Raw genomic sequence first — 64,160 nt, 5'->3', positions numbered from 1 at the left:
TCGATGTCAAACAAACAATATGAACGAGCTTGTAACGGCCCCCAGACCCAGCCTGTTCCCACTAAGAGCAAACTGGAAAATCATGCTGGACGCAGAGCTCGGGGGCCGCTGCTATTAGAGCTGCTTCCCTGACAAAATCACCGCGCAGCCCGACGGGGACAGGTCTGTCTTATTTTTCGCAGAGATCTGCTGCCTGGGGAGCCGGTGGGTTTGCGATTCCCAAGTGCCTGGCTCGCTTCAGACGGACAGCGCAAGGTGGAATTTAGATCAAAAGGCAGGATTTTGAGGCATCCCCTCCTCCTCGCATCCGGCCCCTCGCTCAGGTAACGCAGGAGATCCTGTCCTGCCCGGCGCGACAGCCCCAGCTCATTATCCCATGGCGATATCCGTAGGTGCTGTTTAGGGATGGGATCTGTCAGACATCACGGGCAGAATCAAATGTGCCTCTTCCCACAGGATTTGTGAGCCAAGAAAACTCTGTTTTTTTTTTTTAATGGCGCTTTTCAACTTCAGTGCAACGAGGAGGTCCAGATCTATGCTTTCACACTTTAGATCCTCCCAGGACAATAAGCGGTTCCGCTCCCATCTCCACCCACAATTCTGCATCAAAATGGGTTAATTCCTGCTCTGTCCCACTGGCTCCTCACCTGCTGCCTGTAATCACTCAGCGATTCCATCATCATGGAAACAATACCTGCACTTAACGTTTGCTGTGCTGCTTGATCCCTTTTTTCCCCACTAATTTGAGTTCATAATAAATATATATATATATATAAAAAGAAAAAAAGACCAGACACATCCACTGCAGCTGTGAGAACAGGCAAACAAAGCCAGCCTTCCTGGAGGAAAAACACATCTCTGTCTTTTATGCAATAAACCAGCAAACTGCTGCCGTATGCTAAAATCAATACCCAGAGAGACACGCTTATGTGGCAATTGCCAACATAAGTGCTTCGTTTTAATTAAAAAATAAAAAGATAAACACAAAAAAAACCACTCAGCCCAAGCCTTGCGTGATGAACGTCGTTAGAGAGCTACTATCAACACCAGTAGATGAAGCATCCTGAAGCTGGTGGGTTGGGGGGGTCTGGTGCCACCGTGACACCCATGGAGGGGTGCTGACAGTCTCAGCACCTCCCCACACCCTGGTCTGGGGTGATGGAGAGCCAAGAGGTTAAAAAGGAGGACGGGACATTTGGGGTCCCTGCCTCGCGCAGCCCCCTGCTCTCTCCCACCACCATTTACTGGGCTGAGCTCAGGCTGTCCTTCCTAAAACGGGGGAAATCTGGACGTTAACCAAAACCAATCCCTCCAATCTGTTTCAGGGGCTTTTTCGGAGTAGCCTGGAACTAGAGAGACCTCACACAGCCCCTTCTCTTCTCCAGCACCTCAGATTCCCTTCTCAGTCCTTTTATCCCTTTTATTCAGGAACCATCTCTAGAGTCAGCAAGAAACCGCTCCAGCCTGAAATAGGGCTTCTGCTGCGGAGTGAAAACTGTCAAAATAATAGTTGTACCCTCAAAATGCCCTCGATGCTGCTGGCTGAGAGGACAGGAGCGCTCTTGGCCCACGGCATTGCATTTTGGAGGCCAGGGAACTCGGCAAGCGTCACGCCTGCAGCCCAGCCCTGCAGCATCGCACCTCGAAGCTGACAAGCACGTGCCTGCGCCGGATCCCAAGGGTCTGCCCACCCCACAGGGCCCTGGTAATCCAGCACAGGAGGAACTGGTGTTTGGGAAGATGACAAAATTGAGCTGAATCCCTTGTGACTATGAGCATCCGGGGTTTTCAGCTCAAGGCAGCCCGGAAGCCTATGCATTAGATGATAACAATTCACTTTGGAGATTAAGAAACTCGATTTTTCTTTGGAACTTCCCCCAGAGCAAAGTTTTGACTTGCCAATAGAAAAATCACCATAAAAACAAGCATGTACTCACCAACGAATGGGATCTAAGGAATTCTGCTCAAGAGGGTGCTGCCTGGGTCTGGGTTAGCAGCGGGGTCAGCACCGCACCTGCATCCGCGCTGGTCTTCGGGGCCAGTATCCCAACCCACAGCCAGACACCGAGCTCGTCTGCCAGAGCTCGTGGGGCTCTCACTGCACGCACCGGGCTCAGCTTGCAGGGCCGTGGATCTTCACAAGCTATTGTGAATCCAGGCCTTACTATTTTCCTTAAAAATACAAGAAAAAGGAGAAAAAAAAAAAAAAACCAACCACGACAGTAAGTGTTACAGTAATTACAAGGAGGTTTTACCACATGTCTCAATTTGCATTAATTAAATCAACGGGGAAGCTTCAATTGAGTAAAAGAGGTTTTTTCTTAGCGGCAGCAAACGCGGCGGCAGGCTGGAGCTGGTAACTCCAGTTTGCTGCATGCATGTGCGCTGGGATGGGGAGGGATCTGCCGGCTGGAAGGGGCTTCCCAGGAGGGAGGGAGCCACAGGCAGGACGAGCTGGGGGTGGGGAGGATGAGAAGAAGACTCTCAGCTCTAAGATATTAAGAGCTCCAAGCCGGGTCTGTGCTGGTACTGTCGGATTTCAGCCCCGAGCCCGGAGAGTTGGAAAGCTTTGAAGTGGAAGCCGGTCGCAGAGCGGAGGTTGCTCTGCGGAGATAAGCCGTGGGTAAGAGGAATGCATCCATTCATACCCCAGCCATGCTGCAAGCTCAGCTGTGAGGGGAATATAAATGGGCAGCTTTTTTATTTCTTTATTTTTACAGCCACCGCTTTGAATATTAAAGCAGATCAGCCACACTGAAACGCTCGGCTGGAAGCGAACCCTTCCCAACCCTCTGGAACAGGGCACAGCTGAGCAATTTGGTGCCCTGGGTGCCAACCCCCTCCAAGTCGGTGTTTCCTTCCTGTGTCCCTGAGAAGCAAAGTCCCTCCATGGATAAAACACGGGGAGCTTTACAGGAATAAACCCCAACTATTCCACATTTCCATAATTCCATTATTTCCACTGCACTGTAAGGACACAATGGCCGAGAGCTGGTACAGGCAGGCCGCTGTGGTGGTTTCACGGGCCAGCCTAACCCTTAGCTCCTGCTTTTTGCCAGAAAACCTTCCAGCGTGGCACAAGCATGCCTGGAGCAGCCTGGGCCACCTCGAAGACCGGAGGGCTCTCCCCTCTGATCACTGGCCCAGGATGATGCTCCGTCCCTGCGCACAGCTGGCCTGGGAAATGCTGGCCCAGCCCTTTTCTTCTCGACCTCTCAGGCCCAGCAAAGAAATCCGAGCAAGCTGGGATGTAGGGAACACTTTCCTTGTGTGCTACCCTAGGGATTTGTGCTGCATCTTTCATGCTGTCCCTAGCCCTGAGGCAGGAGCACGTAATGGGAATTGGGAGGAAAGTGCTGCTTGCGAGGGGAGCTTGATTGAAGAGATGGCTCCAGGCTGGATTTTAAAGCAGATGCAGCGAGGCAGGGAAGTAGGAACGTGTTGGGAGAGGGCTCCTGCACCACCAGATTGCACAGAGGAGTAGAGAGGAGCTGATGGAGGGGAGGAAAGAGGCTGTCTGCCCTGCCCGAGTGACCCTGGGGCTTTTCCAAACTCTCCCCTTTCTTCTGGCGGGGTTTTCCTCCAGAGACACAAAGACAATTGAGAATGTGGTCCCAGGCACACAGGCTGACTCCGGAGCGGGGAGCAAAGGGATGCAGGGCCAGGCAGAAGGACGACCTGCCCACCTTCCCCTCTCCTCCAGCCCTACGGGCACTGGGGATGGGAATAAGCAGTTTTCTGTGAACCAAAGGGTTAATGAATGTCAGAGCCACCCTCTGAGCACACTCGGTTTCTGCCACCCCCTTCCTGAAAGCCTTTACATAAGAGTCTTGCAGAATTTATAGCCTGCCTCAGCTGTGCCTGCTGGAGCCACGACCGGGCTGCTCCCCTCTGACTGCCACCGCAGATCCCCGGCCGTGCTAATTCAGGGAGGAAAATGGGTTTTGATTTCTGCACCAGTCACTGTCTCTCACTGTTAAAATGGGACGTGACAGGCTCTGCCCCCCCGCCCCGGCTCGCCCACACGAGCATCGACCTTGAATGTCGCCCGCCCACCCTCAGCATCCCGACACGGCGGTCCTGAGGCTCCCTGGGTTGTCACACGCCAGCCTGCTCCCAGGGCTAGAGATGGTGGTTCAGGTGTAAAACAATATTAAAAAAAAAATAATCTCAAAGCCTCCAAAGCACCGGGGTCTCGCGGTCCCGCTCACATCAGTCCTTTGTGTCACTGGGGGGCAGAGGAGATGCTGAAAGATGTCTTCTCTGTGCTGCGCCCTCCCCCGAGGCCACCCCTGAGCATCCTCAGCCCTAGGACTCGCCCTCCACTAAGAGGGGCCAGTGGCCACCAGTGAGACAAGGACGTGGCCGTCATGGTGACACAAAGAACTCAGGCACCGCAGGAGTGAGATGCTGCTTTTCCATTTCCCGTTCTTCCCCCAGAGAAAAGGCTTTGCTGGTGCCCATGTCGCCCGCTGTCTCTGGGTGAGGAATAGCACGTGCCACCCAAACCCCCCTCTCCTCCAGCCTCTACACCCCAGGAAATCCTGCCTGTCGTCCACAGCAGCTTCTCCCTGCGATGGCAGGAGGTGAAGCAAAGCCAGGGCTGCCACTGCCGTCCCCCCGCACGTCCCCAGCAGGAACGCCGCGCCGGTGGCGGCAGGGACAATGCAAAAGCAGATGGTGTGGCAGGAGCCCGCACGTTCCCAGCAGCTGCCGAGGCGGCGTGACTGGGCTTGCCTGCCGCCTCTCCTGCTGCGGTGCCAGCGAGGACCCTGGGGAGGGTCTCTGGTGGGGTAAATCCGTGCAGCTCCACCAACTTCAGCCCTGGCTGAGGATCAGACACCCCCCCCTTAAAAGCACCCCTTGCTCTAAGGTCTCCGGTGTTACCTGGGAACGTGCTGTAGGAACTTCCAAAGTGCCTCATTCCCACCGCCAGTGTGTGCCTGTTGCAGCAGCGTTGCTCTTCGTGCTACAAAACCAGGCTGGGCTGTTTTCCTTCCATCCCCGGGGCTCATTTCAGTCCCCATTTCACATCCTTGCACTGCTGGGGTGCTCAGACATACTTCCAGCCACCCCCATGTTTAAAACCATCCTCCTTCTTCCCCCCCCCCCGGTTTTAGGCGTGGAGTCAGCAATCTGGCCAGCTTTCCAGGACGAGGATAAGATTTTCCTTACTTTTGTACTTAGAGCCCTGATGCTGCCTCTTTTGTGCTGGTTCTTTTGGCCATGGTTGAACCACCCCCAACCCGCAGCGAACGACCCCCCTGCCTCCTCCTGCCAGATGTGCCACAGCTGCAGCAGATCCAGCCAGGCCCAGTGAGCAACTGATGCCCACCTACCCACCGAGTGCAAGAAGGGTGTCACTTGTGGCCCAAGTGACAGCCAGCTCAGTCTTTGTCCCTGGGGATTTTATTCCCTTCGCTCCACAGCCCTCACTGCAGGCAGCGCTTGAGCAGAGAGGGCTCTCCTGGCACGCTTGGTGAGCACCCTGGCCACCAGACATGATATGAGCATGGTCCCCAGGTCCTGCTCTCCCCATGGGTCCTCCTGCCCTTGGGAGGTTGACTCCTGCACGCCTCATTTCAGACAAGAAGCAGCCGTTTTCCCGGTACCCGGCTCCCACCAGCCACCTTGGAGCTGGCTACAGGTTGGAGTGGCAGAACGGTGCTTCTGGAACGACTGACTCTCCGATGCCTTCGAGGAGGTTGTCCCATTGATCGAACTCCTCTTCCAGGTCTGCATGGGGCAGAGATGGTGACGGGGTTACTACAGCAATCATCAGCCCGGCTCCAGGCATAAAGGAGGAGCAGCCCCCAGACCCCTTTGCTTTGTGCAACAGGATGGGAAGCACCAAACTCAAGCCCAGGGAGGCAGCAGCTGCCCCGCAGCCCCCCACGAGCGGGGGATCTCTCACACCCTCCCAAGCCCTTGGCCAACGTGCCCTCCGCCCTGCGCCGTACTGAGATGCCTTTGCAGGAAGGCCAGAGCCGCCCGGCTGGTGATGTCCAGACCCTTGCAGGGGTCGAGGGTCCCCCTCGCACCGAAGATGCGGCTGATGAGCTTCCCAGTGAGAAAGGTGAAGTCAGTCTGGCTCTGGTGCACGGATCCCCTGGGACAGGGAAGGGGAGCTTCAGTGGGAGCTGGGGAGAGGTCCTCCCGCTGGGACACAGCTCGTAGGTGCTCCCAGGAGGGTACCGGCAGGTGGGTGCCCCCAGCCCCGGACTCACAGGACAGTTATAATCTTCGTCTGGCTGTTTCTGGAGCTCAGCCTCTTCATTTTGGCAATGCTCTCTGGTGTCTGGAACTTCTCGGTGTTGATGAAGAGCACAGGCTTGGGCACCTCTGGGTACAGCGTGTTCTCCAGGGGGAACATCCAGGCGTCGAGAGCCACTGCGCACCTACGGCAGGACGGACACCTGGCACTGCCACCCATGCCACAGCTTCCCTTCCCTCCAGGATAAGCCACGTGTCTCTGGAGCTTCCCGTGGCTCCTTGTCCCTCCTGCAGCTCACCTGAAGCCAGGCTCCTTCACCAAGGCCAGCACTGCTGTCACCCCGCCAAAGGAATGGCCCATGACGGCGACTTTGGTCAGATCAACGCTGTCCTGCAAAAAGGAGAAGGCTGAGGAGCCTGTGCCCAAACCTGGCTGCAGAAGGTCCCTAATTAGGGAAGAAAAAGCCAAGGGAAGAAGATCAGCAAAGTCCCACTGCTCTGCAAGGGACACCATGTCCCATCTTTCGGTGCAATGGGACCTGGCTTGCCTGGAATGCATGGAGGAGAAAGGAGAAGAGAGGCACCAAGAAGGCGAGCGGCGGAAGGCTGTGGCTCTGCACAGACCCTGCTTGTCCCAGGAGGAAGAGCCCCACACCGCGAGGCCTGATCCTTCCACGGAGGGCACCCACCATGGCCCGAACCTCCCCATCACCCAAATGAACACCCTGGCTGGTCCTTCAGCACTGACGGACCCAGATACCTTCAGCACAGACAGATCAAAGTCCTGGTGAAGGATGTTTGGGACAGATTTACCGCTGCTGATGTCCTCGAAGAGCCGGAGCGCTCGCACACATTCCTCTGCTCTCTGATGAACCTGGGAGCGACAGTTGCCCCTTCCCCAGTTAACCCAGCTCCTCCACCCCACAAGTCTGCGGCCAGATCCTCCCTCCGACATCCCCCCACACTCATCCCTCTAAAACCGCGGTGCTTGGATGCAACCTTTCCCTCTACTTAGAATTTATTTCTCGTTCACCCTCCACACTTACGCTCATGGGTTCATCTTTACAGGAGACCCTTTCTCTGTCTGTGCAGCGCGCTGCGGGGCAGCACATACACAAAAATAAGAGACTGGAGGTGATTTAAGGCTGCCAAAAGCTCCTCCAACCACTACGTTTTCTAGAGAGCTTTTCTACAACAAATCTCCACTTGATGTTGTCCTTTTAAACGAAGCAGAAACGAGCAGGGAGGAACCTGGCTCAGCAGGAAACCTTCCTGCTCCCCAGCAAGCAGCTGTCCCGGATAATCCCGGAGAGACAAAAATCGGAGCGTGAACAAACCCAGCAGCCGGTCCGGGGCCTCGCCAGCCCGCAGCGCTGGGCTGGGCGGAAAGCCCGTTTCTCCCCGGGGTGTGGGTGGCATTAGAGGATATGGGGACGTGGCAAAGCCCAGCCTGGCTCCTGCCAGGGGCAGCTGGAGCCAGACACAGAAACGCCATGAAACAGAGAGGAACAGGTTGAACAGATTTTTCTCAGCTGCAAGGAGAAAGCTCAGCCCCGGCGTCACAGCGGTATGGGTTTGGGAAGGGCAGGGGATGAAGGCTCCAGGGATGGGGGACCAGCTCGGTTTGCAAGAGGGATTTCACACCTCCAGGGTTGCCCACCCTTAGCCCACCACCCTGGTACCTGCTTGTTTCGGAAATAAAACTCCTTCTGCCCTTGGGGCACCCGTCGGTAGGGAATCCACTCCTCCCTCCCAGCCTCCGTCGTGCAGAAATACGTCGCGGAGGCAGAATGGTCCCTGCAGTGGCAGGAGGGCAGGTGGCCGCATCACGGGGGGACCGGCAGCTCCCCGGGGTGCAATGCCCTGCCAACCCCATCCTGCCCAGCTGGCAGCGAGGCAGCTGTGTGGGAGGCATCGCTTGCCCCTTGCAGCTTCCGAATTCAGCAGGGACCGGGGCACCCACCTGTGCTCCAGCGCTGCCACCGTGAAGCCCCAGGATGCCAGCTCTGAGCAGACGGAGGAGTACAGGGTCCTGCCAGGGAGCCGGGGGGGAGTGGGGGTCAGGGCTGCGCTGCCAACGCAAGACAGGTCCGAGCGGGGCCGGGGGGGGCCAAGACAGACGCGTCCCTCTCCCAGCTCCGGCCCTGAGCAGGGGCTCAGCGTCCCCATCCCTAATTGGGGACCATCCTACCGAAAGGCTCCCAGGCCGTGGGAGAAGATGATGAGTGGGTACCCACTGCTGCAGGGCTTGAAAGGCCCGTTCCAGCTCAGCGGCACTCTGCAGGAGCCTGCAGGGAAGAGAAACCCCCCAGGAAAAGGGGGCACACGGGCAGCAGGGTGCTGCTGCTGCAGCGGGTCCCCACTCGGCTCCGTCCCTGCCTGCAGCACAGGGGATGGGCTTGGCGGCCTCGAACCCCACTAAGTGAGCGGGTCCCCAGGGGACAGGGGAGCAGCCAGGCTGGGGGACAGGGTGCCAGTCACCCCCTCACCGATGGTGACGTTGAGCAGGGGCGCACACCAGCGCCGGCTGCAGCGGGCGAAGTCGGCCAGGCCACCGCAGTACTCGTAGCGTGGGATCCAGAGTGGCCGCTCGGCCCCTGCTCGGGGCAGGCAGGGGTAGAAGAGCCGGAGGAAGAGCCCCTGGGGGAGAGATGGGAAGGGGGGACGCGGTGGGGACAGCATGGAGCAACCGTGGCCGTGGCCTCGGTGAGCTCAGCCATCGCAAATCCCGGCTGGCTGCAGCCACCCGGCCGCCCATGGAAGCCTGTCCCCATCTCCGTCCCCATCCTCATCCGGTACCTGCCGTGTGTGTCCCACCATGACATCCGCGCAGCCCACGTGGTGAGGTCCCTTCCCTGGGGGCAACGCCAGTAACTGCATCCCCCCCATGCTGCCGTGGCCGAGCCTTGCTGGAAGCACGGGGTCAGGGTCTGTCCCATGCGTGGGGGACCCCGACTCAATCCCTCCTCCTTCCCGCACCCCTCTCCCATTGCCCAGACCCCCGGCATCCCCCCAGCACTGCACCACCAAACGCACCGGCAGCAAGAGGAGAAATGAGGCTCCCAATTCCCACCAAATTCCCATGGGTGCAGCCCCTCTGAAGCCCCACGGTTTCTCTACGGGGCGCTGCCGGAGGGGGACAGTGGGGCTGATGACTGCTCGGTGCCCGCTGGCCTCAGCAGAACCTGCCCCACAGCCACCCCACTATGATGCTGGTGTCCCCATCCCCGTGCCCCACTGCGCCCGGGGACGCTGAGGGCTGGGGGGATGCAGCCGCCACAGGGCTGGGGGGGCAGAGGGGACGTGCGAGTGAGGGGGCAGTGCGGGGCTGACACGGCCACCAGCCCCGGGCACCCACGGGAGCCACTGAGGACACGGGGGGGCAGAGCCCCGCACCCCCCCACCATTCCCAGTTCAGAACTACAGCTCCCAGCAGCCCACGGGGATGGGGAACCACAACTCCCAGCAAGTCTCTGGGCCGGGACCACAGCTCCCGGAGTGCTCTGGGTCCCCGGACTACACCTCCCAGTATCCCCAGCTGAGCTACCGATCCCAGCGCTTCCCGGTGCCCCCAGTGCTCCCCCCAGCGCCCCCAGTTATCATCGCAGCTTCCCGTACCCCCCCAGCTCTCACTGCCCCCCCCACCTCCCACGGCCCTCACTTACCCCCCCACCTCCCAGTGCTCCCCAAGAGCTCCCAGTGCCTACCCCCCAGCTCCCAGTGCCCCTCCCAAGCTCCCACGGCTCCCCGAGCTCCCAGTTTCCCTCCGTGCCCTCCAGCTCCCAGCACACACTCCAAGCACTCAGTATCCCTCATTTCCACCCCCATCCCAAGTTCCCCCCTGCACTCACCGGTGCTCCGGGCCACAGCTCCCAGCACACACCAGTGCACCCTGGGCTACAGCTCCCAGTGTCACCCGTGCGTATGGACTACAGCTCCCAGTAGCCACCAGTACTGGACACCCCTCCCAGTGCCACCAGTGTGGGGCACAACCCCAGTCCCCTCATCGCAGCCATAGCCCCTCTGTGGGGTGCTGGGGCGGGGAGGGGTGTGGGGGTGTGCCCATGGGCACACACTGACCCCAGAGCTGCCCTGTCCCTGTCTGCACCCCAGCTGGGTTCCTGCCCCCCCGAGGTGCCCCGGGGTTCCTGCCCCCCCTCCCAAAGCCCCAGAGGTGCCCCGGGGCTCCCACTGCCCATCCCCATATTCCCTGTCCTTCGGTTAATCCGCTTTCTGCAGCTAAAGCGGCCCCGGGCCCGTGGTAATCCCCTCTGCGGCTGGGGATTAACTCCCCGTGGGGCCGAGCCAGCCCCTCAGCTGGGCCCGGCAAACAAATATCCAAAGATTCGGTAAAAAACGTCCCTACCAAGCTGCTGCACACACAGCCCTGTGTCAGGCTCGTCAGTGTGGTCACCTGGGTGCATGGGGAAACTGAGGCACAGGATGGGCACCGAATGGGGCCCTGGGGATGTCACTCTATGTGTGTCCCCTGGGTCCCACCTGGCTGCTGGGGCAGGGAGAGGGGATCCCAGCCCCAACCCGCCAGCACAGCCACCCTGGGGTGCCTGGCGCCTTCTCCCCTGGGACTGGTGGCACCCTGACCCATGCCAGGCACCCATCCTGCCCAGCGGCTGGTCCACGTGCAGGCTGAGGCCAGCCAGGTTGTTACGCCCATGGACAGGATCCAGCATGGCATCACGTCCCGGCTTGCCTGGCCGGCGGGGCAGGGTGGTTGCTGGTGGAGCTGGGGATGCCGGGGCAGGGTGGGAGAGGCGAGCCCTAACCTGCTCCTGCTGCCCGCTCCAGCCCACGCCTGGCTCCCCATGGTTGGGCTCGGTCCCCCCCAGCACCCCCACGTCACCCTGGGAGAGGGTCCTGGCTGGTGGCAGTGGGGGCTGCTCAAGGTGCTGAGTCTGGCTGCTCAAGGCCATCCTGCCCCCGTCTCCGATAGAGCCCTGCGGGACAGGGGTGTGGGGGGCCTGCAGGTGAACCCCCAGGGAGCTGGTTATGTGGGTGCTGCTGGGGGAGCACTGGGGGCTGGTTGGCTTCACTGCCGACCACGTTCCCCCCATGCTGGGCTCACGTGGCCTTTACTGGGGCTTTCTCTAAAGGGATTAACTTGGCCCACGCTCCCGCTCAGCTCCTGTTCCAGCCGCCCCATCAAGACTTCTCCCAGCCATGTGCTGTGGACAGCTGATTTGGGGGGTCAGGCTGGGACCCCCATCTCGGCCCTGCAGGAGGGTGAACCCTGCAGTCCAGCACCAGCTTTGCACCGTGGCCCCGGCCCTCGTGCCTGGACCGGTTTGGAGCCGGGTTTGTCTTAGGCAAGAGCTGTCGGGCTGTGGAAGGGCTCGTCCCACCTGACCTGTGCAGGGAGCCTGGGGGTCGCCGGAGCCCTAGGGGTCCCACTGGGACCCAGGGGTGTCACTGGGACCCGGGGGTGTCACTGGTGCCCGGGGCTGTTGTGTTTCTCGCTGGCTCCCTGCTCCCCATCGCTGCCCCATCGTGACCCCATGGTTGCCCTATCGCTGCCCCGTCCCTTCGGGGCTTCCCCGGGAGGCTCCGGGGCACAGACGGGCTGGGGGGCAGAAGGCAGCCGCACTCGAGCCTTGAGACCGGCGGGACGCGCCGCCCCTCCCGGAGGTCTCCGGTACCAGACGCCTCCGCGAGCAGCGACGCGAGTGGGGACACGGGACGTGGGGTCCCACGGCGGGCGGGCGGCGCCGGGACCCTGCGGAGCCCCGGCCCCCCCCGCCACGAGCACACGCACCCCCCGCCACGGGCGCGCGGGGAACCCCCGTCCCACGTGGGCGCTCTGCGGGCGGCGGCGCTCGGCCAATGGGAAGGCGTCGGGGGCGGGGGGGGGCTCCGAGGGGCGTGTCCGCTGGTAGGCACGGACCACGCCCACGGGGGCTCGAACTGCCAATGGGAGGCGGGTGGGCGGGGCCACGGGCGAATGTTGTGACGGACGGTGGGAACAGGAAGCGGTGTAACAGATGCGGGCGGGGGGGGCACGGAGCGGGGGGGGCACGGAGCGGGGGGGTGATGGGGCACCGGGGGTGATGGACCGCGGGGACCGGCCGGACGGCGGGGCCGGGCACTGACGGGGGAAGAGACGAGCGGACAAGGGGACAGGGTACAGCCAGCCCCGGGGGGGGGGGACACGGACAGACGGACAGACGACAGCCAGCCCCGGGGGGGGGCCGGGGACAGACAGACGGACGGCGGACAGCCAGCCCCGGGGTGCGGGGACGGGCGGCCTGGCACGGGGGCGGGAGGACAGGCAGCCACGAGGGTTGCGGGCAGCCGGGATCTTGCACAGGCAGCCAGGGGGGACACGGGGACAGATAGCCCGGCGCGGGGACAGACGGACAAGGTGACAAGGGAGGGGGACAACCCCAGCGCCCCCGAGCCAGGCGCGCCCCGCCGAGGGCACCCCCGGGGCAGGTGGGAGACCCTCGGGACCGGGGCTGCGCGGAGCCTCCCGCAGCGGCAGCGGCTCCTCCGTGCGGCCGCGCACCGGGAGCGCTGCGCCGCGGGCGGGGAGAGCCCGGGAGAGCGGCACGGCGGCTGCTCCGCCGTTTTTCCCGGCCGGGGATGCAGCCCGGAGCCGCGGGGAGCCGAGTTTCGAGACTTCGGAGCACGGCGGCCCAAAACCCACCCGGGGCTGCGGGGCACCGGCGTGTCCCCAAAGGTAACGGGGGAACCGGGCTTGGAGGCGGGGAAGGAGTAGGTTGGCGGGAGATGGGGGCTCCGGAGGGAGCGAGAGGTTTTATTCCCAGGAGGGATCTGGGAAGGGGGGTCCCGCCGCAGGGACACGAGGGGCCACTTGCGGTGACACAGTTGGTGGCAGCAGGACGGCGACGGCGCGACCTCTCCCCTTCTCCAGGGATTTGAAGCTGGGCCAAACGGTGCTGGAAATGTCATTGTCGCGGCCCGGGGGCCCAGCAAAGTAAACGCTGCGCCGGAGGGAAGGGAGCGGGACGCTGCTGCACCCAACTCTGCAGGGAGGGACGGCCCCGAAAAGCCAGCAAAGCCCTGGTCAGAGTGGACAGCAGGACAACCGTGGGGTTCATCCACACTTCCACAGGCTGCAAAGGCCACGGGACAATACCTGGGCACTGGGAGCCATCCCACTGCCCACTTGGGATTCAGGACACCAGCCTTTCGACCGGACTCCGGCGCCCATCCGAGCCCGATGAGGAGCCGGGGCTGCATGTGAACCTATGCAGACCAGGAAGAAATACATTTTCCTGACTTTCCTTGCCTCTTGGCTCCTGCTTTTCTTCTTTGGAGGAGACCAGCTGCGCCGTTTCGCTTTCTTTTCCGGGAGGAAAGCTGAAGCCCGGAGGAACTGGCCCCGCTGGACGGATCGGTCCCTCCTCAAAAGCTTTGCAGACCTCGAGGAGCTTCAGAGGGATGGGGACCCCTCGCTGCCATCGCCCCGGGAGCGGCGGGCGGCATGGCTGAGCGTCTACAAGAACAGCAGATGCCGGATGGAAACCTGCTTCGACTTCTCCAGGTGCGAGAAGCATGGCTTCAAAGTCTTCACCTACCCCCGGGAGAGGGACCAGCCCCTCTCGGAGAGTTACGGCAAAATCCTCACCTCCATTGAGCGCTCTCGCTACTACACCCCGAACCCCGAGGAAGCCTGCCTCTTCATCCTCAGCATCGACACGCTGGACCGCGACCACCTCTCGGGTCAATATGTCCGTAATGTCGATGAGAAAATCCGCAATTTCCCGCTCTGGAACGGTGGTCGTAACCACCTCATCTTCAACCTCTACTCAGGCACTTGGCCCAATTACACCGAGGACTTGGGCTTTGACATTGGCCAGGCCATCCTGGCCAAAGCCAGCTTCTACACTGAGAGCTTCAGGCCCGGCTTTGACATCTCCATCCCTCTCTTCTCCAAGGACCTCCCGCAGCGTGGCAGGGAGAAGGGGTGGTTGTATCAGGACTCGATCCCCCCAAAAAAGAAATACTTGTTGGTGTTCAAGGGGAAGCGGTACCTGACCGGCATCGGCTCCAGCACCAGGAACGCGCTGCACCACATCCACAATGGGAAGGACATCGTCTCGCTCACCACCTGCAAGCACGGCAAGGACTGGGAGAAGCACAAGGACACGCGCTGCGACAAGGATAACGTCGACTACGAAAAGTGAGTCGGAGATGGGATGGGAAAGGGGGTCTGGTGGGGTAGGGGACACCCCACAAATGTTCCTTCCCCTTGCGGGGTGCTGGACCTCCAGATGTTGGGCGAGAGGAAAGTTTTGGGCTCTCCTGAAATGGGTGAGGGTTTTATTTCCATAGTGGGGAGCGAGGCACTGGTTGTTCAGGGCTTTCCCAGTCTGTATTAAAGTTTGAGTAATCTGGCAAGAGCGGCTGTTATCTGCAATCACCACGGCCGCCTCTAATACGATTTCCCTTGTCCCTAACGCTGATGAATGATGCTTTTCTTCTCCCCCGTCCTGCCCTCCCCTAACATAAACGTTTCTCTTGGAGATAAGCCCGAAACATCCCCCCCCTCACTGGCTCCGCTAAAAATCCCACAAAACTGGCTGGGTCCTTGGGCATCCCAGCGTGGGCGGCCCCAAGCTCACCCGGACGTGGTGAAAAAGGAGGATGGTGGCTGCAGTGTGTGATGGACCTTGGTGGAAAAACCAGGCGGACAACGTTCTGTGAGTTTGGGGGGCTCCACGCTACAGGGACGCACACCGGCTCCTCACCTTCCCATCCTGCTGCTTGGGATCTGACACCAGCTGCCCAGCCCAGGGCTGGTAACACAGACCCCGTCCCACTGGTGATGGGCAGGTCCCCGTCCCAGTGCCTGGGGACATCCCACAGCCACCAACCAGGGAGCAGATGGGGAGAGGCTGCACTGGGCATCATCCTCAAAGCGTCTTAGGAGGTGCTGGGAGGTAAAAGTGGAGCTGGGGTGCTGTGGGCACTGGGATTAGCTGGGGCTTCGGGGTGGTTCGGGCACCATGTGGCCCTGTCCAGGGGGTGCCACCAGCCCAGCAGGGTCACGCACTGTGGCAGAGCCTTTTAGGGTACACGGCATGGCAGGATGGTGGGAGACACTGCTGGTGGGATGGGGGCTCCAAGGTCAGCCCTGTGCCATGCTGAGGGGCGGTGGGTTGGGAGATCCCCTCCCATCCAGCCCAGGTAATCCCCTAATGCTGTTTGTGAGTACAGGGAGATTTACACCTCGCCCGGGATGGCCTTAGACAGCGGATAGATGGGGAACACGTGGCGCAGGGCAGCGTGCTCGCCCATGACCCTGACCCTCCACCATCCCCCTCGTCCCCATGGGACACCCAGGAAAAAAGCCCTTGGCATCTCCATCGTGATGGGCCAGCTCTGCCCGACCTGCCGTGGCAGATTTATGCCCTCCTGCCCCCGGAGAAGATGTCCCTAGAGCCAAAGCAGGATGGTGTCGGAGCGACGACGGGGACAGGCCAGCAGGGAGGGGACACACCATGGTTGGCAAAGTGGCAGCAGAGGGCAGCGCGGGGAGCAGAGGAAGGCCTTGCCGGGGGCTCCATCGCCCTCCTCGCACCCGGGGGAGCTGCCTAAAACAAACCGGTTCTGTGCCCGCATAAAGGGTAGCTTGTAGCAGCACCGCGCTCCAGCCCCGCCACCGTCTGCCCCGGGTTGAAAGCCATCAAAGCGGGTTGGGAAAAGCTCTCCAGAGCCGATGGGTCCCACCGGCAGCATCGTGCCCAGCCGGAGCCACGGAGGGGCCAAGCGGAGGGAGCGCGGCGGGCGCCCGTCCCGTCCCAGCTCCTAACAAAACAAGGAAGCCCTGACGGCGTGATTACCCGGAAACCGCAACGCGTCAGGAGCGAAGTATTTCCATCGAGAGGTTTTGGCCCCGCAGCCCGGCCGGCGCCAGCCTCCCCGCGACGGCCGCCTGCAAGGAGAGGCTGCCCGCCGCTGCTCTGCCCACCGGGACGCATCCTGCTGCCTGCCCAGCCCTGGCAGTGGGAATGGCCCCACGGAGATGCTAGGGGTCATGGCTGGGTTTGGGGTCCCCCAGGAGCGAGTGGCAGTGGGACTGTCTCAAGAGCAAGTGCCGGCAATGTCCAGCCCCGGGGATGTGGCTGTGGTTTCCTGGTGGGGGGGTCTGGGCTCTGTTTGAGCCACCCTCACCCCTCCGGCAGGTTGCTTGGCCAGGAGCTGGGGTGCTTTTGGGGCAGGATGCCCTCATGGGGTTTTTGGAATCCACTGGGGACGTTGGGGTGGTTCATCCGGAGGCAGTTTTTATCCTAAAACATTGTGCCTTGGCATTGGTGCCGATTTCCTACAGCCCCGGGTGTCAGGATGCTCCAGGGTGCTCTAGCACCCATGGAGGGGACATGTCCTCGACCCCAGGCTGGCACCAGCCCCACGTCCCCACCGTGGGGAGACCCTTCCCCCTGGGGACCGGCACATTTTGAGCAGCCGCTTGGCCTCGCAGCCCCCCTGCAGCTGGACCACGCGCGTCCGCCCCAGCCCATCCAGGACGCAGCTGCCCCATCCGTCTCTCCCCGCGGGCAGAAACAGACGGGGTCTGTCCCGACCTAAAGTCAATATTGGATTTTCCGGCGCGGTTGCAGGGACCCGGCAGCGGATGCGCCTCTCCCCACCGGCCACACAGAAGGGGCTTTCATAGCCCCACGGCGCGAGCCCGGGCTGGGGTGGGGGGGCACGCTGCCTGCACCCCTGCAGGCAGCCGGCCCTCTGCCCCCGCCGAAATGCTGCCAGGGCAGGCAGGGCTGGTCCTGCCCGGCGAGTCTGGGCATGGCAGAGGAGTCACCGCAGTTTCGGGCTCGGGGGGTTCTGGCACCGGCTTTGCGTGGGGTTTCATTACAGGCGGGTGCAGGGAGTCGGGTAATGCCTTCGATGGGGCAGTGGGGTCCTATCCTGACACCCCCTCCCCCCTCCATCTTTAAGCGATGCCCGGGCACATCCACCCAGAGCATCTCTGCTCCACCAGCCCCGTGGAGCTGGGGCTGTTGGGAGCTAAAATCAGCCCCCATCAACCCTAATGCTGCCCTGGGCTGGCTCCATGCCCCCGGGATGGATGCTCAACCTTGTCGGGTGCCAGCAAGACCCCCCAGGATGCTCATGGGTGGGGGGGGGCCATGCCTGACCCCCACCCCATCTCCCATCCCAGGTTTGACTACCAGGAGCTGCTGCACAATTCCACCTTCTGCATCGTGCCCCGGGGCAGGCGCTTGGGCTCCTTCCGCTTCCTGGAGGCACTGCAGGTACTGGGGAGGGTGTTGGACCAGGGACACCCGGGTCTGGGGTCTCTGTCCCAGCCTGCGTGGGTTCCCACCGCAGGCCGCCTGCATCCCCGTGCTGCTGAGTGATGGCTGGGAGCTGCCCTTCGCCGAAGCCATCGACTGGGGCAAAGCTGCTGTCGTGGGCAACGAGAAGCTGCTGCTGCAGGTACCATGGCCGGATCCTGCCCCACGCCGGCCACAGGGACCCCCCCCCCAGTATTGACACCGGTGGTGATGGAGCCCCCAGCCAAGCCTGGGGGCAAAACCGCAGCCATCCCGGGGGCGGATGCAGGGGGGGTCTCAACCAGCCCAGAGTGGGGGGTCCCATCCCAGCCGCAGCCCTGGGGCATCATTTGTCTTGGAGAGGGGGCGTTGAACATCTCCCCACACCCAAAGCCCTTGGGGGTCCTGGACCAAATCCTGCTCCATGGAGAGGAGGCGGGGCAGTGGCACATCCCTCGGGATGGTGTGGAGGTGGCAGAGGTAAGGTGGCCCTGCCAAGGGGCACGGTGCGGGGCACACGACGTAAGAAACCATCTCCCCCCCACTGCAGATCCCCTCTGCCGTCCGCTGCATCCACCCGGAGCGCGTGCTGGCTTTCCAGCAGCAGACCCAGTTCCTGTGGGACGCGTACTTCTCCTCCGTCGACAAGATCGTGCACACCACGCTGGAGGTGAGCCCCCCCCACCCCGAACTCCCCACCCCACACCCCACCCCAGTCCCTGAGGTCACAACTGGGGTGCTGAGAGCATCTCCCGGGCCTCTGGCAGATCATCAAAGACCGACTGCTCCCGCATCGCTCCCGCTCCCGCTTCCTCTGGAACGCGCTGCCGGGGGGGCTCCTGGCTCTGCCCGACTTCTCCACCCACCTCGGGGACTTTCCCTTCTACTACCTGCAGCTCGGTAGGACCCCGCCTGCCCCAGCTGAGCACGGCAAACTCAGTGCACGCCACACCACCTGTCCTCTCCCTGCTTTTTTTCAGGCTCCAGCCCCTCCGAGAAGTTCACGGCTTTCATCCGGGCCAGCTCTCCGGCCGGCTCCCTCTCCCAGCCCATCCTCAGGCTCATCCAGGCCGTCTCCGGATCCCAGTACTGCGCCCAGGTGCAGGGAGCTGAGCCCCGCGCGGCTCGGTGCAGCTCTCAGGGATGCAGTCAGAGGGATGGGGTAGGGTGCCATGGGCTGGGAAGGGTGAGGGTGCAGATGGGATGGGAGGGGGTGGCTGATGGTGTCACCCTTGGGTGGGCAGAGCTGTGTCCCCAGCCCACTGGGGTGGAGGTGGGACCACCCGTGGGTTTATTGGGGTCCAGACCAGCGTAAGATGGTTTTGGGGTGAGCTGGGTTAGTGCAGGTCCCACTGCGGAGCTGGGGGGTGCTCAGCCCTGGCTGCCCTGTGAACACCAACGTACCCCAAGGGGTCAGCCCAGCCAAGCACCCCTGGACACAGTGGTCCTCCCCGGTGCAGATCCTGGTGCTGTGGAGCAGCGAGAAGCCACCACCACCGAGTGGGAAATGGCCTCAGACCACCATGCCTCTGACCATCATCCAGGGCAGGGGGAAGGTGAGAGGAGCCAGGACACGGGCAGGGAGCTGGGGCACCCACCCCACGGCACATCCCAACCTGATTTCCCCCCGCTGTAGCTCAGCGACCGCTTCTTCCCCTACGCGGCCATCCAGACGGATGCCGTGCTGAGCCTGGACGAGCACACCAGCCTCTCGACCAGCGAGGTGAGGCCGTGAGCGCTGCGGTCCCTGGCCCCGTGGAGCTGGGACAAGCCCCGTGCCGAGCCAGGAAGGATGCTCAGCCGTCACCACAGGGCTGGCAGGGAGCGGTGCCCGCTGTCCCCGTGTCCCCCACGCCCAGGGGCGACGGTGAGCCCCCTCCCGTAGGTCCCCGCAGCCTGGTGACACTGTCCCCCATCCCGTGCCAGGTGGATTTCGCCTTCGTGGTGTGGCGCAGCTTCCCCGAGCGCATCGTGGGCTTCCTCACGCAGAGCCACTTCTGGGACCCTGAGCAGAGGCGCTGGGGCTACACGTCCAGATGGACCAACGAGCTCTCCATCATCATCACCGCCGCCGCCTTCTACCACAGGTACCCGGCCGGGGACGGGCCGGCGGCGCAGCGGGGTCTCGGCCGCACCCTGACCCCCACCTCGCTCCCAGGTATTATCACAGCCTCTTCACGGAGTACCTGCCGGCGGGGCTGCGGGAGCTGGTGGACGGCCTGACTGCCTGCGAGGACATCCTGATGAACGTCCTCGTGGCCGCCGTCACCAAGCTGCCGCCCATCAAGGTCACCCAGCGGAAGCAGCACAAGGACACCGTGCCCCAGCAGGTAGGGCACAAGGGCAGGAGGGGACGTGGGGACCCCTCCTTGGCTGCGAAGCAGAGCCCCTCACCCCCACGTTCCCCTCCCGCCAAGGTGAAGGGCACGGCGGGGGCCGGCGGCCGGCGTTTCTCCCAGCGGCACGACTGCCTCAACCAGCTGGTGGGCTGGTTCGGCTCCATGCCCCTCGTGTCCTCCCAGTTGCGCCTCGACCCCGTTCTCTTCAAGGACCAGGTCTCCGTCCTGCGCAAGAAATACCCACGCTTGGAGAAACTCTGAGGGCTGCCAGGGAGCCGGAGCGGGGATGGCCCCGGGTGCCCCGTTCCCGGTTCACGGAGCCTGTTCCTGGTGCACGGAGCCCTCCCTGGAGCAGACAGTCGCAGCCAACGGGGTTTTATTGGTTATTGGGTTTTACCAGTGCAATAAAGGCAGGTGGAGAGGCAGAGTCCAGCCGGCGGCTGTGGGGTACGGTGAGTGGGCTGTGCCCCGTGGGGAGCACTGGTGGTTTGGTGCACCGGTGCCTCTGCCGCCGGCAGCCACCCCGAGCGCCCTGGGAATAACGCGTGCGGCACCCGGCCACGCAGGCAGCCCCCCCGGCCCCCAGCCCGGCGGGGAGGGCGAGTCCTTCGGCTTCCCGAGAGCAAACAGAGGAGCGATAAGAGGCGAGAGCGGGGCGAGCGTGTCCTCCCTCCCCCGGCTGGGATGGGTGCCCCGCAGACCCAGGGCTCCCCAGCACCCCACTGCCTCCCCGAAGAAGGGAAAGGCTCCTTTCAGCTGCTTTTTCCCCCAGCTGACTAGAAATGGTGGGAATTAAGGCCATGTCTGGCCTCACACAGCTGCTCCCCTCCGGCCGCTGCGGCCGTGGATCCGTCCTTGGAGATAACACCCAGCGCCACCAGACCCAACATCCCCCCCCGCACACAACCAGCCCTTTGCTCCGCTTTTATTTTCCATGTATGAAAAGTCCCGTCCCCGGGATGCGAGGGGAATGCCGGGGGTGGGGGGGTGCCCTCAGTCACGGGGGGGCTGGCATTCCCGGCAGTCCCGCATCTCCTCGGAGTAGCTCTCCACCTGGATCGTGGTGGTATGGAAGCGGAAGGTGCCCTGGAGCCGGGAGCTGGCCTCTTCCAGCACCTCCTGCGCGCTGGCACCCGCGTCTGCAAGGAGCAAGGGTGAGGGGGGATGTTGGGGTGTGGGTGAACCCCGAATCTCCCTCCTTCTTCCCTCCATGGCTTCCCCCGGGAGTGGCACTCACTGATGGCGATGTGCACGGAGAGCAGCGGCTGCGCCGCCGTCAGCGCCCAGATGTGGAGGCTGTGCACAGCCTCCACCCCCCCCACCGCCAGCAGCGTCTCCTGCACGGCGTTGAAGTCCATCCCTTTGGGAGTGCCTGGGGAGGGGGAGATGCGGACGCTGGAGGGACGGGGGTCACGGCACCCATGGGTGGCCCCGGCACCCGGATCTCCCCCCTCATTGGGTGCCTACCCTCCATGAGGACAAGGAGGACGTCACGGAGGATGGTCAGCGTCGTCCCCAGCACCAGCGCGGAGAAGAGGAAGGTGCAGATGGGATCGACGTACTTGTACTCGGGCTGGAGGGGGTGGGAGAGGATGAGGCCTCTCCAATGCCATCACCCCACCCCAAATCCACATCAGCACCAGCAGGGAGGGAACACGGTCCCCTCCCTCTTGCCCCTGTGCTTGGCTAAGGCTGGCTGGAGCCACTGTCCCTGTGTCCCCAGCACTCCTTTGCCCCCGTGACCACCCAGACCTTAAAGAAGATGATGTAGGACGCGATGAGGACGCCGACGCTCTGCAGCAGGTCCCCCACGACGTGGACGAAGGCAGCGCGGACGCTGGCATTGGGCTGCTCGCCGGCTGCCCCGTGGCTGTGCCCGTGTCCCGTCTGGTGCAGAGCCAGCCCCATCCTGCGGGCAGGGCAGCAGTGACATTCCCGGGGCCACCAGGCACAGGGTGGGGGACACCCAGGGAGGGCGAGCGCTGGCCACACGTACACGATGTTGACGGCCACGGCGCAGGCGGAGGTGATGAGCATGACGTCACCCTCGATGTCGTAGTCAGCTGAGAGCAGGCGCTGGGCCGCCAGGTAGACCAGGACGCCCGTCACCACCCAGATGGAGAGCACGGAGAGCAGGGCCCCCAGGATCTCTGCAGAGAGGACCCCCCCCCGCCCCACGTTGCCACTTCACCCCGCAGAGCTGCTGCATCAAGCCTGAGCACCCTCCCGGCCTCCCCGACAGCACCAGGGCTCAGGGTGGGCACCCAGCCCCCGTCCCCAGGGTTGTTCCCTCCATGAGGATGGCAGCACCTGTGCCCTGCCCTGCCCATATACATGGTGTCATGGCTTTGCCAGGGCTCCCTGTGCCGCCCAGGGCTTCATGAGGCACCCAGTCCCCATGGGGAGGGCACCCTGGGATGCTCCCAGTGCTCCCTGGGGTCCCCAGGAGCCAGATGGCAGCCCCGGGAGTGCTGCCACCCTGTTACCTGCCCGGTGCCAGCCGAAGTTCATGGTTTTGGTGGGGGGTCGTGAGGACACCCAGAGCGCGAAGAGGCTGATCATGATGCTGGCGAAGTCCGTCAGGAGGTGGGCTGCGTCCGTCAGGATGGCCAGGCTGTGCGCCAGGTACCCGCCTGTGGAGAGGGGGCAGTGGGTACATCGGGGTGGCACCGGGGGGTCCCACCCTGTGCCACAGTGAGGGCCTCACCAGGCGCTCGGACCTGCCAAAAAGCTACGGGGAGCTGTGCCTGCACCCTGCCCGCACCGCGGCGGGGAATCAGGCCAAGGGGGACCACGGGCAGCCACCCAGGGTGCTCCCACAGGGACCACTCCGCGCGGACCCTGCACCCACCACTCACCCACGGCTTCCCCCACCATGAAGACAAGGCAGATGCTGGCGGCCAGGTAGAGCTTCCTGCGGGCCCGCTGCTGCTGGCCGGGGTGGCCATCGGCCCCTGGTGCGTGGCAGTGCCGCCTGCGCCGTGCCCCCAGCTCCAGCGCAGGTGCCTGTCCCTGCACCGAGTTGTGCCCGTTCTTTTGTGCCGCCCCCAGGTAGGACCTGCTGGGGAAAGGGGCCGTCAGGGACCCGAGCCGGGGGGGACCTGGGATGATTTGGGGGAGCGGGTTGGACCCCGAACCTCCTCCCCACCCCAGCACCCCCTTCCCTGGCCAGATGCCTCCAAGGGACCCCACATGGGAGGCGCGGGGGGAGGAGGGGACCCCACGTCCCCAGCCCCCCCCAGGCACCCCCGTACCCGCCTGCAGCCTCGCTCAGCAGGTGCCGCTGCTCGTCGCCGGCCGCCATCCTCCTCCAGGCGGGGGTCCGGGGGGGTGACCCCGGTGCGTGGCGAGTGCTGGCAGCAGCCGGTGGCCGCGGCCCGTGTGAATCGCCGGTGACTCGTGTGCAAAGCGCGGCCGGGGCGGAGGTGTGGGGGGGGGGGGGGGGGGGGAGGCCGGCTGCAAAGCGCCCGCGGCCGCCACCCCCGCGGGGGGTCCATGCCCCCCGCACCCGGGGGGGCTGCTATTGGGGGGGGTGTGTGTTCTGGGACACCCCCCCCCCATGGGCACCCCCCTGGAACCGCGCACCAGGGCATGGGTGCAGCCCCCCCCGAGGTGGGGGGAGGTTGGAGCAGCCCCCCCGGCCCCACTAAAGGCAGCTGGTGACCCCGCGCCTGACGTCCCCCCAGTTTGATCCAGCCGTGGAGCACCATGTGATGGATAAATCCGGGATCAGACACCCCCCCCCCCCCAGTGCAGCGACTCCTGCCCACCGCCCCCCAGTGCAGCGCTAGTTGCCCTGGGGCTAATTGCAATCACAGCCCAGCCCAGCACACCGCTGCGGCTGCTGCCTCAGTTTCCCCTTTGGCCAGGGGCCGGTCCAGACTTATGATTTTGCAGGACAAAATTATTCGCGGTATATTTTTGCATTCACAGTGTATTTTTGCCATCGCGTGAGCTCAGCCAGCAGGAAACCAGCAGCTGGATGTCCCGGTTTCGGAGCCTGGCACAGCCTGGAGCATCCTCACCCCACCCCAGCTGCATCCCTGAGCCCCGGTGAGCACTGGCCACGGGCACCCCATCGCCAGGAGATAAATCCTGCCGGGTGCTGACCTGTTACATCCCCGGGCGGGTGGCCAGGCCCAGGGTGCCAGCGCTGCCGGAGGTGCTAATGAGGCCGAAAATTAAGTGTTGGACCGGGATGCATCCCTCTGCCACGCTGGGCACCGGCAGAGGCACTGGTGATGGAACCAGCTTGACGAACCCACCTGCAACCCCAGCACCCATGGCAGGGCCAGCAAACCGAAAACGAGAGGCGAGGGAAAAAAAACACCCAAACCACCAATTTTCTTTACAAAATACACAAAATTCAAATCCGTGACAATTATATACAAAAGAAGGAAGATACAAAACGTGCGGAATTGTCCTGTTTGCACCCGTATAGAAAAGTGTCCCGTGCTGGAGCAGGCGCCGGCTCGCGAGGCCACCGGCCCCCGCGACGTGTCCCCCCCATCCCGAGTCCCGTCGCCGGACATCCTGCGCCCGTGGCATTTCTCCCGTGCCGGCAACGGCGCTGCGGCTACTGGGGAGCTGTGGGGGGAGAGGAGGGAGTGACCGAGGGGGGTCCAAGCTCCCGAACCTCCCCCATGGGTGCTTGAGAGTCCTGGGGAGGTGGGCTCAGCTGTGTCGCCCCTTACCCATCACTGTCGTCTCGGGCGCCACGTCCTCCTCTACCTCTTCTTCCTCCCCATCAAAGTATTCCTCATCTTCCTCAGCTGCAAACAGGTGGCCAAATGTCACCGTGGGGCTACCAGGGAACGCAATGGGTGCCACCGGGTCGGTGAGAGTTGGTAAAGGGGTGTCAGGGGCTTGGGAGCTGAATTACCGGGATCGAAGTCCAAGGCGTGGACCGCCTCGGCGAGGTGGTCCAAGCTCACCGAGAAGGCGTCCATGTTCTCATAGCCCTGCTCGATCTTCTCCAGCCTGCCGCCCTTGGAGGCCTCCACGATCCTGGGCAGGAATAGCATGGCCATGTCCTCCCCATCTCCTTGCCAGGCTGGAGACTACGGGGTGCCAGGGTGGGGGGTCGGGGCATCCCCGCAATCGCCGCCTGGGCACCACCGGCAAAGCCCCGTGGCCGAATCCTGCCCAGCTGCAGGACTGGGGATCACTGAATTTTTCCCGATTTGGACACTTACGTTTTAATGAGCTGCTTGGCGTTCTGCAGGGAGCAAGAGCAGAAGTGAGTGAAGCATCTACCAGGATGTCCCCAAGCCGGTGGAACCCCATTCGGGCACCGGTAGAGGGGGGAGGTTTGGGGGTCTCACCATGAGGAAGGCGGCCCCCCCGGTCTCCTCCATGGCCTGGATGGCCGTCTCCACCAGTCGGCTTGACTTCTCCAGCTGCTCCTTGTAGCGGTGGATGAGGCCCTGGATGAAGCCCGTCTTGTCGCTCTGCTCGTGGGCGATGCGCTGCAGCAGCTCCGACTTCTTCTCCTCCAGCAGCACTGCCAGGGCGTCGAAGCGAGCGCACAGCTCCCGCTTGGCCGCCTCGCTGTTCTCCTGCGGGAAAGAGGCGCAAGGGATGCCGTGTGTGTGTCCCGCCACACCGGCAGCATCCCGGGGGCTTCCCTGTTCCGTGGGCTCCAGCTCCCTCCCGGCCATCCCAAACACCGCCTGGTTGAGGTTCCACCCCTCATTTTGAAGGGCTCCTTTTCCCCCTTTTCTCACCTCAGTGCTCCGGCATGAGTCCTCCAGCTGGGAGATGATGGTCTGGATCCGGTCGTTCCCCGCCACCAGCATGGAGATGCAGTTGTTCAGCTCAGTCTGGGCAGGGATGGACGGACAGAAACAGCTCGAATTCCAGCAGGAACGGGGACATCTCCCACCCCAAAGTGGGGACAGGCTGGGCATTGCCCAGCCCCAGCTCCGCTCCCTCCCCGTCCCCTCCGAGCACGGCCGCTCTAAATATAGTCTGTCTCCTGGGCGAAGTCACCCGGGGGGCTATTAATACCCCGTGAGCAGGTCCCAGTGGTATTTGTGGCTGTCCCAGCTCAGCACATCGCCCCAGGACCCGCCATATCACCCCCGGCCCCCCCGCACGGCACCTTCTGGCCCTGGAAGACGGTTTGCAGGGGGGCGACCTCACAGTCTTTGTGGGCACCGAAGACTTTGCACATGGAGCAGGTGGGGACCTCGCAGGTGACGCAGTAGATGTTGATGCGCTCGTCCTCGTGCTCCTTGCACATGGGGTGCTCCCCCTTTTTCAGTGGCCTGCTGGAGAGAGCGGCACGGCCGCCGTGACGCCTCCGTCACGGTGACATCCCCATCGGGGTGACGTCCCCGTTGCAGTGACGTCCCTGCCGCCGTGATGCCCCCCCTGCAGCATCACCCCTGCCACGGTGACATCTTCACCGCCACGGCACAGCCACCCCACCGTCAGGTCCCCGGGCAAGAGGCCAGATCCTGACATAACCCCACACTTGCTCCTTCAGGACCCACTGTCCTCTGTGCCTCCGTAAGCCCCCAGGAAACCCCAGTATAAACCAGTGTCGCACTGGGAACGGCAGCAGCCGGCACCGGTGGGCGGGGGGGGCCACGCTCCAGGACGCTGCACAAGGACCTAATTTTAGCCTTGGGCTGCCGGGATTTATCGTTGTCACCCGTCGTGTGACTGGGGCGGGGGCACTCAGAAACCCCCGGAGGGTCCCAGCCGGGGGCTGCAGCTGAATCATCCCCTCCGTGACACGCGGGTGTCCACGTGGACAAGCCAACCCGCCAAAGCAAACCTGGTGCCAGTCCCCCCCGTCCCCCCCCGGCTCTGCAGACACCTGCCACGTGCCATCGTCCCCGTCCCCATGGCTCTCAAATAATATTTACAGTGGTTCGGGGAATTGGGCCAGGGCCACCGCTCTGTCTTGAGAAGCCGTAGCCCCTCTGTGCCCCCCCACCAGCTGAACGCTTCTCCCGGGTGGGCCCCCCTACCCCCAGACCGTCCCTCTGCCCCTTATCAGCCAGCAGCGCCTGCTGTCACGAGCAGAGCCTGGATTTGTCCCCAACACCCCTTATCTCCCACTGGACGCTCCAGCCACGGAGTGCGGACAGGGCAGGACCTGCCCCACTGCCACCACCCCCCTGGGGACCCGCTGTCCCCTGAGCCACCCAGGAATCAGATCAGGGGAGGAAGATTTTGGATCAGCGACCATTGAGCCAGCAGAAAGCCCCCTGATTTTTTGCCCAGCTGCAATCTCCTGCAGGCTCAGCCATGGTGCTGGGGCTCGGGAGCTGGGAACCTCTGTGTCCCCACGTTCTCGTGTCCCTGTGTCCCCACGTTCCCGCATCCCTGTGTCCCCACTGGGTCAAGGCACAAGCAATCAGCCACGGCCACCCGTGCCCACCTGGAGCACTCCTGCTTGTAGATGTCGATGATATTCTCCACCAGCAGGTTCCTCTGCAGCCCGTAGACGCCGTGACGGTCCAGCAGCACCTCATGGCGGCACGACGGGCACCGGAACCGGCCCCCCGAAATCACGCTGCCCCGGCTCTGCCAGTATGGGTTGGCAGCCTGGGAGGGGGAGATGTACATTGAGGGGGTCCATGAGCATCCCCACAGCACTGTGAGTGCCCCCATGGCACCGTGATCATCCCGGTGACATCCAGCCCAGGCAGGGTGGGGGAAAGGGGCACAGGGACCCGTCCTCTCACCTGGAAGACGTCGTTGGCACACTTGCGGCAGAGGTTGTGCTGGCAGGGCAGGATCACTACCGGCTTGCTGAGCATCTCCAGGCAGATGGGGCAGATGAGCTGCTTCTCCAGGCTCTCCATGGGGTTGCCATCTCGCAAGATACCGGCTTGGAAATCCATCGGCACACTCCTCTCACCCGCTCTCGGCTGCCGGCGGCGCCCCTTCTCCTCCTATTTATAAGTCGCTCCTTGGTCACGAGGAGCTGAATCCTGACGTGGGATCGGGTGTCTGGGGAAGCAGCAGCACCTGTCACACGGGACTGAGCATGGGGATGCCGCAGTAAACAAGCCGAGGACAGGCTGTCCAGGAGGCCCTGCCCTCCCGTGCCACGGCTGCCGGCACGCCGAAACCGGAGCTGAGGGGTAAACAGGGCCAGGCTTCGCCCCGGGCCCAAATGACCCCATACCCCGGGGAGCAGCGTGGCCGGATCCTGGGGCTGGACCCCACAAAGGTGTCGGGGTGGGGGCTTGGAGGGGCAAAAAACAGCCCTGCTGTCGTTCAGACACTGTGATGGTGCCAGGAATGGGGCAGAGCTGGGCCAGCAGCAGTGGGGGGCTGGCTTATGAGGAGCATCTCCCTTTGCACCCCCAAAATGCGGCCACTTCTGGGGTGCAAACACGCACCTCGCCAGGGGGTTCCTGGGCAGCACCAGGGAAACACAGCCCCTGTGCCCAGCACATGCACCAGGGTCCCCCCTTCCCTCCCCAAGCAGGGGTTGGGGGGCTCTTCTGCACCCCCAGATGCAGGGGCAGACACAGGGAGGGCTTCAAGAGCTGCTCCCCATGCTGGCATGCACAGCCGTGACCCGGCCAGCCCCTCGGATCTGTTGCAAAACCTGACCCAGAAATGGGGGATGGCAGCAGCTGAGCTGCCCCTCGGGACCTGCAGCCGCTGCAGAAATCAGCCCGGTACTCAGTGCCCGGCTGGCACGGCAATAAACAGGGTGTCGTGCCAAATGCCAGCGCCCGTCCAGCTGCGTGAGGGGAGGGGGCTAATTCTAGAGCTGTCACTTATGGGGCATGCTGGTGGGGGACAGAGTGGGTGGGATGGTGGTGGCTGCTGCACCCACAGTGACTGCAGGTAGCAGGGAATGAGTGCTGGGGCGCAGGAGTGCATCAGTCCCTGGGTACATGGGTGCACAAGTAGAGGGGTACGTGGGTGCAGGGGTCCAGCGGTGCATGAGTGCACAAGTGCAGGGTACGTGGGTGCATGGGTAAACGGGTGCACAAGTGTGTGGGTGCATGGGTAGACAGGGTGCATAGCTACATGGGTGCATGAGTAAATGGGTGCACAAATGCATGGGTACGTGGGTGCATGGGTACCTAAGGTGCATGGGTACAGGGGTGCAGCGGTAAATGGTGCACAAATGCAGGGGTGCGGGGGTCAATGGGTCCATGAGTACATGAGTAAAAGGGTGCAGGAATGCATTGGTACAGGAGTGCATGGGCACAGGGGTACATGGGTGCATGGGTACATGGGTGCGCAGGTCCCATTTTCGCTGCAGCCAGCCCCCCCGGGGCAGAGCAGCCCCGCAGCTGTTTTGGGCACTCCTTCCGGGCAGGCTCACATGTCAACCAAGTGACCGCGCCGGGGCCGGCCAAGCACATCTTGCAAAATTGTCCCCGTTTTGGCACTTGGGGCTCTTCCAGGGAGGTGTTGGCATGGAAGCAGGGCTGGCTTAGGAGGGCAGTGTGGGGGTCAGCCACCAACCGGGAGCCAGGAGTGGGGCACCCAGATGTGCACCCGTCCCCACACCCACAAGCTGGCCCCACCCGGGGGTGACATTGATTAACTAATTGCTTCTGGACTCGATTAAGAGGATTCATGGGAACGGAGGGGTTGTAATGCCCTAATCAGCTTTCAAAACCCACAAGGGGCTCGTTGCCCCCTAATTGGCTTGGGGCAGCTTAGGCAGGGCCCCGGGGCACTAATCACCACCGGGCTCCTTCACAGTTCACCTGCTTGTTCCCTGCAGGGCTCTGAGCAGTGGGTGGCCCTGGCTTCTCCCAGAACGGCCCTGCGATGGCCGTGCAGTGGGTCGGGGAGCAGAGGGGGCCGCCACGGGAGCCCCGTGCCCCCCAACTCCTGCGCAAGGGGCACCTCCAGCCCTGCAGCGGAAAGGGAGTAACGGCCGAGAGCGGGGCACGGGGAGGGGGCACAGCTCTGAGCTGTGTCGCTGCCACACAAAGCCAGAGCGCAGCCGGAGGGGCGAGGGGCTGCACCGATTTATTCCTTAACGCCAAGCAACAAATTAAGAAAGAAAAATCACAAAACCCCCGAAACCCCCCAAAAAAAAAAAGAGGAGGAGGGGCCGGTATGGCGAAGGGCGGCGAAAGCTGGGGGGGAGGAACGCGCACGGCAGGGCAGGGACCCGCCGGGGACGCGCAAGACACCGCGCACCGACCGGCCCCGCGCGCGCGCGCGCGCGCGCGCGCTCCCCACGCCCCCTCCCCCGTCCCAGCCGACCAGTCAGAGGGCGCGGCGGCGGCGCGGGGGCGTGGCGAGGCTCGCGCCGGGGCGTGGCGGCGGCGGCGCAGGGGGAGCGCAGCCCTATAATGGCGGCCGGGCGGAGGCGGCGCGGCGACGGCGCTGAGGTAACGCGGCGCCCAACCCGGTTTGGTTCGGGGAGAGCGGATTCTGGCGGCCGCCTCCGCGCCCGCACGGGCGGGAACGTCCGCCCCAGGTGCGAGCGGCGGCTGTGAGGGGGCCCGGCTGCCCGCCGCGGCGGGCAGGGCCTGGCCCGGCGGGGCGCGCTCCCCCGCAGGCCGCTCTGACAGGGCGAGGCCCCGCTCCCGCCGCCGCCCGGAGCGAGCGGTGCCGCGGTAGTTTCCCTCTGGAGCGAGATCCCCCTCGGTGCAGGTGGGGTCCCGGTGTGGCGGCGGCTTATGGGGCCTGCCGGGAGGAGCGGGGGGGCGGTTTGTTTTATGCCGGAATTATCGCCGCTAACGAGGCAGCCGGGGAGGGAAGGGGCTTCCCCCGCGAGGTGCCGGCAGGAGGGAGCGGGGCTCGGCTCCCCCGCCGGGGCCGGGCCCGTCCCCGCTGCCAGGCCCTGCAGCCTGGCGTAAGCCGTCGCGGTCGCTGCTCGGGGAGCAGGTGGCACCTCGGGTTGGCAGCGAACCTCGGGGGCGTTTTCAGCCCAGCCCGCCGCGGGGGGACAAGGAGGCAGCCCCGGCGGAACGGCGGATCCGCTCCGGTGCCAGCACACCGCCGGCCCGCAGCGCGGGGGGACGTTTACCGCCCGTTTTGAACCTGATGCGGTGGTGTTTGAGTAACGCGGTGTTTTCCCCAGGAGTTACTCGGCCGCTGGTGAGGCTACAGACCCCGCTCTTCTCCCCTCCGTGGGAGAGGGGCTGCTGGCCCATCGCATCTGGATGTTCAGGCTGTGATCTTAGTCTCCTCCTCGCAGCCATGCTGCAGGTTCTGTGCGTCTGGTGAGCAGAATCTCCTGGTGAACGCGTTCCTTGGGCACATCGCGTTTTGGTTCAAAACGTTGATGTAAACGTGCATCGCAGAACGCTGCTGAGAGGTTAAAATGCCTGTGTAGTGTTGCCCTGAGACTGATGATACCTCTTTTTCTCTCTCTTTTTTTTTTTTTTCCTTTTTCCTAAAAAAAAAAAAAGTACCTAAACCAGTGGAAATACTTGAAAGCTTCCTACTAATAACAGGCTATTTCGATGTGGTCCTTATTGCCTGGTTTACTGACATAAAGAGAATTACGTTTGTCACTGGCAGTCTTACAAACTGTTTTAGTTCTGATACACCAGCTGTGACTTTTTTTATTGTTATTTTTGCTTCCTTCTGTTTGACCAGTGATAATTGGCTAGCCAAGCTTTTTTTTTTTTTCTGGCTGTAGTCAGTGTCCCATTTTGGTTTGGTTGTGTGAAAGTGGTTCTGGTGTATTTTGTTTTGTATTCTTGCAGCGAAGTGTGCAGGGAGGTTCATAAATCTGTGGCGGTGTTTGGTGGCTTTGTGTGTGTGCATGTCTCTTGTTTTACTTACAAAGCAATATCTTAGGTTTTGTCCTTGCCCTGTTGAGCAAAACTGAAAGTTAGATGCTGGGTACAAACTTCTGCAATCAGTTACCCTTTTTAACTTTTTGTCATCGTAGACTCCTCATTCAGAGGAGACTAGGTGAAAAGTTGTAGTAATGCTAAAAGGTAAACTGGAAGCAATCTACAGCATAATCTTGTCTGTGAAAGAATTTCATTATTAAATTATAACATAAATATTTATCTATGCAGTCACCTCCATAAAAGGCAGTTTTAATTAAATTTGGTGCTGCCCAACTACAGACTTCAGCTAGAACCTCTTCTCTGCTGTGCCAGGCGTGGATGGAGAGCACGATGCCATACTATTATTCCCGCAGATGCTCACTGAAGACGCTGAGAGAAAGGAGCAGGAGCATACGCCATAGTCCTGTCTCAGCACAGTGCAAGTCTAGGTTGGAATTGTTGCCACCTTGAAAACTGGGCTGTATTTTAAATCTTAATAGTCCCACCAAAACGATGTAATTTCACGTTTAACTAGTCCGTGGCAACAGGTACAGGTTTACAGACTAGGTTCTGGAATATTCTGGCACTCGAATGCAGCGTTGCGCTCAGCGTAAGGCTGGGAGGCACAGCCCTGTTAATTGCAGGGTGTTGGTGGGCCTGACACTGCTGCACCAGGCCATATGGGGGAAAATACAGCCCAGTTCTTGTTCATGAGTTTGAGTTCTGTGGGTTTTTCCCCCTTCCCCAGAACCCTTGATCTTGAAGATGGTGAGTAGCCAGCCTAAGTACGATCTAATACGGGAGGTTGGTCGTGGCAGTTATGGTGTGGTGTACGAAGCAGTCGTCAGGAAGACCTCTGCACGGGTCGCAGTGAAAAAGATTCGGTGCCATGCTCCAGAGAACGTGGAACTAGCTCTGCGTGAGTTCTGGGCACTTAGCAGTATCAAGAGCCAGCATCCCAACGTCATTCACCTGGAGGAGTGCGTCTTGCAGAAAGATGGTATGGTGCAGAAGATGTCCCATGGCTCCAGTTCCTCCCTTTATTTACAGGTACATGAAGCTGAGGTAATGGGGTGGAAGTAATTAACATGGATGTGTAGCTGGGAGGGAAGGAGGTGGGTAGCTAAGATCTTTTTTTTTTTTGAGATATGCTTAGTTAGGAGAGGATATTGTTCACATTGTTGACACCGAAAAATTATTATTATTATATTATCTATTGAACAATCACCTGCATCCTGTCATTTGAAGCCATGCCACTCTAAAAGACTCCAGATTTTTTGCAGCGTGAATCTGCTTCGATAACTTGAGGAAGCACCACAGGTAAAAGAGGAGGGAGGTGCAGGCAGTCTTGTTACTTGGTAGAAGCCCTGCTGCAGGGTTAATGAGCAGACCTGTGCTAACGTCTTGGGACAGAGCTCTGAAGAATTTCTTGATCTCCATGTCCTCAGAAAAGGAAGTAACTGTCTTGATTTAGGAAGCCAACACTTCAAATTCTTTCAGAAATAATAAGCAATTGGTAGCATGTGGTGAGCCGCTTTCTTTTTTGATTAAATAACTCTTAGTCCCTTCAAAGAGAGGTAAAGGTGTTATGAATAAGGGAATAAATATAATTTCTCCTGTGTGGCTACTGAAAGTGTCCTTTGAGTTGCCTTTAAATCTGAAGATGCGTAGTTTTGAAGAATAAGTCGCTTTAGAAAGACCTTGAAAGATAATCTGTTTCATTCCTTTGTCCAAAAGCTGCCTCAGCCTTAAATCATCCCCTGGCAGAAGTTTCTGTCTCTGGTGTAAAAAGTCAGTGGTCTGCTCAGTGTTTATTGTGTTTATCCGTAGTCAGCTTTTGTCATTCCAGGTTTTATTGTTGTCGTTCTCGCATGTCTAATGTGGGACCTTTTGTTACTGAACACTCCTCTGGCAGCCCTTCACGGCTGTTCAGATCCAGATCCCTTTGTGCCGAGTGCTCTGTGAACCTGAGGAAGAGGATTCCTGCCTTTGTAAACTCGCTGTAGCTCGGTGGTTGTTACTGACCTGCTTTCATGAGGGATTAGGATGAAATAATACTGGCTAGTTCACGTAGGAGAAATTAGAGCCTTACCTTCCTAGTCGTTAGTGGATCTGTGAGAGATTATATCAAACTCGTGAAGAGCTGTACAGGGAGGAACTTTAAAAAAAAAACACCCGGAGTGGGACTGCAAGGTGGGGGAGAGCTTCCAGATCACCTGCAGCGTTGGTTTTTGGTGGTAGTGCCTGTTAACAACGTGGCACGTAGATCTTGCCTGTGTCAGGCACAAGCGCTACGAATTGTTTTCCTGCTCCAGAGATCAGAGAAGAGCAAAGGGCAGAGCTGAGCTGGCGCTGAAGCTGGGATGGCTTTATACTGGCACATGCTAAAGTAGAGAAAGTCGCATCTTCCTGGGCTTGCCCTCTACTCTCCCCACCCCAGGTGATACTCTGTTACAGAGCTAAACTGGTGTGGTGTGTGAGGAGGCTGGCCAGGAAGGGGGGTATTAGGGGTGTTAGTGTCTCCTGAAGGGCTTTGGGGCAGATGCTTAACTGGTGTGGGTGAAGTGAGAGTCCTAAACTGGCCTGGTTTTGTGGTGCTTGGCTGCCGTCGCACACACGGTGGTGGATTTTGTTGTCTTAACGCTCTGAACAGAGGTGGGAGCACAGCTTCTGTAGGGACGAGCTGTGTGCTGGTGTTTGCTTGGCAGAGGAGGCTCCCTGCTGCCCTGCGATACCTTAATCTTGCTGTTACAGGCTACAAACCCTACATAGGCCATTTTCGAGTGCTAACGTGGATTTACTGGTTTAAGTTGGTCCAGTTTGAGTACTAGTTGCGCTTGCAATTAAAGATAAATTGCTAGTAATTTCACTCTTGGATGGAAAAGGTCACTTTTTAAAAGCATTTTAAAATACCTGTCTAAATCTTAATAGCTACCTTAATTTTTCAAAGCCTGTAGGAGCTATGTTTGGTTTAGTATGTGTTGGTTTACTACTCACAGAAAGAATTGCAAGACTTACCTTCCAGAGCATGTGAAGAGCCACCTCACAAGAGCTCAAGAGGCAAATGAGTAGTTGTGCAAACAGGATTAGTAAAACTGATTGCTGGTTTTACTTTACTTTTTGTATGAAGCAGCTGCTAGAACTGACTGCTTGAGCTACTCACTGCTTATACTCTAGAAAACAGGCAGTGGATCATGATGGTGGGAACGGTGTTACATGCAGCAGCTGTTCAACTGTGCCTGTAGATTAGGAGTTAAGGGATCCCATGCTAACACTTGCTGGAACACATTTGTGCATAAGGAATGGAGACCAGGCTTTAAAAATCTTATTGTGGCACTGCTTTGTCAGCGGGAGGGCAAACACAACCCCCGGCACTGCATGGAGTTACTCCTTGAGACTTTGTTTATAAAGTTGTTAGCGAAATGGGTGGGACAGGCTTTGTTGGGGTGGGACACTGTCCAGCTGAAACAGATGGGAGTGCAATGGGATCCTTCAAAAAACTGTTATCTTGGTCTGGCTCTAGCTTCTGGGCAGGAGTGGGAACCTGATAGGCTTTGCATGCACGAAAATAAGGAGGCTGTCAAATACATTTCCTTTTTTTTTAACATCATAAATTTTGCATAGTTCTATTTTCACCAGTTGCAATGTCTTTCTCTCTGGATTGTTGAGAGGAAAATCCATACTTGATGCATTTTTCCATATCTTTATATTGTCGTGATCATCAGGTAGTTATGACACTTCTTTTCCTTGTTGCAGCTTGTAGAGACCTCATTAAAAGGAGAAATAGTCTTTGACCCCAGAAGTGCTTATTACCTCTGGTTTGTTATGGATTTCTGCGACGGAGGAGACATGAATGAGTATCTGCTGTCCCGAAAGCCGAACCGCAAGACCAACACCAGCTTCATGCTTCAGCTCAGCAGCGCCCTGGCGTTCCTGCACAAAAACCAGATTATTCATCGTGATCTCAAACCTGACAATATCCTGATATCGCAGAGCAGGATGGATGCGAGTGACTTGGAGCCCACCCTGAAAGTAGCTGATTTTGGGCTGAGCAAGGTATGTTCAGCTTCAGGACAGAATCCTGAGGAACCAGTCAACGTCAATAAGTGTTTTCTGTCAACTGCGTGTGGGACTGACTTCTACATGGCCCCCGAAGTCTGGGAAGGACACTACACGGCCAAAGCAGACATCTTTGCGTTGGGGATTATAATCTGGGCCATGCTCGAAAGAATCACCTTCATAGACACGGAGACAAAGAAAGAACTTCTGGGGAGTTACGTCAAGCAGGGAACGGCGATTGTGCCTGTGGGAGAGGCGCTTCTAGAAAACCCTAAAATGGAGCTGCTCATCCCTGTAAAGAAAAAATCCATGAATGCTCGAATGAAACAGCTGATCAAGGAGATGCTGGCCGCCAACCCGCAGGACCGACCCGACGCTTTCGAACTGGAACTGCGACTGGTCAACATAGCTTTTAAAGACAGCAGCTGGGAGACGTGACCTGCCGAGCGGCTCCTCTCTCCACAGAGCTGCTCCTCACCCAACTGGTGGTGCCGCTTCATGGCAGTGGGAGAAACGAGCCTGTGCTCAAACGCGCAGGGTGGAGTTTCTACCAGACGGATCTCTTTGAGTTTCATAAATGATCCAAACGCGAGTCGGCCGTTGTGTTCATGATGTGTAGAGTACCCGGGTGTTACGTGCGGGTGTAAGATGTGGCGGTGTTCGTTTGTGTACGTTGGCAGCGGGACGTCTTCAGAGCTGAGACTCCATTTCCAGGACTGTTTCGTACATTCCAGTTTCCTACGTCAGTATTAGGAACTCTCATGGAAAAAGAGATTTGCATGCTGGTAGTGCAAGTCTTCAGGCTTTGTAAAGTAGTTCTGTGTATATATTTATGTCTGTGAGTGACTGGGAGTGTGTGCCACTTTTCTTAAATTATTTGCCATGGCTCTGAGTGATTGGGGTCTGCTAGAAAACTAGGTGAAGAAGACAGATGAGAAGCATTCCTTCTTCTCCAGGCCTGAATAACTTTATTATTTATTTTTGTTATCTAATGTCAAAGATAGGGTCTGAGACTTGACTTTGTAGACAAAAAATGCAATGCAGGGGATCAGCAGTTTTTAAAGTGCTGACATGGCCAAGTTTAGCACTTACAGCTTAATGAGCTCGTCACCGAGGGAGTCCAATTACAAATGTATGCGCTTGGGAGCTAGCGTGGTGGCTCGTTCATTAATAATTTGATTTTTGCTTTCTTCTAGTAATCAAATACTTTATCAATCAGTTGATCTGCAGTTTCACAATGTGCTCTCTGCCCTTGTGTCTGCAATCCAGTAAGACCTTGAGGGTTTCTAATAGCAGAGCACTGTGGACTTAGTTTATGAAAACGTGGATGGGGGAATTCAGCAGCATAGAGCGTTATTTTTAAGATTCTTCTAAATATGATTGCAGCACAGATTTCTCATTAACTGAATCGAATAATACTGGTCATGGTCTCTTCCTTTCTGGCACAGACTCTAACCTGGTAGTGATGAGGAGATAAAGGGGTGACTGTTTGTCTTGTAGAACACACCTGTTCTCAAATATGGGAGAAAACTCAGTAACTGTTTGTGACAGGTTTATCTGTGATTTGTGTGATGGCCTTGGCCAATTTCTTTAAGGGGAAGAAAATAAGTTAAGAAAGTCATATTTATTTAAAAGCAAGGGTGGTAGGATGGAAAGCTTTGAAGTAGCTGGAAGGCTGCTTGCCCCCGCTCTTATTCCCCAGGAGCGGATTGATACGCAGAGGGCAGTTTCGCTGAGGCCGCCTGATGCCGTGCGGCGGACAGAAGGTGCTTTGTCCTAGTGTCACTCTTTGTTCTTTTGGGTGCAGGACCAGCACCTTTCTCATCAGTTTGACCTTTTGGAAAAAGTAGAGTCTTAAAAAGATTGCCTTTAAAGGCAGGTATATTAAACTTGCAACAAAGGCTGGTTTTCTTAATAAAATTATTTTTTTTTCCCCAAAATATTACCTGGAAAATGTCGTAAGTATTCCCTTGTGTCACTTGCTTCTCAGATACTGTTTCCTCTTAGTGCTGTGAGAGCAGTTCTGATCAATTAGTGTTCGTTCTGCCCAAGTGTGAACAAAGTATAATTTTTTTTTTTATTATTATTCCAAAAGCAAAGGATTCTGATTCTACCAAACTTCTGAGGCTTTAGGGGCTACAGCTAGTTCTTACCTGGTGCTGTCTGGAGCAGGTGATGGTTACCAATGACTCGGAGCCTGCCTGTGAGTAACGATGAGGTGGGATCTATTTATTGTGATGTTCTGGAAGCTGAGATCTCTTTGTTCTCCTATTTTAACTGGTTTCAGTACCATTGAAGCCTCGGCTTGTTCCTGAAAGGAGGAAACCAAACCTCTCGCTCTCTGGGCCAGCGCTGTTTCACCATACTTACTTTTCAGCGTGGTCATTCGATGGGTAAAGTTTTCAGAGGGTATATCATTTTTCCATGTTAAACTTGAGAGCTTTTTAAAAACACATTGCTAACTTCCTCCTCTCTGGCCCACCCAAAAGTCAGAATCAACTATGTTCTCTTAAAGTATGAGTCTACTACACAATAATACTACTCTACCTTTAAGGCACTTTGCAAATTATCCGATTCTCCTCTGAAATATTTCAAGGCGTGAACGCCGAAGATGCTGCCTGCCTGCGGCGCAGAAACGAGCGAATGGCACAGGAAAGTTGTGGGTTTTTTGACTCCCAAAGTGTTTCTTTGCACTGATTGCCACTTTAAAGGGTGGGGGTACCCGAAATCCCTCTCATGGTGCTTAGCCTTGCTGTTGGGCGACACTGAGTGTTTCCTTGGTTATCGCTGAATGGTAGTCCTCGAGGTCTGTGTTCTGTTTGATTTTTGTTGTTGTCTGAGGTCTTTGTTTTCAAACCTTTGAGAAATCAAACTGTGTAGCAGCTACGGAGTTACTCACCAGCGTGACACAAGTCAAGATACTTTTCAGCACTCAGAAAAGATTTTTTTTTCCAAATCTTTCTTTAAAAACTGTAAAATATATTTTATGGAGAATTTATAATGAGGAAAATTATTGTGTAATTTATTAAGTTCATGACTGTTTTTGAAATAAAACCTGAATTTCCATGAAGTTTTTGAACTTTGTCCAGAGAAATGCTGTCTTCTCACTGAGCGCAGTGTCATCCAGCTGTCAGCGGAGCTGCAGAGGGGTTTGCTGGCGGTGCTGGGACAGCAGTACGCTGTCGGCCCTCAGCACAGCCACACCTTATGCCATCCTGGGCTTGTGGAAGACGGTGGGTTGGCTGATAGCTGTGCCACTCATCCTCTGTGGGTAGTGGCAGTGCCAGCTGCCCACTGATGTGTAACGTGCTGCTGGAGGACTTGGCAATGGAAGGCCAAATGGGATGTGGATGTGGGAGCAGATGTGTCCCTGTGGACCCTGCAGCTTCTGTTGAGCCCTTCAGGAATCAGAACAGTGCTCTTCTGGATGTGCTTCGCTTCCACAGAGGGAATTAAAGATTAAAAAAAAAAAAATTATTGCATCCAGAACATTCTTGAAGTTATTACCAGCAGAGTGAGTAGCAGCCTGGGCTGTAAGGACCCCTCTGGCAGGCTCTGCCTGCCCTGCTGCTGGAACTGCTGGGTTTTTGAGGCTGTGAATAGATGCTGCCACTCTCCTGGCACTGACACTCCTCCCTCTGAATCGAGCCTTCCCCTCTAGTTCCTGCCTGTGCTGGAACAAGAGTTCACCCAGAAAGCTGCTGGTCCTCGTTCTGTTCTTGTAACAATGCTGCGGAACAAAGGGTTGTGCGGACTGGGAGGGGGAATAGTGCAAACTGGAAATGCTGTAAATTGTCTCGTCTTGCCGTTTCTTACCCAGGCCCAGTCCTCTCCCTGGTGCCATGCGCTTGCATCGTTGCTCATGGATTCCTGTATCCTGATGCCAGAAACAGACGGATTCTTCACCTGGGGAGCATTAAGTCAGCGCAGCCGTTGCAAAAGGGAAAGGGATTGAAATTTAGATTATTTTTTATTAAAGGATAAGCACCTTAATTAAAGGAGAAGGTCACACCTCTCATTAGTTACAAGACTGGTGATTTTAAATACAGACACAACCCGAATGCCTCCCCCACAAAACGAAGAATGTGGAGCCTGCCTGCTTGGAATAAATCTAGTCCGTAGCTGGTGGGGAGGAGAAAATCTGCAAGGACGTGCCCTGGTGCAGAAATGAGCTGTAGCTAAGGCTGCACCTCTGCTCGGGTAACCCACCCTCTGCTTCGTGTCCCTGGTTCTGCAGAATGCCTGTCCCGTCTCCTGGGGCAGGGCTCGCCGAGGCCGTGCCCGCTCTGCGGCGCTGGGCTCAGGAACGCGCCGCGTTGGTGTGTTTGCACCTTGCGTTGGGTTCAGCAGCGTTTTCCTTCGCGCCGGCTGATCCCAGCCCCCGTGCAAGCGGCAGCGTGACGGCAGACATCGCTTCGTGGGCGAGATAAAGTCCTGTCGCGGGGAGCCCGCCCCTTGGAAGGGTGCCCTCGCTTTGGAGAAGCGACTTTTTCCTCCCCAGGTGGCCTTTGGACTGTGGGCAGCACAAACAGCTGGCTCTTTTTGCGTTGCTTTTTGCTTTGCTTTTTGCTTTGCTCCACTGATATCCCGCGAATCCTTCTCCAGGGTGTGGATCGTTAAGTGTCTTTAATCCTTACTGGTGGTGAACACCAGTTGCTGTCCCACACAGAACTATTAGGAGTGTTTCAACCCAAACCGTTGAACGCTCACTGACTGCTTCGTTTCCCTTTCGGTCCGAGGGGCTGCGGAGCCGTTTATGCAAAGTGCCATTTCTGTTCTTAAGTGCAACGAAGGAAGAGGGAGGTGTCTGAAATGCCACCAACCATCCGGACTGTCCGTGCTCTTTGGGGAGGAGTGGGAAGTGGGAATACAAGACTGAGCTGCTGCAGATCTGTTTGCTCACTCCGTAAGCGTTTTTGGGGAGTCGGAGACCGCCAGCTCTCATAAGCAGGGCGAGCGAAGCACGGAGAAGTCGAGTGACCTGAAGGATGAGCCAGCACTGCCGCTGCGAGAGGAGCCATGGCCCAGGCCACATTCTTGTTCAATCCCTTTGTTCCCAGATGGATTTCCAGATTATTTGGGCACCTGAAGCGGAAGGCAATTGTGTAAGGGCCGCGGTTCATGAGGAGCAGCCAGGGCCCGGGCTGAGCTGGCCGGTGCTGGTTGGAGCTGCTCTCTTTGGGGCAGCCCCACATGCCCAGCTCCCAGCCCATGCTCCAGCAGGTAGAGCGTGCTGGGTTGGGGTGCTGGGGGACATGGCTGACTTGCTTTGCCTTCTCCTGAAGAGGGTAAAGGGAGAACTGCGGCTGAAATTGCAATTGCTCAGAGGCCTCTTGAATCTCTGAGGTTTGAGATGAAAACAGACTCAACCTAAAAGTGTTTGCAAGTCCCTCGCAGCAGGTGGTGGGCTCAGCCCACCTGGGGCTTCTCTCAGCCCCAGCAGCTCCTTCCATCTCTCCCTGCCTTTCCTGTCTGTCCCTGTGGTCCAGGTACTGACCTGTTTTGCTTCCCAGACACCGGACACCCGACAGCAGTCAGCCAGGCCAGGCCAGCTATCACCCGCCGTGGGTTTGCAGCCCACATTGCAGAGTAGGAACGTCCACGGGAGCCTCGGTGTCTCCTCCTGGACCCAGCTGCTGTCTAGTTCCTGCTTGCACCGACTTGCAGGTGGCTGCCTGAGATCGGGTGGTGGTTTCAGATTTATTCATGCCCATTTGAGCCCTCGATATTTAAACTTGTACAGCAAGCCTTCCACTCCTGCCCTCTCCCGAAGGAAAGCGCCTGCGTCCTGCGCCCGCTCTGGCACGCAGCCACCCAGCTCCCGTGGGCGGCTCTCCAGGCGGTGGCATTTGCATGGACCTCAGACCAGAAAGAGCTTTTGTGGGCTGTGAAAAGTAAACCAGCAAGTGGAAGCAGATGGCTGCGTTATCAGGTGCCGCAGTCCTGTCTGCGTCCCGTTGTGGTGGAGTTAAAGTGATTTTTTTTTTTTTTTCATTTTTAAAGGAGAAATGTAGCTGGGAAGGACTGAATGGGACACGGACGACTTTCTCAGAATTTCTCTCCCACTCCAAGGGCTGGAAGTTTCCATACCTGGACCCCGCTGTGGCTGGGTTTTGTCCAGGATTGCTTTGCTTGCCTGGCACGGTGCTCGCTTCCCGGTGGGGCAGGAGGGGAGGGAAGCAGAGCCCCATGGAAGAGCAGTGCGCACTTTGTGAGAGCCCTGAGTAATCTTAAATAAAAACAAGGGTTTCGAGCATCCGTGTGACTAAGGGAAGCCACCTGGTGCACTGATAATTGGGTAAATCCCTTCCTAGAAGTCGAAGTGATAAAACCCCCATCACTTCCCCGGGGGAAGCAGGAGCTGATGCCAGGAAGGGCTCCTCAAATCATCCCTTTTCATATCCCCAAGGGAACCTGCCGTGTCCAAATATAACAGTTCAACGGAAAGCGCCTGCAGGGTGCTCCGAGCAGGAGCCAGAGAGGAGCATGGTGGCTCTGGGGCAGGCATTTGGTAGGAGTATCCCATGGGAACACCCTGCATCTGCCAGCAAAAGGTGAATTCAAGGCTGCTCTTACTCACTTGTGGTGTTACTGGAACGGCTGCCGGGATTCCAGCTCGGAAAATAAAAACTGTTCTAATAAACAGTGATTCACGTTGTCCGGAGTTAAAAATAAGGTCCTGTCGGCTGTCCCTCTCCCTCGTGGGAACCCAGGCAGATCCCAGGGCTGCCACGGGTTTTCTCCATCACACCCCCATCCTTTTCCCTATCTTCCTCTGGAGACGGTCAGATTTGCTCCAACGCGGCTGCATCCTGCGCGCAGAGCCCAAGTGCTGCTGGAAGCACAGCTGCGTTGCTCCTCTCCAGGTTCATTAGAATGGAATAGGTGGTTTGTCCCGTCCTCGCTGGGATGTTTTCCGGTGCCTGCAGAGCTTGGACAAGCCCTGGCCGCTCTCATCCTGCTCAGCCTCCATTTTAGCCTGTTTTCGTCAGCCCTGGACTCCTGGCCCCGGCCCCTTCCTGGCACCAGTACCATCGTGCAGGGAGGTGCTGGGTGCCGACCCAGCCCCGGTTCCCGGCACTGGCTCCTGAGCAGCGGCACCGCAGGAAGGAACTGGGGTGGGGGCCAGCAGTGCTCGGGGCCAGGTCCCCGCTTATCCAGGGACAAAGCACCTGTGACTGCCATGGCTGGAACCTCCTGGTCCCCTGAGTCCCTACAAGCATCCTGGGCTGGGCTGTACCCCAGCTCTCCATCCAGAGGAGATGGGGAAAGATGGAGGGAGCTGGTGAATCCCCTCGGGCTGGGAAAGGGATGGATAGAGCTGGCGGGTCCCTCAGGAGCACTGGGGCTTTCTCTGACCCCGCTCCAAGGGGCTGGGAGCCCAACTCAGGGTGCAGCGTGTTCTTCACACCCCCCCCCACCCCCCCCCAGCCACTGCAATACCATGTTCACAGCCCCCCCGGGTGCTGGGGATGGAGGGGGACTGGGGGCTGCCCCCATGGGAATGCTCAGCCCTCGGGAAGGGGAGAGGGCAGCGGTAAAAATAGCCCCTGAGCCGGCTCCAGCCCATTGTGGCTTCCTGCGATTTACAGCCCTTCCCGGGGGGAAGAGGAGGCAGGATCCGGCCTGGCTTGGGGCTGGCTTTGACTCTTTCGCCACCAGCAGAGAAGGGGCCAGAAGGACCCTTCCTCCCTCCTTCTCCCTCCTCAGTCTCAGGGCCGTTGTGGGATCCTGGGGAAGAAGATCACAGTGAGCTCCTGCCTCTGAGCTGCCCCCAGTATCTTGGGGTGGATGTAGGAGAAGCTGCCAGAGAGGACATGGTTTCCCTGTCCCATTCCTGCTGCCCCGTGTGCTGGGGGTGCACAGGGAGACTCAGTCCTGCCTGGGAGGGGGCAGAGATCTCTGCTCTGGATCCCAAAATCCCGGCCAGGCTCCTGTAGGGAGGCAGAGGGAGGAGAAAAGCTGGGGAAGCTGAGCTGGAGCTGTGGGAGAAGGAGGGTTAATGCTGGCTGGGCAGGGGCAGGGCTCCAGGGGTGAGGGCTGGGGCTGCAGGGGTCAGGCTGGCAGGGTGGGCACAGGGGGAGCTCCTGCTGACAGGGCTGGGCTGGCAGGGGTTAACAGGGTGGCCCTTCCTCTTCCTCACCCTCTATATGAGGCTCCTGCTGGCTCCGGGCTCAGTTTGCTGCCGGCAGCCAGAGGGGCTGGAGCTGAGTGAGACTGGAGCATCCCATCCCGACATCCCATCCCTGCATCCCGTCCCAGCATCCCTCGTGGGCTCAGGTGAGCAAGAGCATCCTCCACCCGCCAAGCCCAGGGGCTAGGCGCTGATCCTGGCAGCGGGGCTGGGGAGCATGTTGGGACATGGACACGGGCAGTCGCATCCTGGGCACGCTGGCTCTGCTGGGGTGAATTTGTTGGGTGCTGGGACCGTGTGCCAGGACCATCTTCCCTCAAGCCACCACGGAGCACTGGGGGAGGCTGAGGAACTCATCCCTTGGGTGCACAGGACCAGACAAACCCCGTGCCTCAGTTTCCCTATGTGGACACGGCGGGTGGATGTGGTGTTGGAGCCCGTGGGCTGTGTGTGGAGGGATGTGGGCAGATGGCTCCTGGGCTGTTTGCTCTCTAGAGAGCCCCATTCTGCCCAGCCCCATGTCCCCGCCGTCACCCAGGGAAGCAGTGGGGCTGGGTCAGCTGCTGGCTGTGGGGCAGCTCTTCACAGCCATTGGGGCCCATTCTGCTCCATGAAACCATCTGCTTTGGGCATTTATTGCCTCTGGGTCAGGCTTCAGCACCCACCTCCACCGCTGGATTGGCATTCCGATCCCGCGCAAATGCTCGGGTACAGCTGAGCAAGAGCCATCACACCCTGGGGCTGACAAAAGCCCCTTTGCTCCCTGACCCCCACGCACGGAGCAGGACAGGTGCCCGCCCTCCCGGGCAGCCGAGCCCACCCTGGCTGTGGGGAGCACAGCACAGACACCCCGAAACATCCCCCAGCCCCGTCCCGCTGTCACCACGCACGGGCCTGGCCAGGGCAGCTCGCCAGCAATCCTGCGCACGGGGGCTTTGTCCTGCTGTCCCTGCGCTTGGAAAGATAAGGTAGCCAGCTCCGGTATTTTTTCCTGTTGGAAGCCGCTCCTGGGATGCGGGCGAAGCCGGCGGATGCTCGGCGCTTCTCTTTTCCTGCCCTGGGATTGTTCCTGCCTGGGCTGGCGGGGCTGCCTGCTGCCTCCCTGCCCTGCTTGGGTCGAGGGGACCCCTGGTCCCCCTTCACCCCCTGTCCTCCTGCTGTCACTGCGCCCTTGGCGCTAACCCCGCTCTCCTCTCTCCTCCCAGGGCTGAATTCAGGAGACGAGCGAAGCTTCAGGAGCCTCCTCGGCCACAGCACCCAACGCTCCGAACCACCCCAGAGAGGAGCAGAGTGAGCAGGGGTGCTGTGTCGGGGCTGGGGGGTGATGGTGCCCCTGGGCAGCCCCCCAGTCGCCATCTGCACCTCCAGCAACCTGCACCTTGTGGCCCCCAGCCGTGGCTCCCCCCTGGCCTGGCTGAACCGGGGCCCCGAGTGCCCGCGGGAGCCGGGGGGCAGTGGGGGCAGGATGCCCAGCGCCGTGGAGCGGCTGGAGGCCGACAAAGCCAAATACGTTAAATCCCAGCAAGTCATCAACAGCCGGCAGGAGCCGGCGCTACGGGGCTGCTCCCCCCGGCTCTCCCCTCGCGGCCGGCACCTCCTCGTCCGCCAGCAGTGTAATGAGCTGTGTCAGGGCTCGGAGCTGAGCCGGGAGGGTCCCAGGAAGCTGCCGTGCTCCCAGTCCCCCGTGTTGCGCCGGACTGGCAGCAGGCGCCTGCTGAGACCCGACTCGCTCGTCATCTACCGACAGAAACGAGACTGCCCGGGGGGGGACAAGGAGAACGCCAAGGGTGCCGGGCTGGTGCGACGTCTCTTCCAGGGACCCCTCAGGGACAAGCCCCCCAGCTCCCCCCCAGCCAGGGGGCTGGATGAGGGGCCACCAGCCCCGCAAAGCCCCGAGACCCCCATGCTGTGGGTGCCTGCAGAGAAAGAGGACATGAGGACGCTAGGTGCCAGCAGCGGCGGCGGTGGTGGCAGTGGTGGCATCTTCCCTCTGCCCAGCAGCCCAGCGGCACAGCCCCCCCGGTCCCCTGGCAAGCAGGCACTGGCTCTGCGTGTTTCCCTGCCGCTGTCGGAGCAGGAGCGGTTCTTCAACTACTGCGGGCTGGACCGGGCACTGGTGGAGCTGCTGGGGCAGGAGCAGTTCGGGCCGGCAGGCTGGGACAACGCCTCGGCTTGGTTCCCTGGCTCCTGCGAGTCAGAGCCTGAGCAGGCCTCGGGGGGCAGCGAGGGGGACGCGGGGCTGGGCGAAGAGGAGCCAGACACCCGGTTGGTCTCCACCGTGTCGGTGGTGGAGCGCAACGCCCGTGTCATCAAGTGGCTCTACGGCTGCCAGAGAGCCTGGGCGGCTGCCAAGGAGTCCACCGTCTGAGCAGAGGCAGCGTGGCTGGGGACGAGGATGCCCATGCGGGTCCCGCTGGCTGGATGCATCCCCTTGCCCTCACTGGAGGTGGCCGAAGGGCTGGTGGCATTCACAGTCCTGGAGCCACGGGGCTGATGCTGGCCAGGTGGCCCACAAGGTCTACCCTGCAGCCAGGGCTGAGCACAGTGCAGGAACTCGAGGGGCAGGTGGGGAAGGGGCTCCCCTGGGTGAGTCTCTGTGTGGCGTGGGACTGGCAGGCTGCTGTCCCCCCACTGCAGCCCCTCTCCTCCATCCTCCCTGTCTCCAGCCCAGGGTGGTGGGACGGGATTGCAGCCCCCTCAGCTGCTCACATCCTGCACTGGCTGCAGGCTGAGGGGGTGGGCAGAGCCCGAGCCCCCCGTCGCGGGCAGTGCCCACCCCACAGCTCCCTCCTTCCCAGAAAAGGGGCTGTTGGGGCCAAAGCAGTGCACAATAAACCTGGTTGGGGTGTTTTCTAGCCTGGCAGTGTGCGTGGTTTGTGCGGGCAGGGCCCTGGCCGAGTGGGGGGACTCTTTGGGGCTGGGGGTGGCAGGTCCCCATCCCCACCGTAGGGCCATGCTGCTCCAGGGACGACGGGACTGCCGGGGGGGGACCGAGGGCGAAGAAAGCACCAGGCAGGGCTCCAGGAAAGAGGCACCTCGGGGTGTTTAGTGCAGACATGTCGCCGAAACCCACCATGGAGCCACCCGGGGGGCTGCCTGCCAGCAGTGGGGGGGCCGCTCGCACTGCTGGAGGGTCCAGCCAGCGCCTCCTCCTCCTCTAGTTGCCCTTGGGGGCATTTTTATTCCGTATTTCGGCCAGTTTGCCGGCCAGGAAGCCCCAGTGGAAGGCCCCTTCCTCCGGCTCCCGCAGGTCACTGCCATCATCACCCGGCGGCTCTCCGGGGCTTTCCCCCGGCTCCGGGGCGGGCACCCCCTTGTCCGGCCCCGATGCCTGCTGCCACTTGGTAGCAAAGAGATCCCAAAAGCCAGATGCCTTCTCGGAGGGGGGTGGCTCGGGCGGCGAGGCGGCCAGCGGGCTGGGGAGAGAGTGGGACAAGGACATTGGTATGGGGACCCTTCTCACCGAGTCCCACTATGGCCAGGACTGGGACCCCCAAACCCCTCCATGTCCCCACTTCATGCTGGCTCTCCCCCTGCTGCCCCCTAGCCCAGCCCCATGGGTGCAGGCAGGGGAGGGGGAGGCAGGTGATGGGACGGGCAGATGCGAGGACTTGGCAGCTCCCAGGTGCTGGGTCCAGGCTTTGGGGTCCCCCCCATCAAGCTGCAACTTACTGGTCTGCGCAGGGCTCCGGGCTGAGCAGCTGGTGCTCGTCGTCGCGGGTGAAGAGGGACGAAAGCGTCCGCCAGCCCCGGGCACCCACCCCCTGCACCTGTGGGGGAGGCAGCACCGGGCTCACTGGGGACCTCCAGGTCCCAGTAGGTCCCCCCAGTCCCCCGGCTTCCCCCGGCCCCCTCCTCACCTTCCTCGCCAGCTGGGACATGGGGCTGGGTCCCTCCTCCATCAGTGGGGGGGGTTCGGCCGTCTCCATCAGCTCAGGGGGGTCTCCCTGAAACGAAGGCCCCATGTGAGGGCAGTGGTGTGGGTAGGGGGAGAAGGGAGGTTGGTCACCCTGCTCCGGGGGGACCCAAGCTTGGTGGTGACCACCCCCCACCACCCTACCTCCTCCTGCAGCACCCCGTCTGCCCGTGCCCCCCCCAGGGTCTGCAGCACTTTGGCCTTGTAGAGCCGCCAGAAGCCCTGGGTCATGGTGAGGGGCTCAGCGGGGCTGGGAGCTGGCGGGTGCTGTGGGGAGCAGGAGGGGTGCAGGGCTGGGCCCCCCCGTGCCTCCCCGGCGATCCGGTGGCTTCATTAATGTTTCAGGGGCCGCTTTTGATGCACAAAGGGGAACCTGAGCCTGGCCTGAGCCGGGGGCAGCGCGAGGGCAGCTTCTCTGGTCACCCCCAGTCCCCCCTCCTCCACCCCCCAGCCCCCCCAGTGCCCCTCGCCCACAGGGGACCTCCAGGGGCAGCAGCCAGCCCAAGCCCCCGGCGCAGAGCACACGCTGGGGCTCGGTGCTCCCCCCGCCGTGGGTCCCCATCTATAATTGATCACCGAGGGCGGAGGAAACACGATCGGTGCTGCGACACGGCGCGCTGAGCCCTCCCCAGCTCAGCGCAGCAGTGACCGGGGCGGGACGGGACCCGCTCACCCCCTGCCCCGGGGCCGGGCCCTGTACCCCACCGCGGGGACAGCCCGGGGGCGGCTGCGCCGGGTGCTGACGGCCTTCGGGACGCCGCTGCCCCCGGGGCCACTCACCGGCCCGCGGGGACAGGCACGGCCGCGGGGCAGAGCCATGCGGCTGGGCTGGGGGCGTGGCCTCCCGGCACGTGGGCGTGGTCTTCTGCCTCGTGGGCGTGGCCGGCAGACACGATAGGCTCTGCCGCCTGGTGGGCGGGGTATACCCGGGCGGGGGGGCGGGGCCTGAAGCCGCCTGCGCCTGCGCACTGCGGGGCGCCGTCCCGGCGTGTTTCCGCCATGTCGCCGCGCAGCAGCCGCCGCACCGGCGCCCACCGGGCGCACAAGCTGGCGCGGCAGTTGAAGACGAAGCGGCGGCGCCGCGACTTGGACGAGATCCACGGGGACCTGCGGCCCGAGAACGCCGCTCGGCTGCTGCGGCAGGAGCCCGACCCCGACCTGCCGGGCTGCGCCCAGTTCTACTGCCTGCACTGCGCGTGCGTGCGCCGGCGGGGGGGCCTGGAGGGCCCGGGGACGGGGGGGTGTCTCCGCACCAGGGGGGGGTCCCGGGGTCCCGGTCGCGGGGCGGTTGGGGAGGGAGGGCTGTAAGCTTGGGAGGGGCGTGCCTTGATGCTGGGGGTTACCCGGCCCCTGCGGGGGGCAGTTGTCCTGGTCCTGGGGGGTCCCTGGCCCCTGGAAGAGGGTTGTCCTGGTCCCGAAGGGGGTCCCTGGCTCTGAGGGGGGCTGGTCCCGGTGAGAGGAGCTCTAATCCCCCTGGAGGGATCTTGTCCTGGTCGTGGCAGGGACCCTGGCCCTTGGGGGCAGCTTTTTCAGGTGTTTGGGGGACCCTGGCCCTTGGGGGACCGGCCCCAGGGGGCTGGGGGGGACCCTGCCTCCTCAGTAGGCCTCTCCTCTGCCCTGCTGCTGCCTTGGAGGCCCCCTGACCCCCAGCTGCTTGCCCCCCCAGGCGCTACTTCGTGGACCTGACCAGCATGAAGGAGCACTTCAGGTCCAAGGTGCACAAGAAGAGGTAAGGGGGAACACCAGTGGGCTCCTGAGCGGCCCCGCGGGCTCCTGAGCGGCCCTGTGGGCTTGCGCCCTGCCCCAGCTGCAGCCCCCTGCCCTGACTTCGTGGGGTGGGGTGAGCGGCAGAGTCAGCTCAGGGTCAGGCTCGTTTGGAGGAGCTGGGCTGGAAGGCTTCAGCCCTCCTCTCTGCCCTACCCGCAGGCTGAAGGAGCTGCGGGAGGCACCGTACACGCAGGAGGAGGCAGAGCGTGCCGCCGGCATGGGCTCCTACATCCCCCCGAAGAAGGTGGAAGTGCAGACCCAGCCGCTCGAGGAAGTCACCGAGATGGAGGCCTCCAGCTGAGTGCAATGGACCGAGGGGCTGGGCAGCTCCATAAAAGCGTCTTTGTCCTCAGCTTTGGGAGAAGAACATGCCCTGGCACAACCTGCCAGCCAGCGAACGCGCCGGCTCCTCCCGGCAGCCCTCCTCGCCGCGGCGCTAACGAGGAGAAGGAGCCAGCGAGACCCTGGGTGCCCTCACTGTGTGTCCTCCTTTTCAGGGAAGGGGCGATCCGCTTCTTCCCTAAGCGCCGGCGGGACTGTGCGCTCGGCTCTTTGCTTTCAGAGCGGTTTTGGGCCTCTCCCCTTGGGGCAGAGGTTGATCCCGGTGAGGCATCCATTAAAATATGTCACCCAACAGGCTGGCAGTGTTGAGAGCCCTCTGTGAGCGTCACCCCAGCCCCCACCGGAGGGTGGCAGCCACCCCTTGGGGTGCAACGTTTTGGTGTTGTGCTCTTACCGAGCGCTCAAAGGGGAACGTCGTCGGTGTCTGTGCCAGCCCGGAGGAACAGCCTCGTCCCAGTGCTCCAGCCCTGGCAGAGTGGGAAAGCTCCCTCTGCTTTTTGCCCCTGGCAGAGGGTTCCCAGCCTGCGGTAGCAGATACGGGGCTGGTTTTTGGTGGGGAGTATGCGTTTGAATGAGCTCTTCGTCAAGTGCTTGGGTCTGCAGCAAGCAGCTCATTGAGGTGCTGGCCCTGCCCACGGGGAGTGATGTGTCCCCCCCCAGCAGGGACACTTTCAGGCTCCTGTCCCCTAAAACCCACACCTGCAAGTGATTCCATCTTCCTGAAGCACTGAAGCTGCATGTGTGGTGCCATCAGCCCCACCTCATCGTGTCCACCAGCCTGATGCTTTTGTGATGGGGCCGGTGACGCTGCTGCTGCCTGCCCAGCTCTCGGGGGGGCTTTGTGTGATGATGCCACCACCCGCTGCTGCCCATTTTTGCAGAGCGGGTCTTGTGGACACAGCCCTGGCAGCAAAACCCTCAGGCTGGAGGTTTGTCCCTCCTGTGGAGCCGGGGACGGAGCTGGGGACGGGGCGCTGGGCTGGAGGAACAGAGAGGCAGCGTGACCCGGCAGCTGTGCTCGGCAGGAAAGGATTTATTTCCACGCAGCCCACCCGTATTTGTCCCCCCCAGCCCCAGGGAGATGGAGGTGACTAAATCCAGCTGTTACCAGCTCCGTGCTGCAGCTCCGCGCGGGTTCGGTGGGAACGAGGGGAGCCGGGAAGGTTGCAGACCCCATCCTAGCAGGATGCGCCTGCCCGAGGGACGCATCGCCGTCCCCGTGGCCCCGTCTGCCCCCTCCGTTGGCGCAGAGGCCGGTTTGGTCCCAGCCCTCCCCGCCGCGTTACCTAACGGCGCTCAGTGCTGACCTCCTTTCTGCAGGGCCGGGCTGGCTGCTGTCCCTGCAGGGATTGGGGGGGCTGCGTGGGCACCAGTGGGGTGCCATGGACCCCCCAGACCCCTCTGCTTAGTAGGGGAGATGGAGATGGATGTGGCACCCGGCTCTGCCATCCGTCTGTCTGTCCGTTCAGCTTCTGGTCTTCATGTGGCAGATTCTGGTGTCTCGCAGTGGCTCGGTCCGGGGATCAGCTGGCAGCTCCTGGTCGTTGAACCAGCTCCCGAAAGCGGGGACAGACGGGGGGATAGAGGCCTGGGGGAACAGGGGCGCGTGTCCCCCTGCCCCTGGGCATCGCACCGCCCAGGCATGGAGGGATGGGCTGGACGTGGCGCAGATCAGCTGGAAAGGATCCGCATCCGGCAGCTCCGCTGGGGTGGGGGCCAGCGGGTGGAGGGGGACCCCGGCACCCCCCTGGGGACCAGCCCCGCTGGCCCCCTCCTCACTGCTCCGGGGGGGCCTTGGCAGGGCCGGCCATCCTCCGGGCGCTGTAGAAGGAGAGGCAGAGCCCGGCAGCCGCCAGCAGCAGGGCCAGGGGGGTCAGCAGCCGCCCCCCCGGCTCAGCCCCCCGGCCCGCCGCCAGCTGCATCTGTGGGGGGAGAGAGGGGAGAGGAGCGCTGTGAGATCCCGAGCCCCCAACCCATGGGGATGGGGGACCCACGGCCATGCCCTGAATGTCCCCGTCACGCCTGGCTGGGATGTAAGGGTGATGGGGGCAGCTTTGTGGGCCCCCTCCCACCCCGGGGTGTCCAGGGGTGCTTTTGGGGTGCCCCATGCAGCGCTTGCCAGGCTCCACCAGCAGCACCCTCGTCACCAGTCCGGAGCCAGGATATGGCCCGGCACGGCTCCTGCAGCCAGCAGGCCTGGTGGGCAGCGTGGGCAGGGTCCTGGGGGTCCCCGTGGGTCCCCGTGGGCTCCCCCCGACCCCGCTCACCCCTTACCTGGAGCAGACGGAAGTACCCCGGCGTTAAGCGTCTGGGGCGGATGATCATGGCGCGGCGGGGAGCAGCAGGATCAGGCCCCGTGGGGCAGCAGAGGGGCAGGGGCCCCCCCAAACCTCAGGACCCCCACCCCGACCCAGCCACCGCAAAGAGGTCCGCGTCCGTCGCCCGCCTGCCGGCCCCGTGGCCCCCTCGGAAAGGGCGGCACGCACCCGGCGAGCACCGAGCAGCTGTCAGCCGCGATCAGCGCCCGCTGCTCCCCCAAGCGCACATGCCAGGGCGGGGGGAGACGGGCGCCGGGGTGCTGGTGAGGGGGGGCCAGTGGCAGCCCAGGTCAGATTTAGCCGGGCGGGAGAGCCGGCCTCTGTGGTGACAGCCCCTCTGCAGCCCTGCGCCCGGGTTGCCCCCTGCCTCAGTTTCCCCACCTGCGAAGGAAGGGGTGGGAATCGTGCCTGGGGGAGGGTCACCCCCAAAGTCCTCGGGTGGTGGGGAGGGGGCTGAGCAGGGCCTTTCCCTAAGCCCTTACTGGGGGCTGTGAGGCCAAACCCTGGTCCTACAGGGCTCCTGGGGAGACACCCACTCGTGCCATGAGTTCTGCTGGGACTCAGCCCCCGCCGCGTGCAGTGGTGGGAGGGGGATGCCTCATCTCATGGGGAAACTGAGGCTGAGGAGGCTCCCTGGGTGGGTGCCATCCCCCCCACCCCGGGGGGAGTTTCGGCAGCCACGCGTCACCGTCCGGCCCGTGACTCACCGGGGCGCCGCGGTGAGCGGCACATGGGTGCGCCAATGGGGCCGCCCGTCCCCGGCGCAGGTGAGCAGCCGCTCCCGCCGCGGGTTCCGGCCTGGCCGCCATGGAGCCTGTGGGTGCCTGGGGCCCCGCGCGGGTGGCCGCCTGGCTCCGAGGTGAGACCTCCCCTCGCTGCGCCCTGACTGCCCCCAAAAAGGGGGGGACCCCACTGCTGGCCCTGGGGTGGGGATCTGGGGTGGGATGTCCCCAGTTTGGGGACGTGTGGGTGGACTGGGGTGGCCAGAGGGGTGGCAGCTGTTTCCCGTTCCTTATCCCTTGCCCTTGGTGGGAGGGATCGGGCCCTGGATCCAGCTGGTGGTGGGGTGGGGGTCCAGCCACCCCCGCCATCTGGGCTGAGACCCGGTGAACTCATTGCATGGGAAGGGCTCTCCCAGCAGCCGAGCGTCCCCCTGCCTGGGGTCTCCGGAGCAGGGGCCAGCAGGGACACTGGTGGGGGGGTGCTGGGCCACCCCGCCGTGTCCACTGGCACTAGGGCAGGGCTGTGGGCAGGGCTCGACGTGGCGGTGCAGGGGTACCCCTTCGAGGCGTGGGGGCTGGCGGGGCCCGAGCTGCTGGGGCTGTCGGCGGGGGTCCTGGAGGCGCTGGGCGTGCGGTGCCTGGGGCACCAGGAGCTGCTGCTGGAGGCTGTGGAGCAGCTCCGCGCCCTGGTGAGTGCTGACACTCATGGGTGCTGCGGGGGTCGCCTGGAAGAAGGGGGGGATGTGAGGGCACCCTGGGCTGGAGGAGGAGGATGTGGGGACATCTTGGGCTGGGTGATGGTGGCGACACTGGGGCACCCTGGGCTGGGTGGAGGGCGCACATGGGGGAACCTTGGACTGGGCGGAGGGGGGGACATGGGGAAAACTTTGGCTGGAGGGAGGGGGGATGTAGGGGCACCCTAGGCTGGATGAATGGGGGGGGTGGAATGGGGGCACAGTGGGCCAGAGAGGGAGGATATGGGGACATCCTGGCCTGGGTGATGGTGGGGACACAGGGGCACCCTGGACTGGGTGGAGGGGGGAATGTGGGGGCACCCTGGGCTGGGTGGAATTGGGATTCAAGGACACTCTGGATTGCGTGAAGATGGGGATGTGGGGGCACCCCAGAGACCCCTGGTGTCCCTGTCCTCCCACTCAGGACTCAGGGCTAGCGAGCACCAGCCTGCGGACACTGACGGAGAGGCTGCGGGAGCTGGCACAGGGCATCCAGAGCCTGGTGCTGGGGGGGTCACCGGCTGGGGCTGCCCCCTGGCCACCCCCACTCACCCTCCTGGCCCGCATCATCGACCTGATCGGGGCGGCCAAAGGGCTCTTCTCCTGGCTCAACAGGTCCGGGGTGGGTGAGGGCACCCATGGGTGTTGTGTGCCCCCTGCACCTGGGGCTGAGCTCTCTGCTGCCCCCTGCCCCCAGGTACCTCTTCTCCACCCTCAACGACTTTTCGGCCAGTCGGGACATCGTGGTGCTCTGTGCCCAGCTGGCAGAGACGCTGCAGGCGGTGGGTGCCCAGGGTGGCTGTGCTGCCCCGAGGCCACGGTGATGGGCACAGTGTCAAGGGGATGTAGGGGGGAGCCAGCCAGCTGCTCTCCTGTCCCCCAAAGCTCTCTCTGCTGGAGCAGAGGGGAGAGCTGGGGTGAGGGGGGGATGTATTACGGGAGGGGTTCCCCACCGGCCCCCCCTAGCTGGGATGGAGGGTGCTGAGCCATCCTGTCCCACTCAGCCCCACATCTTGTCCCCCCAGGACCACCCTGCGGCCGAGAGGGACAGCCAGATCCTGCGGATCGTAAGTGCTGGGTGAGGAGGGGGTGGTGGGTATGGGGGGGCTGGTGCTGCCAGAGCCCCCCTGCAGCCCCCCACTGTCACCCACAGTGCCAGCACATCGTGGGCATCTGTGAGAGCATCGTGGGCTGCAGCCCCCCGGCACTGCTGGACCGCAGGGCTGTGCTGCAGTGCGTGGAGCTGGTGCTGCCCCCCAGCCCGTGGGGCAGCCCCTCAACATACCCCAACACTCCGACACCACCCTCTGACCTGCTGGGGAGTCCCCCACCACTCCCCCCCACCCTGCTGGTGAGTCCCCAGTGCCCCCTCACTGCCCCGGGACCCCTCAGCACCCCCTGCACCCCCCTCACACCTCCCTCCCATCCCCCCACCAGGGCTTTGAGATCAGCTCCACCAGCTCCTGCCTGCACTTCGTGTCTGCGACCACCTCGGAGGTGAGTGGGGGGCTGCCCCTCCCAGTCTGTCACTCACCCTGTGACACCCTGTCCCCCAGTCACCCCCTTTTAGCACCTGCCGTGGGAAATACCACCCACCCCAGCTGCAACCAGGCTGGCTGGATCCTGCCAGCCTCTTAAGGCCCTAATCCACCCCCCACCTCAACCCAGAACTTGGGGTGGCTGCCGGCAGCTGAGACCATGCAACTCATCTCATGTGTGAGCACAGCCTGAGCCATGGGGGGAGCCCCCCCCTGCACACCCCGATCCCCCCAGCCCCTCTGACCAGTGCTATGCAAGGTCAGGCCATGGGTTAATGGTTAACACCCCCCTGCCACCCCCCACCGCAGTGTTCCCGAGCCAGGAGAGCTCCTGAGTGTGGATTAGCCAGGGGGAGGGGGAGGGGCCAGGCACCCCAATCCCACCCTGCCTCTGCCCCAGGCCCTGGCTTCCCATGGGGGCCGCATCCTGCCCGGAGACGAGATCGTGCAGGTCAATGAGCAGGTGGTGGTGAGTCGGGGAGGACGGGGGCTCCAGGACGGTGCTGGTTTCAGCAGTGAGGTCGTGGCTGGGGAGGTGCAGGGCTGGGAGGATTTGGGGGAAACGGGGGCTGCAGTCTGTGGAATGCAGGAGCCGTGGCTGGGAAAGGTCTGGGAGACACAGGAGCCGGAAGGTTTGGGGGATGCAGGAGCTGGAGCAGGACAGGACCTGGGGGATGCAGCAGCCAGGGGGGTTTGGGGGATGCAGAAGCCGCTGGATTTGGGCAATGTGAGAGCTGTGGCTGGGGAAACGCGCAGGACACAGGAGCCACGGCCGGGGACATCTCTGGGGTGTGTGATCTGTGGCTGGGGAGGACATGGGGGGGACGGCAGAGCTGCGGTCAGAGAGGGTTTTTGGGATGTGGGAGCTGTGGGGCTGGGAGGGTGCACGGGGCCGTGGGGCTGGGGCGATGTCCCCGGCTCATAGAGGGTGTGCGCAGGTGGGTTGGACACGGGACAACCTGATGAAGAAGCTGCTGGAGAAGGCGAGTGGGGTGACGCTGGTGCTGAAGAAGATTCCCCTCGACCTGCCCCACTCGCCCCGCTCTCCCTGCTCTCCCCGGCAGCAGGTGAGCCATCCCAGTTCTCCCAGTATCGCCCCAGTGCCACGCCAGGCTGTGCTGGGAACTGGGCAAGGATGCTCGGAGCCAGGCATCTCCGACGGCGTTGGTGGTCCCTAAAGCGCTGAGGGACCATGGCGGGACGTGAGCTGACCCTGATGCTCCATCCACAGCTCCCGGGAGCGTTTCTGGACTCTGCGGATCCCTCCGACACCAGGAGCAGCGAGCGCCCAGGCAGCCCCGTGTCTCTGACCTCCAGGTGAGCCCCATGCCCTGACACCCCCAACCTGACCAGTGCGGAGGCATTTGGGTGCTCCTGAGCCCCATTCCCTTCCTTTTGGAGGGAGAGGTGCCAGCAGCGCAGCAGCTGCCTGTGATCTGCCCCGGAAGCCGCCAGCAGTCTTAAGGAATGAAAAAAAAACTGGTTGTGTTTGTAATCCATTCACTTGGTAACGTTTTAATGGGGTTGAAACTATATTTAGACATGACCCTTCTCTCCCGGAATGGAAAGGCGTGCGCAGAGCCCTCAGCAGTGTGGACGAGCTGGGCAGGAGCTGCCGGGCTGGGCGCTGGAGCACGGAGGCCAGTGGAGCCGGTGCTGGGCCACCACCGCCACGTTGCCTCCAGCCCTGCTCTTCCTTGGGCAGGGAGAACCGTGGGTGCCTGAGCGAGCAGGGGCCCAGCCAGCCCGATAGCGGGACCCCCGTGGCAGTTGAGGGGATTTTCAGCTCAGGGTTCCCTTCTCCCCCCAGTGCTGCTGCCGACTTGGACTCAGGGCCAGACTCGGCACCGGACCCTGGCACTGACGAAGAGGACGGAGAGGACAAGCAGGACACGAGGCTGCCCGGGGTGGCCGTGGCAGAGCTGCTGGGGCTGCCTGGCCGTGGTAGGAGGGGAGCAGAGCAGAGGGGACATGTGGGGACGGAGCGGTTTCTCCCTCGGGATGGGAGGCTGCAGCCCCGTTCGCTGTTCGCAGGTGCAGAGGAGGAGGAGGAGGAGGCGTGGGAGGGGGGCACCTCACCGGGCACCCCGGGCACCCCGTGCTCCCCAGGCACCCTCGCTGCTGCCGGACCCTGTGCCGCAGAGCTCAGCCCCACGGTAGCCCCTGCTGCAGGGGCTGGGGGCACAGAACCCAGCCAGCTCCCTGGGGAGGTGAGAGCTGGTGGGAGATGAGTGCTGAGCCTTGCAGGGGGGTCCCTGGGGGGGACATCAAGGGGCGACGTGCAGAACTTCATGTCCTGCCTGAGCTGGGAGGCAAAACCCCCATCCCTGGGGTGGGTTCCCCTCTGAGCTTGCTGCCACAGGGTGCATGAGTTGGGGGTCCTTAGGGGCTGTGGGTGCTGCTGGGGGGGGGGCTCGGCTAACGCTGCAGTGCCCTCACTCCCCTGCATGATCCCTAACTGCTCATCTCTGTCCCCCCGTCCAGGGCAGCCCCCAGACGGGACGCAGACCAAAAGGTGAGTGGGACCCTGCTGGGGCTGGGGGTTCTCCCCACTGCTCCTCCTTCCCTGCTCTTGACCTCCCCCCATCCCCCCCCAATGCTGTGGCCAGCAGGAGTGGCGACCAGGCTGAGCCGCCGGCGGGTCTCATGCCGGGACCTGGGCCGGGTGGACTGCGATGGCTGGCTCCTGAAGAAGAAGGACCACGTGGGCTTCATGGCCCAGAAGTGGAAGCGGTGCTGGTTTGTGCTGAAGGGCCACACGCTCTACTGGTACCACCACCCCAACGTGAGTGGGGATGCTGGGTGTCCTCGATCCCCACGTGGGGCAGCCAAGGCGGGCAGCGAATGCGGCTGTTTGTCCCTTGCAGGATGAGAAGGCTGCGGGTCTCATCAATGTGGCCACCTACGACCTGGAGAGCACGAGGGAGCAGAAGAAGAAATAGTGAGTGGGGTCTGTCTCACTGTGGACCTCCCAGCTGGCGGTGGAGGGGAAGATGCTGTCCCAAGGGCACGTGCCGATGAGCCTTGTTGGGTACCACCTGCATGTCCCCGCGGTGATGGTGGGGTCCCTGTGGGGCTGGCGGGGTCCCTGTGGGGCTGGAAGGGTCCCTGCAGTGCTGGTGGGACCGGCTGTCGTGCAGTACAGGAGCCCGTGCTCTGAGCAAGACATGTGTTGCACTACTGGTGTTATCTGGGCCGGGGCTGAGGACTGAAGCATCCCCAACGGCCGGGAAAAGCCCAAACCCCTGGGCTGGGTCAGGCCAGGGGGGCTGTGGCACAGGGGAGGCAGGATGGGGGCTCGGGGCAGCCCCAGCAGCGGTTTGTCCTCCTCCAGTGTGTTCCAGCTCTCCCATCAGAGGTACAAGCCCTTTGTCTTCGCTGCAGAAACGCTGGCTGATTTGAGCATGTGAGTAACGCGCCGGATGGCGAGAGCCGGTGCTGGTCCCACCGTGCCGGGCTGGCCATGACCCTCGCGCTGTCTGTCTGTCTGTCCTTTCTTGCCCCAGGTGGGTCAGTCACCTGATAACAGCCAAAACGAAGTACACACTGGCCCACCAGTCGGTCCCGGATAGGGAGGAAGGTAACGGGCCCTGACCGGGGTGGGAGATGGGGTCTCCCCTGCGGGAGATGGGGACCCCATAGGGAGCCACAGGCCATCGGTCCCGGTGGGGCAGCCATGCCCGGTGCTGCCATCCCTGCGTGGGACCACTGGGAGCTTTGCCCATGATTTGGGGGAAATATGAGAAAGGAGGGGGGCTGGGGGGGCAGCCCCAGGGCTTCCCACTCCCCCCATCCTCTCCTGTGGCCTCCAGACTGCTACAGCGAGACAGAAGCCGAGGACCCTGACGAGGAGCCCCCCAGGCATGGCTGTGACTCGGTGAGTGGCCCTATGGCAGATCCCGGGAAGGGGATGGAGGATCCTCGTCTCACCTTCTGCCCGTCTCTCCCCCAGCCAAAAAAGAGGCAGCAAAACACCCCGGAGAGAGCCCAGCCCTTCCTGGCTGGCGGCGAGCCCAGCAGCACAGCCAGTAGCCCCCAGGGCAGCCCCCGGCCCTGCTCGCCCATGGGTAGGTGCTGGGGTGGTGACATCTGTCACCCTGTCACCTCGTGTACACCCTTTAATCAAAGTTAGGGCCACCCTTTTGCATGTGTGCATGCGCTGGGGGGGGGAATTCACGTTGGTGTGTGTTTGAGTGCGAACCGTGGAGCGTGTCAGGATGCTCCTGGGGAAGGGTCGCGTGATGGGGCAGCCCCACGGGGTTTTGGAGCTGCCCCCCTGCTACGGTGCCCCCCTCTCTTCACCCAGACCCCACCGGGGAGGATTTCGAGTGCCTGATGCAGTGCCTGAAGCAGGGGGGGGTGTCCCTCATCGGGCGGCAGCGGTTCCTGACGCAGGAGCAGTGCCGCAAGTCCTTCATCCGGCGCAACAAGAACCCCCTCATCAACGAGAAGGTGCACACGGTGCGGGCCCTGCAGAGCACGCTCAAGGTGGGAGCCCACAGCCCCCTGATCCCCCCTCCCTCCAAAGCCCCTTGCCCATGGATGGCCACCCCAAAACGTGTCCCTCTTCTCGGCAGGCGAAGCTGGCGGAGCTGCAGGCCCTGGAGCAGCTGCTCAGCGATGCTGCGCTCACCTCGGAGAAGTTCACGTGCTGGAAGGAGGAGCACCAGGAGCTGTACCAGGAGCTGCGGGAGTGGTGGGCTGGGCGGCAGCGCCAGGACCCCGACCGGGCACTTGGCGCTGAGCACGGCCCCCCTGAAAAGGCAGACGAACCCTGACACCTGCCAGGACGAATCGTTGCCAATCAAAAAATGGCGGTGCTGCAGGAGCAAAGCGGGTGTTCTGCCCGTGCTGGGGGGGTGCATGGGGGCATCGATGACGTTTTTGAAGGCTCAGCCCCCAGCGTGGACTTGCTGCAGGAGAATTGGCTTCCGCTTCATCTCCCTTCCTGGCATGGGACGTTGCAGTGACAGTCTTGCTTTTTTAAAGGACGTTTTGCCTTGGCTGCATGTTGGCAACGGAGGCCTTTTCCTGGAGGAATGAGCCCCTGCCTTGTGCACCGGCACGGTGCTGCCAGTGGCCCGGCCAGGGTCTCTTCTGCTGTAAATAAAACTGTGTCAACAAGGGCTGATTGTGCCGTGGCTTTTCTTGGCACTGAAACGTCCCTGCAGTGACAGCCAGCCCCGACCTGTGCCATGTGCCACCATCTCCAAGGGGTTGTGGCATCCCTCTGTGTCCTGCTCTCCTCTTCTGGTGGGCTGAGCCAGCCCAGCTCAGAGACTATGGCACCACTCGTGGGGCGGGGGCACAGGGATGGGCTCCGGTGGTGCCGCAAGGCCAGGGAGGGCGATGAAGCAGGGAAGATCTCCCCTGGGAAGGCCGGGGTGCTCTAGGGGCTTTGTGCAGCTCACATGGGACAAGGGGAGAGCGCAGCGCAGGAGGGGGAAGGAGATGTGGTCAGCCTGGAAATGGTGGAGGGGTCCCACTCCTCCCTGTGCCACCCAGCCCCTTATAGACGTGCTACGTTTGGGTACGGGGATGCTCTTTATTTAGCAGTGGCTGCAGAGGCTAAAATCTGCACGAGGATTAAAGCACCATCAAGCAATAGGGCAGCGAGCGAAAAAATAAGAGTGAAAAGAGGTAAAGATGGGGAAGGACCCTCCTCTTCCACACAGTAATTGTCCGAGGGGCGTGCAGGGGTGCAGGACAGCCATGACAGGAGGCTGAGGAGCCGCTGCCACCCCACAGCCAGAGCATCGTCCCGTGAGGCTCAGGGGAGGCACCGCTCTGTCCCAGCACCTCAGCAATCCACCTCGTGAGGGGCAGCGACAAACCTCTTCCCGCAGAGGCCGGTGGCCAGGCGGATGCCAGCCAGCACCTCCGCCCCTCCGGCCCAGGCAGAGACATGTCCCCAGCTGGAAGTGGTCTGCCGGGGGGGTCTGCGGGCTGGCCAAGTCCCGCAGCACCCGACGAGCCACGTAGGCAGCAGCACCCAGCTACATGGCGCCCGCCAGCAGCAGCAGGAGCCCGGCAGCAGCCACCAGGCTGGGCCAGGGCCAGGGGTCCCACCACCGTCCCCCCAGCACGGCCAGGGCCCCCAGCAGCAGCGAGCCCGGGGGGGCCAGCGCCAGCCCCCACACCGGGGAGAGGGTCCCCTTCACGGGTGAGGTGCCAGGGCCGGCCCTGCCCGGGCAGGGAGGGCAACCTGTGCCGCACGCGGGGAGCCCCGGGCAGAACGAAGGGCCGTGCCCTCTCTGCTGCCCGCACCCGGGGCGCTGCTGACCGTCTCGGCCGAGTAGGCGGAGGGGCGTGAAGGGGCTGCGCTGGGGGCAGCCCGGGGCCTGGGCTGGCCGGGGAAGGCCCCGAGGGGCGGTGGGAGCTGTGCGGCGGGAATGTGAGGGAAACGGTGGGGCTGGGGCCGGCTGGTGTGACCTCCTTCCTTTCCTTCCCTCCCTCCTTCCTTCCTTTCCTCCCCTCCCTCCTTCCTTCCTTCCTTTCCTCCCTTCTCTCCGTCCCTCCCTCCGTGCCGGTCCCTCCCGCGGCACTGCGCAGGCGCGGCGAGCGGGCCGGTGCCGCTCTGTCAGGCGCCGCCCTACGGGTGGCGGCTGCGGACAGTTTTCCTCCGCCAGAAGCCGCTTCCGCCTCCTCCAAACTGCGGGGCGGAGAAATCAGCGTTCGGGCGAGCCAATGAGCGCGGGGCGGGGGCGGAGCCGGCGCGCCCGATAGGCTGCGGGTAGGGACGGGCGGGCGGGGCTCCGCCCCCTTCCCTCTGCCACGCCCCCCCGGCGGCTGTAACGGTCGCGGCGCGCGGGCAGCGCGGAGCAGGCAGGTGCGGGCTCGGTGCGGGCCGGGCGGGCTCCGGCGCGGGGCGGCACCTCCTCCGCGGTGAGACCGTCCCTCCTCCGCGGTGAGACCGTCCCTCCTCCGCCCCTCGGGGACCGGCTGCGCCGTCCGGGCGGTTGGGCCCCCCCCGCTCCGAGGTCAGCCGCCTTACCCCCTGCCTCCGCCCCAAAGTCTTCTCCCCGTCCCCCTCCGGGGGCCGAAGGGCCGCTCCCCGCTTTCGCACCCCTCCCCGGACCCGCCGAACTCTTTTCCCTCCATAGGGTGAAGCGCTGCTCCCCCCTTCGTCCCCCCCCCCCCTCCCTTCCCCCCCCCTCCGCGGGGTCTGCCACGTGCCCGCGGCTGGGAGGGGGTGGTTCGAAGGGTGGGGAGGGTGTTTGTGAGAGGTGGGATATTGGGATGTTGATATTGGTTGCTTTTGTTTTATTTCGAGAGGGTGGAATTTTTGGTTTGATTTCCCTGTTACAGCCGTCTGACTGTGGCGCTCGGGACTGGGATTTAAACTCGGGAGTTTCTGGGGCGCGCCGAAATTAAACACGACGAGCACTGCGTTTAGCTCGGGGTGGTTTATTTCTTTGCTGAGTGAAATGCTGCTTCTGGTTCATTATCCTGTTGCATTCCCAATGTCTGTCTTATGCTGTAAAATCTGTACATGTGTGTTTTCTAAGAATTAATGGTTTTTGTGAGCTCTTTGAATCAGCTAAGCAAAAATCCATAAGAGCTGGCAACCAGGATTGAGTGTTTGGTGAGAGGCCTTGAATTTCCATAGTGAAGCTCGGGAGCTGTAAATTACCCTCTCGGCATCAGAGGCAGGAAATTCATTTCATGAGGAACTCAGATAAGCAGATAATTGAAACCAAAGCTCTGGATAGATAATGATTCCCGTTTATGGAACAGCAGTGCTGAGTTTTGAGTGACTGCGTTTCTGCGTGTAGTTGCTCAGTGACCTCTACACAGGGCAGAAATGGTTTACAGTTAAGACTTTTAAAAGGAAATTCTTGGCTTCTATAGACCTAAAGCCAGCGTGTAGGTACCGTGGTGACCGAGGCTCTGTAAATAACTGTGATGGGGATAACACATGGCCCAGCTGAAAGGCGCTGCTGAACCGCTGCGTACCTGGAGGATGTTGCAAGCAGGAACTCCCCTTGTTTCTCAGGCATGAGGAAAACCTACAATAACTGCAAGGGCTTTTTAAGTATTGCCTTGTTGCTGCGGGGGTGAAACAGAGATACTCTTAGGAGGAGATGCTAATTAAATATGAAATATCATGTTGCTCTGAATGAAGCGTAGCTGATGTGTGTGGACCCTTTGCTTTGTTAGTGGGAATGGAATTTGGTTCATACTGATTTAAAATATGATTTTTATTTATTGCCCTGTAGTTCACTGGATAGATAAGATGGCTGCTCTTGAGAAACATCCAGACCTGAGGCTCCAGCAGAACAGCCCCTCGGGTAAGGACAGTGTTTTCTTTAAAGCCCTGCTGCTGTCGGATCCTGTTTCAGTTTCTCTGAGGAGACGTGTAGCCCTGAGATGAGTTCTTTACCAAAAGCTTTTTATTAAAAACCCCATGTCTTATTCCTGCAAAATAGAACAATTGCATGGGTATGCAAGGTAGAGAATCGTTTGATAAAAAACTCTCTTGAGTGAAAACTGATAAATCGAGAAGAGTTCTTAACAGTTAATGCAAAAATATATCTTTACTAGTACTTCTGTGTGCTAACATTGCTGCTGTTCTTTTTAGTTTGCATCAGCTGGGTGTAATATCACCAAACTTATCAATAGGAATGCAATTTACTGCTTTTGCATTCTGACTTTCATAACAAGATTGATTTTCAATCTCCTCTTGATATTATTTGACTTCCCTGTGCTTGCTGCTATTTCCTTTTGCAAAAGAGATTTCTTCAGCAACAATACGAGGAGTCAAGCAAGGATCAGTTTGAGTTTTGGTAGCATGGGAAATTAGATATGGCTTAATTATTAAGTGTTAAAGGCCAGGTTGGATGAGGTTTTGGGCAACCTGGTGTAGTGGAGAGTTTCCCTGCCCATGGCAGGGGGGTTGGAACTAGATGATCTTTGAGGTTCCTTCCACTCTAAGCATTCTATGATTCTATAATTAGATGTATTAAAAGGGTCTTCAGTCTGTTGGTTAAAACGTAAATATCCCTGGCTTTTTCTCTCCAGATCCAAGCACCAGTCAAAAGAGTAGTTTCTTGGAGACTAACTGGAAAAC

General features: G+C 61.3%; 10 protein-coding genes across 13 annotated transcripts in view; 6 read left to right on the top strand and 4 right to left on the bottom strand.

Moving 5' to 3' along the window:
• Positions 1-5,641: 5,641 nt before the first annotated feature.
• PAFAH2 (platelet activating factor acetylhydrolase 2) lies at positions 5,642-9,102 on the bottom strand. Of its 2 annotated transcripts, none has more exons than XM_086626133.1 (10): positions 9,013-9,102; positions 8,703-8,853; positions 8,405-8,501; positions 8,177-8,245; positions 7,896-8,010; positions 6,974-7,087; positions 6,513-6,604; positions 6,228-6,422; positions 5,961-6,109; positions 5,642-5,736 (listed from the first exon to the last, which is right to left on the bottom strand). In XM_086626133.1, exons 1-10 carry the CDS (start codon positions 9,100-9,102, stop codon positions 5,642-5,644), a joined length of 1,167 nt encoding a protein of 388 aa, XP_086482259.1. The 2 variants fall into 2 exon arrangements, with proteins under 2 accessions (XP_086482259.1, XP_086482260.1); XM_086626134.1 differs by having other exon boundaries at positions 6,228-6,398.
• A 4,337-nt stretch (positions 9,103-13,439) lies between these two features.
• Positions 13,440-20,089, top strand: EXTL1 (exostosin like glycosyltransferase 1). Its single transcript, XM_086626132.1, has 11 exons — positions 13,440-14,374; positions 17,375-17,468; positions 17,545-17,652; positions 18,040-18,159; positions 18,257-18,389; positions 18,470-18,588; positions 18,950-19,045; positions 19,126-19,212; positions 19,416-19,576; positions 19,648-19,819; positions 19,913-20,089. The coding sequence occupies exons 1-11, from the start codon at positions 13,440-13,442 to the stop codon at positions 20,087-20,089; spliced, it is 2,202 nt and encodes a 733-aa protein (XP_086482258.1).
• A 732-nt stretch (positions 20,090-20,821) lies between these two features.
• Positions 20,822-23,132, bottom strand: SLC30A2 (solute carrier family 30 member 2). The gene is made up of 8 exons (XM_086626100.1): positions 23,083-23,132; positions 22,687-22,886; positions 22,315-22,461; positions 21,825-21,978; positions 21,581-21,737; positions 21,296-21,401; positions 21,066-21,200; positions 20,822-20,967 (listed from the first exon to the last, which is right to left on the bottom strand). Exons 1-8 carry the CDS (start codon positions 23,130-23,132, stop codon positions 20,822-20,824), a joined length of 1,095 nt encoding a protein of 364 aa, XP_086482226.1.
• A 1,272-nt stretch (positions 23,133-24,404) lies between these two features.
• TRIM63 (tripartite motif containing 63) lies at positions 24,405-27,687 on the bottom strand. The gene is made up of 9 exons (XM_086625899.1): positions 27,529-27,687; positions 27,222-27,388; positions 25,932-26,100; positions 25,555-25,650; positions 25,153-25,386; positions 25,024-25,046; positions 24,711-24,835; positions 24,523-24,600; positions 24,405-24,415 (listed from the first exon to the last, which is right to left on the bottom strand). Exons 1-9 carry the CDS (start codon positions 27,685-27,687, stop codon positions 24,405-24,407), a joined length of 1,062 nt encoding a protein of 353 aa, XP_086482025.1.
• Positions 27,688-30,117: 2,430 nt separating this feature from the next.
• Positions 30,118-37,207, top strand: PDIK1L (PDLIM1 interacting kinase 1 like). Of its 3 annotated transcripts, none has more exons than XM_086626148.1 (3): positions 30,118-30,162; positions 32,309-32,610; positions 35,317-37,207. In XM_086626148.1, the coding sequence occupies exons 2-3, from the start codon at positions 32,326-32,328 to the stop codon at positions 36,055-36,057; spliced, it is 1,026 nt and encodes a 341-aa protein (XP_086482274.1). In that variant the 5' UTR covers positions 30,118-30,162; positions 32,309-32,325; the 3' UTR covers positions 36,058-37,207. The 3 variants fall into 3 exon arrangements, with proteins under 3 accessions (XP_086482274.1, XP_086482273.1, XP_086482275.1); XM_086626147.1 differs by having other exon boundaries at positions 31,189-32,610; XM_086626149.1 differs by lacking the exon at positions 30,118-30,162 and adding an exon at positions 30,978-30,999.
• A 7,870-nt stretch (positions 37,208-45,077) lies between these two features.
• FAM110D (family with sequence similarity 110 member D) lies at positions 45,078-46,121 on the top strand. Its single transcript, XM_086626222.1, has one exon. The coding sequence runs from the start codon at positions 45,078-45,080 to the stop codon at positions 46,119-46,121; it is 1,044 nt and encodes a 347-aa protein (XP_086482348.1).
• Positions 46,122-46,910: 789 nt separating this feature from the next.
• C24H1orf232 (chromosome 24 C1orf232 homolog) lies at positions 46,911-47,900 on the bottom strand. Its single transcript, XM_086626281.1, has 4 exons — positions 47,814-47,900; positions 47,614-47,700; positions 47,426-47,523; positions 46,911-47,169 (listed from the first exon to the last, which is right to left on the bottom strand). The coding sequence occupies exons 1-4, from the start codon at positions 47,898-47,900 to the stop codon at positions 46,911-46,913; spliced, it is 531 nt and encodes a 176-aa protein (XP_086482407.1).
• Positions 47,901-48,668: 768 nt separating this feature from the next.
• On the top strand, positions 48,669-50,060 carry ZNF593 (zinc finger protein 593). Its single transcript, XM_086626216.1, has 3 exons — positions 48,669-48,865; positions 49,336-49,398; positions 49,596-50,060. Exons 1-3 carry the CDS (start codon positions 48,669-48,671, stop codon positions 49,735-49,737), a joined length of 402 nt encoding a protein of 133 aa, XP_086482342.1. The 3' UTR covers positions 49,738-50,060.
• Positions 50,061-52,903: 2,843 nt separating this feature from the next.
• CNKSR1 (connector enhancer of kinase suppressor of Ras 1) lies at positions 52,904-60,133 on the top strand. The gene is made up of 19 exons (XM_086625898.1): positions 52,904-52,955; positions 53,350-53,507; positions 53,977-54,167; positions 54,250-54,334; positions 54,578-54,619; positions 54,706-55,049; positions 55,491-55,559; positions 56,029-56,157; positions 56,322-56,407; positions 56,901-57,034; positions 57,125-57,300; positions 57,575-57,605; positions 57,703-57,875; positions 57,958-58,031; positions 58,425-58,496; positions 58,597-58,670; positions 58,903-58,967; positions 59,043-59,157; positions 59,397-60,133. The coding sequence occupies exons 8-19, from the start codon at positions 56,053-56,055 to the stop codon at positions 60,131-60,133; spliced, it is 1,842 nt and encodes a 613-aa protein (XP_086482024.1). The 5' UTR covers positions 52,904-52,955; positions 53,350-53,507; positions 53,977-54,167; positions 54,250-54,334; positions 54,578-54,619; positions 54,706-55,049; positions 55,491-55,559; positions 56,029-56,052.
• A 3,151-nt stretch (positions 60,134-63,284) lies between these two features.
• Positions 63,285-64,160, top strand: part of CEP85 (centrosomal protein 85) — a 10,329-nt gene continuing 9,453 nt past the window's right edge. The window contains exons 1-2 of the mRNA XM_009987108.2: positions 63,285-63,381; positions 64,112-64,160. The exon at positions 64,112-64,160 is cut by the window's right edge and continues 104 nt beyond it. Coding sequence (XP_009985410.2) covers positions 63,285-63,381; positions 64,112-64,160 — 146 coding nt within the window. The remainder of the gene's footprint in view (positions 63,382-64,111) is intronic.

Source organism: Tauraco erythrolophus, chromosome 24 (assembly GCF_009769465.1).
Source record: "Tauraco erythrolophus isolate bTauEry1 chromosome 24, bTauEry1.pri, whole genome shotgun sequence".
Taxonomy (NCBI): Eukaryota; Metazoa; Chordata; class Aves; order Musophagiformes; family Musophagidae; genus Tauraco; species Tauraco erythrolophus.
Note: the sequence above shows the minus strand (reverse complement) of the source record. Positions and strands in the feature narration are given on the sequence as shown.

Bases quoted from the DNA above. Each gene is read 5' to 3' on its own strand.
- PAFAH2 (XM_086626133.1), bottom strand. From the start codon at position 9,102: ATGGGGGGGATGCAGTTACTGGCGTTGCCCCCAGGGAAGGGACCTCAC. The intron at 8,502-8,702 runs GTGAGGGGGTGA...TCTTCCCTGCAG, and splicing joins CCTGCTCAACGTCACCATCG to GCTCCTGCAGAGTGCCGCTG. The intron at 8,011-8,176 runs GTGGGTGCCCCG...CTGCCACTGCAG, and splicing joins GTGGCAGCGCTGGAGCACAG to GGACCATTCTGCCTCCGCGA.
- EXTL1 (XM_086626132.1), top strand. From the start codon at position 13,440: ATGCAGACCAGGAAGAAATACATTTTCCTGACTTTCCTTGCCTCTTGG. The intron at 18,390-18,469 runs GTAGGACCCCGC...GCTTTTTTTCAG, and splicing joins CTTCTACTACCTGCAGCTCG to GCTCCAGCCCCTCCGAGAAG. The intron at 18,589-18,949 runs GTGCAGGGAGCT...TCCCCGGTGCAG, and splicing joins GATCCCAGTACTGCGCCCAG to ATCCTGGTGCTGTGGAGCAG.
- SLC30A2 (XM_086626100.1), bottom strand. From the start codon at position 23,132: ATGGCGGCCGGCGACGAGCAGCGGCACCTGCTGAGCGAGGCTGCAGGC. The intron at 21,979-22,314 runs GTAACAGGGTGG...TCCTCTCTGCAG, and splicing joins CTTCGGCTGGCACCGGGCAG to AGATCCTGGGGGCCCTGCTC. The intron at 21,402-21,580 runs GTCTGGGTGGTC...CACCCCCTCCAG, and splicing joins CCTACATCATCTTCTTTAAG to CCCGAGTACAAGTACGTCGA.
- TRIM63 (XM_086625899.1), bottom strand. From the start codon at position 27,687: ATGGATTTCCAAGCCGGTATCTTGCGAGATGGCAACCCCATGGAGAGC. The intron at 25,651-25,931 runs GTGCCGTGCGGG...ATCCCTGCCCAG, and splicing joins CCGTCTTCCAGGGCCAGAAG to ACTGAGCTGAACAACTGCAT. The intron at 25,047-25,152 runs GTGAGACCCCCA...TGCTCCCTGCAG, and splicing joins GGGGGGCCGCCTTCCTCATG to AACGCCAAGCAGCTCATTAA.
- PDIK1L (XM_086626148.1), top strand. From the start codon at position 32,326: ATGGTGAGTAGCCAGCCTAAGTACGATCTAATACGGGAGGTTGGTCGT. The intron at 32,611-35,316 runs GTACATGAAGCT...TCCTTGTTGCAG, and splicing joins GTTCCTCCCTTTATTTACAG to CTTGTAGAGACCTCATTAAA.
- FAM110D (XM_086626222.1), top strand. From the start codon at position 45,078: ATGGTGCCCCTGGGCAGCCCCCCAGTCGCCATCTGCACCTCCAGCAAC.
- C24H1orf232 (XM_086626281.1), bottom strand. From the start codon at position 47,900: ATGACCCAGGGCTTCTGGCGGCTCTACAAGGCCAAAGTGCTGCAGACC. The intron at 47,701-47,813 runs GTAGGGTGGTGG...CCTTCGTTTCAG, and splicing joins ACGGGGTGCTGCAGGAGGAG to GGAGACCCCCCTGAGCTGAT. The intron at 47,524-47,613 runs GTGAGGAGGGGG...CCTCCCCCACAG, and splicing joins TGTCCCAGCTGGCGAGGAAG to GTGCAGGGGGTGGGTGCCCG.
- ZNF593 (XM_086626216.1), top strand. From the start codon at position 48,669: ATGTCGCCGCGCAGCAGCCGCCGCACCGGCGCCCACCGGGCGCACAAG. The intron at 48,866-49,335 runs GTGCGTGCGCCG...TTGCCCCCCCAG, and splicing joins TTCTACTGCCTGCACTGCGC to GCGCTACTTCGTGGACCTGA. The intron at 49,399-49,595 runs GTAAGGGGGAAC...CCCTACCCGCAG, and splicing joins TCCAAGGTGCACAAGAAGAG to GCTGAAGGAGCTGCGGGAGG.
- CNKSR1 (XM_086625898.1), top strand. From the start codon at position 56,053: ATGAAGAAGCTGCTGGAGAAGGCGAGTGGGGTGACGCTGGTGCTGAAG. The intron at 57,876-57,957 runs GTGAGTGGGGAT...TGTCCCTTGCAG, and splicing joins ACTGGTACCACCACCCCAAC to GATGAGAAGGCTGCGGGTCT. The intron at 58,497-58,596 runs GTGAGTAACGCG...TTCTTGCCCCAG, and splicing joins ACGCTGGCTGATTTGAGCAT to GTGGGTCAGTCACCTGATAA.